Consider the following 72,089-nt stretch of genomic DNA (forward strand, 5'->3'; position numbering starts at 1 on the left):
GAAGGCATTCTTTCCTTTTGACAGTTCTCTAAAAAATAAAATACCAACAAGGACCTTGTCCAGTAAGTGGTAATCTTCCAGCACCTTTTTCAGCTGCTACATTAATCAGGTGGCAAATGCAACCTATGATGGCAGTATCTGGTTGAATTTCCTTTAGAACTTCTGAAACATTTTTGTGTCCTATCATAACAGGAGAATTGTTGGAGCAAAAAGCCACAAAGTTTCCAATTGGTATGTTATGAGAATTCAGCTGTGATATCAGGTTACATATATTTCCCCCAAACGAGTCTCCGTCTAACACTGGTATGGGTAGTACAATGCTCACTACTTTTTCCCATAAAAGAATCTTACAACAGTATACAAGATTGTACTCTATTGCTTTCATCAATTGCCAAAGAAAATGGTTTGTTCCAAAGGCACTTCAGATGGTGCATTTCTTGACATTTTATTAACAATGCATGTCACCTTTGTGCAACTGCAGCTGCATTTCTTTGTAACTTCTGATGTGGGAAACATCTTACATAAAACCCCAGCACAATCAGCTGCACTTAAGGGCACACTGTGTTCCGTCAAAAACGAAGTAGACAGACACACGCGGTCCTCATTGTGTCACTATCAACATTTCCAGACTTTTGGGGGGGAGGGGGGACGAATATTTTCCTGCTTTCCTCCTCTGATTTAACATAACTTGTGTTTTTACTGCACTTCACATGATGACAATTTCTTCCACCATATACAATATTAGTACCACACCCACATACTATGCAAAAGGCACATTTTTCTCCCTCTCTTGAGTTTCATATGCATGGAAAATCAACACAATATAATTCTTTAAATGTCTGGAACTACTGTTTCTTGGATTTATTCATGAATCCATCAACCGGAATACAACATATGAAAATATCCGATGACAAATGTTTGTACACACTGAAATAGCAAAAGGAACCTGGATCACTGTCATGAAATCATAACATTAACACTCAAGGCAGTCAAATACTTCACTGAAACATGTCAAAGTATTAAACCATTAAATGAACATGACACCAATCTTATGAAGAACATGCCCACAGTAAAACACATGCAGACACACCACATTGAACAAATGTGTTAGTCCATATGGTCAAAGAACATGGGTTACGTCACTACAAGTGAACAGAGCAGAACAAAATTTGTGGAGCAGAGCCTTTAAACACTTTAGTCACATGGAAGAACTGTTATCCTGGCTTTAAATTTGATTCCAATGAACACAACCACCACATGTTTAAAAGTACTAATCATATCATATTAAAGAGTTACCAACCATCATAGACTTGCCTTCGACCCATGCAAACAATCAATTGTATGGAAGTGGGTGATTATTGAATGTTAACATTTCAAATTTTTGTCTGCGAAGTTGTAAAATCACACTTCATCTGTAAACTGAAATTCCATAAATTTTTCAAATAAATTGTAAAAGTTAGCAGATTTGCATTTTTATAGCCTTCCCAGGATATCTTAACTTGTGTCAAACAATGGGAAATTGAGATTGGAATATTGTTACTAATTTCCATGTATGCTATTTATCATGAATAGTTAGGTAAAAATTACATTTCAGTCTACTCACTGACAAGTAATTAATGGAAAATCTCATAAAGATGTGAAACAATTACTAACAAAGAGATAGAGGGGCTGGCCAGTACTTACCTCAGCTCAGTACAGCCGATAGAAACACAAAAAACAGCCGAAAATTTAAGTTCCATTTAAGTTCCTAGCTTTCGGAATAAATGTTCCTTCATCAGGGAGGAGAGAGGGGAAAGAAAGGGAAGAAGGGAAAGTGGATTTAGTTACTCACAACCCAGGTTATGAAGCAACAGGGAAAGGAAAACAGGGAAGGAGGCATGGTTGTCAGAGGGAAGCCAAAGATATTCTACTGCAGGTACTGTGCTAGCTTCAAACCAAAGAGGATGCATACAGAAGTAAAGAGGTGTATAGTATAAAGATGTAGGATGGAAAGATGCATGAATGGCTAAAGAGGAAATGGGAGTGAGGTGGTTTAACGTAGGTTCAGTCCAGGGAGATGGCGGGATGAAAGGATGTGCTGGAGTGCAAGTTCCCATCTCTGCAGTTCAGAGGGACTGGTGTTGGGTGGGAGAAGCCAAATGGCACATACAGTGTAGCAGGTTCCTAGGTCCCTAGAATTATGCTGGAGGGCATGCTCCGCTATTGGGTATTGGACATCTCCTAGGCGGACAGTTCGTCTATGTCCGTTCATGCGCTCAGCCAGTTTAGTTGTTGTCATACCAATGTAAAAGGCTGTGCAGTGCAGGCATGTCAGCTGATAAATGACGTGTGTAGTCTCACACGTGGCCCTGCCTTGAATTGTGTATGTTTTCCTAGTAGCGGGGCTGGAGTAGGTGGTTGTGGGGGGATGCATGGGGCAGGCTTTGCAGCGGGGTCGGTTACAGGGGTAGGAACCACTGGGTAGAGAAGGTAGTCTGGGAATATTGCAGGGTTTAACAAGGATGTTACGGAGGTTAGGGGGACGACGAAAGGCAACTCTGGGTGGTATGGGGAGTTGCCTTTGTGCCCAAAATTTACATTAATGTTTAAGTGTAACTGATCTTTTGGCTCGATGCAAACCGTGCTCCAGCATTACAAGACATTGCAACAAGCAACAAGGACTTCAGATATGGCCAAAAAGTATAAAAACTTAGCACACATTTCTTTCGACAGAGAAAAGCTCAACAAATAGAAGTAATATTTTTCCACATGACAATTTTAAGGACATTCCATCCAACAAATTAACTAAATGTGACAGTTCCACAAATTTATTGCCATAATGTAAAACAATGTTCAACAGATCAGTATCAATACACGATCACAGTATTCTTAAAGAAGTTGCCTACTTTTTAAAAATTTAACACTTTCTACAGTGCACAACAATACCAAAAGCATAAAATCTCTGAATGGACCAAAATGGAATGTACAAGCCTTAAAAATTTGCAGCATTCATTTCACTATAAATAATTGCATTAAATTGTTTTACAAAGTAACTAATACTGAATTTATTTCCTACACAAGAATTTTGTTCAATTAATAACCTACTGATGTCTGGTTTGCACTGTATACACGTAACTAAATACATTCTGCAAATTCTATTCTCTCTGAAGTGGTCGTCAAAGACTATTCAGATTTCACTTCCTGGGCTGCCAACTTCTTCTTCAGCGACTCTGGCATTTCTGGAGGAGGTGGCCTTGGAAGACGCAGGTATACTTTCACAGCGTCATAAATAAACCACTGAGCAGCAGTTAGGGTACCAATCATTATTATCCTTGGTGTCAAGCCTTTCCACAAACCTGTCAAAAACATTACATGTTTTTGTAACTGTTAAAATGTTAGACTTATTTACAAACAGGACATTTGTTACCAATAGGAACTCCAGTTCATTACTGCTACCAGCCCTCACTACAGTAACTGCTGCTTTATGTTTTTTTTAGAACATTTAAAAATAATAGTACTCCAAGAAAATTATGTTTGATTTTGCATACTTTGTTCACTGGTATGGTTTACAGTGTGTGTCATCAATATGTGCTCTAAACTAAATCCTCAACACTAGAAGAAGCTTATAAAACGCAGAACTGTTAACATTAACTACTGTTACTGTCTCATAGCACCCCTGACTATTCAATTTTCTACCCTGTCAATATGGAATAGTACATGGTTACAAATGAATAATGCATGCTAGTGCACATACACCAAAGTTCTTTTCTTAGAAACCAATGTATCTAATAAAGCTAACTCTTCCAACATCATGGAAAATTAAATTTTATCTAGAATATGGAACATGGTTGCACAATGAGTGTCCAACCATAGGCAGGCCGAAACATTGGCAACAAGTATTGACTGGTAACCAATCCCTCCTAAAATCTGAAGATTTAATGTAAATGTATTCCTAGACATCAAGAATGTGGTCCTTGTGTTTTCTATTAATAACTTCACTTTCAATTTTTTTTATATTTCTGCAAATTTCACACCCAAAACAATTAACAAAATTAGGTTCACAATATTTTCCTTTTCTGTAACACAGTTGTGTCCACATAGTACCTCCCAACTTTTGATGCTGTACACAAAAAACTCATCTTTCCACGGGATACAGCAAAGCATTTCCCAGTTTTTTGTGGTACTTTACTATCTATAGATGATTCTAAGAGCAGCTGTAAACCCTCAATCTGCCAGAGGTTGAAAATGCCACTACAGTTCTTTTACTTAGAACACTGCCGGTTTGGAGTTCTTATACGTCGATCTTCAGGAGTCATACTGAAAGTAGCAGAGCCAGGAGAGTCCCTTGCATAAATTCAGGAATTGGTAATGTGTTCCAATTGCCCTGCACAGCATTTTACTACAAACAATCCTGTCTGAGAAACATCTGCAACTGAGCATTATACCAGAGGTTGAAAATGATTTATAAACTTACTGTGCTGAGATACTAAGGTGTGTGTTAATTCTGCATACTGTTTCCTTCAACTGGTGAAGTCCCTACACTTATAAAGCCTATGGCTTAAGTTGCTATCAAATCACTGCATGTCGACACTGGGTGCAATGCAGGTACTTAAGTCTCACAAGCTAACCTTTTATAATTTTTGCAACAGGATTGCCTGCCAAAAGTTTGGACAAAACTGCCTATAAAATTTATAAGAGCACATGCTCAGGTCACTGAAGGCAGGATATAGTACATATCTAATATCATTGAAGTATATAAAAATGATGTGTGTACTGTTTCACTTTACTCAATATTTTTCTCCATTTTCTTTATATGCTAAGTTGTTAATCATATATGGACTATCTGTGCCACTGAATGTTTTGTACAGAAAAACCTTAAAGACTACGTATTTAATTTTATGAAAGTTCCCAATAAGCAAGTGAACCTCACAACTGCTATGTGGAGAATCAATGTCTCTAACAGTAATGACAACATTCCATTACATTAACACATATTAAACCAAATGCTGTTATTTGATAAATTTGTTAGTACTATCAGCTATTTCTTATATCAAATACATTCATCAATGTTCTTTTAGCACTGGAAATTCAAACATTTCAACTAAAAATAGCACATTACATACCAGCAAAGCCTAGTTTCTTGGCTGCTTCAATGGCTGTGGATCCCTTTTCTTGATTAAGCTTCGAAACTACAGTGTCAGCTGGATGGGATACTATTGCACAGAAAACTCCAGCTATGTACCCTGCCGCAAATGTTACAACTAACTGCTCTCCTTTCGTACACTCTGATCTTGGCTTTGGTACTACAAATCTGTTTAAAACAAACATTACACAATGTTAGAACTTTTAAAAATGCCATGAATTTAGAATTGTCATTTTCCACATCCTTAAATTTACATAGCATTAATTTTTAGTCCATAGCCATACTTTTAGACACTTCTGCATCTGAATTAATAAGTAAGATGTCTCACACAATAGTTATACTTACAATGTAAGGGCACAAAGCTAAAATAAATTGATAGTGATGCTTAGTATTGTCTAGTACTAAGTTTTTGACTGACAACTGCTGTAAGCGAAGAGGATATTTTAAGTAATGTCAACGAATGTGCATGTGCCAGTACTACTTCATTACTTAGTTAAAAATACATAGCAGTGGTGTTAATGAAAGGGTAACAACTCTAAGATAAAAAGGAAGTTAGGGACAATTCAAATTAAGTGATCAGCTTGGTGGGAAGTACAGAAGGCACTTATTTAGACCCAACATGCAACTACACTGCACAAAGTTGTTTTTGTTGTAACAAAAACATACAGAAACCCCTCATTACTGCAAATACACTGCCTGAAAAAAGTGAAGCACACACAAGAGGAGGAGGAGGAGGAGGAAGAGGAGGAAGAGGAGGAGGAGGAGGAATCAAAATGTAACTTCACAGGTTTGGAAAGCATGATATTTCAGTGATATAAATAAGTAAAATTTACAAAGAACTTTACAGTATGAGCCCACATGTCACCTTTCACTGCCTGCATGCACTGATTCAGTTGGGAAGGGTATCCAAGCTGTTATCTCTTAGGCAGGTTGTACCTGGCAGACAGTGGTATCTGAGCTGGCCTCTTACAGTCTTTTGGTGATAAATACAGTGATCTTGCTGGCCACAGGAGTACATCATCATGCAGACACTTCATGGAGGCATATGCCAATTGTGGATGAGTATTGCTGTGTTGAAAACTGGTAACATGATACTGTCACAAAAGACTACACAACAATTTCCTCAACATTCTGTTCCATCACAATGTTGTCAATCACTACCAGCAGTGATATGAAGTTATACTGCTGCAGGCTTCCTACACAGTGACACCACAAGTTACACCTACAGCACATTGGAACAATGGGACCTTTCCCCTGGTGGCAACAATACTCACTGATGAGTCATCTGGGAACTGCAGAACCACAATTTATCACTAAGCACAATGCAACAAATAGTCTATGCCTCTTGGCCTTGGTACCACTCCACTGCCATTTGTGTTGCTGATGGTAACCTATGCATGGGATGGTGATTTCCTAGACCAGGAGCTTCTAGAGTATGATCATGTGGGCTGACAAAATGCTGAAGGGCATTCATTACTTTTTCTTGGATAGCATGCACCTATGTGAAGGGGCACAACTCAACTAGCCAGCCAAATGGAGACCCACAATGAGGGCCCCTTTTTTGTCATATGCTGAACAGGCCTGGTATCAACACTAAACATTAATGCACTCCGGTGGCCATTCTGTTGCAAATAATTGCTAATATTTACACACCCATCAAAGGGGAGTATATTTACAAAGTTAGTCTTTTGGGTGCTTCACTTTGTCAGTAAGTAAATTCTATGCACCATGAAGGTACGACATTTCATGCCTTAACATTCAGTTATATACATTGATTATGTTTTCAGGGCTGTTCCTTAATTAGAATGGGGGAAACATGCATCAGTTACAAAGTTATTTTATCAACTACTAATTTTGATGTGTAACCATCATTAGCAGGTGGTAGGTGTCTATATGCCTGTTATCAGTGTAAGGAATTGATTATGTGCAGTTGCATGTAAGGCAGCCAAGGGTTTATGTTGCAATTTGTGCTCTGTAACTGAGCAAATTAACCACAAAACTTGTAGATAGACCAGACTGTTTAAATATTTTTAAAGTCTGTATTGAACACATGAAGCAGTATTTCTGCTGCCTTCTGCTGCTGAAAATTTCAAGTGCTTCCTACTGTACTTCAGCTAATACAATGTTATAAAAAGCTTAGAGTTTATGTAATAGAATCATTGCAAACAGGACATTAAGATGTGTGTGTGTGTGTGTGTGTGTGTGTGTGTGTGTGTGTGTGTGTGTGTGTGTGTTTTCTAAACTATAACAACAGGTTTCTCCAGAAATCATCATTCAAAGAATAGGCTGTCATTAAATTTACAGAAAAAGCTTTGGTTGAAAAGTTTTCACATTTTCAGGTTTTTATCTCTTAAAATTTGCAGTTTTCTGAATGAAATAATGTACAAATCACTTAAACTCACATGGGAAGTACTTTTTTTAATATAATCTAAACCGGTCGAAAATGTTAATTTTTTACATGCCTTGTTTCAAGATCTAATAAAAATCTTGAATTTTTTTATACAGAAGGCAGTGGATTGCCATGTTGTAAAGGTTTAATTACTTGTTTGTATTGTAGCACTGTTGAACAGTATCATATCCTTTCATCATATAAACACACGCTTTATGTCTCAGTGCTAATGTTTTCCCGGGAAAAGTGGCGAATGGATTCATAAATCCATCAAAAAGTACAGCATGATGCCAAAATGAAATGTCTAAGAAATGTGGGTTTCATGTCAAAGATTTTTGAACGAAGGGAAAAACTGTTCAACATGTGTCATGTGAAGTTAAAGACTATGAAATATAGGCAAATTTTTCAATCTGTAGAGAAACATCCATTAGTGCTTCGAAGAGTGAAACAAAATGATGCGAGAGATTTCTCAGAATGAAAGTGATGTAAATGGTAGGTTAGGTTATATCCTGATAATTTACACATCCTAACAAGGATGTTAGGTGAATGTGTGTGTGTTGTAAAATGTGTGTAGGGCCAGTTTACATGAAGACAGTGAGGTATCAAATGGACTAGCCACGAAACTTATTAATTGTGCCAGTTGTAAATAAAATATACTCATTCACTTTGAAATTCTGATAAGTGTGCAGATAATTATCGTGAAGTAAATGTTAGGTGGTTTTATGGATTGAGAGCTATTGGCAAAGGACACTGCAGCAGAAACAATGTGTGCTGTGATGAATATGCCACACTCACCTTTTAAAAATCTCCAAGTGTGCAGGATTTATTGGAGCTGCTGTGGAATCTGTTGCTGTAAATGAAGCTGTTGAAATAAATGATGGTAGGACTGACATACTGGTATGTTTTTGGTGGCACTTGGCAGCAGCACAGCTACAGCTGTAAGAATTCTGTTGCTACAGTGGCCAGTGTGGATACTGGAAAGGTAATAGATTTCCAGGATTTTAGCCAAACACTGTGACAAGTGTAAATCAGGGAATGAAGGAGGGCATATCTGCGACAAATTATGAAGTAACTAGTGGTGGTATGGAGGCCTCTGCAGCTATTGAAATTTTTAGTCGATCTGTGAATGAAAGGGGAGTGTGTTACACTAAGTTCTTAGGTGATCGAGACTCAAAAGCATATAACAGTGCAGTAGCCGCTCAGCCTTATGGTGAGAAGATTATCACACAACTGGAATGTGCTGGTCATGTCCAGAAGAGGATGGGCACCAGCTTGAGGAAGTTGAAACAAAGTTTGACAGACAAGAAAATTTCTGATGGTGAAACCATAAGAGGCAGGCTGACAGACAAAATGATTGATGAACTACAGCAGTATTATGGGATGACCATTAGAAATAATACTGAGGATTTGTTGACAATGAAGCAGGCAGTATGGGCTACCTTCTTCCACAGACTCAGCTGATGAAAAACCAGTAACTACCTTTGCCCTCCTGGACCTGATTCATGGTACAATTATCACAATGCCCTGTACTCAAACAGTTCATACAGCCATAAAAATTCCATCCCAGCAGCAGTCCTGGATATCATAAAACCTAGTTACAGACACCTGGCAAATCCTGAACTACTGAAGAAGTGTCTGCATGATCAGACTATAAATCCCAATGAGCCGTTCAATAATCTTATATGACTCGCTTACCATGAAATGTTTTTGTTGAAATAAGACACTAAAGTGGGTGGGTGGGGGGGGGGGGGGGTCAGTGATGCTGTAATTGCTTTTAATGGTGGCAACATTGGTAGGGTGAAAGTGCTACAACATATGGGAATTAATCGGGAAGTAAACTGCCTCACAGAACTTGAATGGTTGGACAAAGGTTCACATTGATAAAGCAGAATATGCAGCACAGTTGGCCACTAAGGAGTCCAGAAAGAAGAAAAAACTTTGAAAAAGATCAAGGGGATAATGTACAGTATGGTGCAGGGTGCTTCCTAGTGCCTAAAATAAAAAAATTAAGCTTATATTAAGTGAGTTAGTCCTTTGAAAGTTTAGAAGCAGTTCATGAAAATGAACGTTTCAATTTTCCCTACATCTCAGAAAACATTTTGTGTAGAGTATTCAAATTTTCAGGGAGTAACAACATTGATATCCTGAGTCTACTGGATTAAAAAAACTGTACTGTATAGTTAAAATTAATTCAGATAATGTACAAAAAGTATACAAAATTTTAACAGTGTAAAAAAAATTATTTCTGAAAGCAGCGGCTGAAATGCAATTTTTGTAGTTCAGTACACTTTGAACATACAGTTTAATGTCCTGTAAACATTTCATGTCAATGGCTACAGTGGTTACTGAAATGTAGGGAAGCCTAGTCACTAAATTTAACCGTGTCAGGCTAAGGCATTCCAACTCCCCTTAATATACTGGTCATGTTACATTCATAGCTAAAGTTTTGGTAGTTGAGGTCATCAGATTTAATTCGACAATTTTAAGAGGTTGGAATAGGGTAGAAGTGGGAACAGCTTGTCAATGTGAAGATAATATCCTTTTGATTAACATAAACCACATTCAAACTGTAATTTTCCTGTATCTAGATGTAGTGTCAGAACTGATCTTACAAATGGGCAAGTACTTAGCAATACATTTATACAGGAGAAATTAATCCCAACAGGTTGTCACACCAAACTCTAAACACAGTAGACTAAATGAAATTAAGTTCAACAATGGTACTGTTTTACAGTACTGTTGATTTTATCAGAGGGGGTCAGTATTCTGTCAATTCAAAGACTACAAAACCTCATCCTTTATCTGTTCAGTGTCCCCTCATGTTTCAACCTCTCTCATTGTTTCACTTTTATATACCACAAATTTTGTGTTTCACAACGTAATAACTACACCCCACTACTTATACCCACTTCATATTTTTGTTACATTCCATCTAACTAGTCTCTTCCACAATCTTTTCCTATAACTTGTTCCGCCTCTACACACCAAAACTACTGAATTACCAAATGCAGACAATCTCGCTTCTTTTGAATGCTGACCACCTCAATTTATAAAATAAATGACATAACTTTCACTTCAGAAGATTCACCTTTAAATTGTGCTCAATTCTCGGTGTTATGGCATTTCAATTTTCCACTACTATTTATTCCTGATTATTAGTATGTGGATTACACAATTTGCAGATTATTCATGCACTTTCTAAAAATGCACGTTACACACATGGGGACCGTCAGTGCAGGTGGTTATGGACAAGTCCAACTGGCAGTGGAAGATAACAGCACCTAGGTGCACCTGGGCACATGCAGACCTCTGCTACCAACATTGCCACTACTACCTATCCAATAGACAACATCCCAGATACACGTTTCCAAGTATTTCTATTATTCATGCATCTTGTCCCTCACATTATCTTGAATAATTGAGAGTACAGTGTAATGTGATTAAAACTTTTTATACATACTTGTACAAAGCTTCAATTGTTCTTTCGAAACAGGCGAACTTCATCATAGTGTAAGGAATCTGCCTCATCCAAAGGGGAACAAGACTTTTGTAGAAGCTATTTAATCCTTCTTCTCGGTACATAATAGGTACAGCTTGTCTCAGAGTTGATACAAATCCTGGTTGTGTTTGAATCCTAACCTGTTAGGATAAAAATATATATATATTAAGAAAATAATTAATCACAATATACCCTTAACTTCAGTTACAATCAAGTTTCTTCACCTTCACAGCCTCCATTGGACTCAGAGCAATGTCAGCAAAAAACTCTGCAGAAGCTGACGCAGCAAGGTAAAGTGATGTGCGCCACAAATATGTATTTTCTTCTCCCAACATGTCTGAATACAAAACTTTGAAAACCTCATAGAAGCCAAATTTACAAAGACCCTGAAAAAAAAAGTAGCATTACAATACAATCTAGAGTTCCAAGACAAAATTCTATCACCTCAAATATGCTTTAAAACAAATGCATATATCAAAAACAATTTGCCATTTACAATATATTAACATTATGTAAACATTTAAGTATTCTCGAACTAAGCTATTATTTTCATTAAGGCATTTTTAAGTTTCATAAGCTTGAAACCTATTAACCCAACTCAAACATTCTGTACATCCATTTAACACACCATGATTATGTGACTAGCATGTAAGAGCTCCACACCTCAAAACATCCACAATGACAATGGATAATTGTAGCTTTCTTTGCCAGAGGTGCTATATAGTTTATCTGGCATGAAAGTTTAGTTTCATACTGTCAATACTGTTCTTGGTAATGAAATGAATGAAATTTACCTTTCTCTCTGAGGGATTTCATTGGTAAGCAAAAGATGTTTAGTTTTAGTCTCAAAAGGTTCCACTTGTATAGCCAGTGCTGAACTGATCACTTGCACTATAGGGTAGATTGTTGCACCTAGGAGAACACCCTGCATCTGATATTAACACTTTGGAGGTTGGACACTTAGGGTATCTGGGCTAGGAAACCTGCCATTTAGGCTGCTATTTCAAGTGTAACTGGCACATACATAATTCATTTATCTTCAAGAACCTACTTGAAGATTTTTTATATTTACTTAAATTCTTTGGTAAGTTGCAAATTTTAAAATGACAGAATGACAAAGGTAGGGTGCACTATTTAGCAATTTTCTTCCACTTGAGCTTTCAAAATTTCTTGCTTACACAAACTTTTTATAGCAGGCTTACAGCTAACTGCAAAACCTAATGAGTACATGCGCATAATTACATTAATGAGATCATACTGGTTCAGCCATCCATGACAGCAGCTGTTTCTTTTGAAATTGACACAGAAGGAAGCACCAGTCAAGGAGAGAATATTGAGACATCTGGTGTATAAAGGGTTTGCATGCCTATTTGCCAGTTCAACTGATCTTTACGTGCCTAAACTGAGTTATTGAATGATGACAAAGTTAAGCCCAAAGAGTGTAGACTAATAAACAAGTTCCATTTGGTAGATTTTACCAACTAGTGTTTGTAGCAATAGTGCCTCCAGCATCCCAGCAGGGGAAGAAAAACTTTACAAAATAATCCATCTTAATGTCTTAATTTTTGATCGCTACTTTAGAACTTAAGAGCATCACATACATATGAATATTTTTAATATACTGTTTTCATTTAGAATAAGCCACCTAATTTGATTGCACTAGAAGGTACGCAAGCCATATCACAATTTGTCACCCTGCATTTAACCCTTTAACTGCTCTGGACTTGTTAATGCACACACCTTTGTACCTGTCCCTGTGTGCTCCGAACATGCCGTAGACACGTTCACAGTACCAGGCCGAAGGACTGGTGGCTCACGTGAACATTTTCAGAGCGCACACAAACAGGTACAAAGGCATGCACGTTAACACATCCAGGTGGTTAACATACATTGGTAGCACTGACAATCATATTTTGTGATACAATTATGCTCCTCAATAAATCAAATTAAGTCACAAATACACAAATTAAAATACATAACCCAGGATACGTTATTAAACTTCAATGTTCCAAACTTTTTATTGTTAGCATTCAAAGTTCTAAAATTACAATTACTTCTAGACACACCAGAATATTCTGAAAGTTGAACAAGCAAGCCAAATAATTTTTTAACACTTGGCCTATGCAGACAGTAATACTGGCTGACCAATCACTTATGCTGTAATTTAACACCAATACTTTACACATCTAATAAACATTCAACTGTTTGCCTAGCAGAATGCAAAATTTACACTCCATATAACAGAATGCCACACATTTTTGCTCTGCTGCCTGCCACATCCTCCAACCCAAGCCAACCCAACCGCATACTTTGACAATTTTATGCAGAGATACATAAACTTCAACTAATGTTTTAACTATTTACAGAGGAAATAACTGGATCAAATTTCTCTAGTGCTGTGCACTGGCAGACATTTTTGCAGCTTTCAGAGAATTACAACATTTCTGCACAAACTGCAGCAAGTGCTTTAGCCCTTAGATTCCCAGGTCTTTTTGTCACACTGTCCCAGGTGCAGTCTGAGTGAGTGCTCTAAATAGCCACGAGAATGGCATTCAGCAATTTCAGGGGCACAGTTCAGATTTGATGTAAAACCTTGCATTAATACCACACAAGAAATACATTCACATAAATTTTGAAATTAATTTTTACAAAAAACACATTTAAACAGAAAACGGTATGAAATGAACATAATATTACATGATAATGTTAATGCTATGAAAACTTATACCTTGCACTCCAAATCTTACTTTTTGTTACTTTTTATTGTTTACTATTTATGTACTAATAAAGACTCCCACAAAACTTTCAAAAAATAAAAATTACTCATACTTTTTGTATGTTTAGGTTCCTTTGCATGTACTGAACATTTTTGTATAGATTTCAAATCAGACTGACCTCTTGCAACAATGGCAAATATGTCTCTTTGGGTCACAGGTGGAGAATGTTTTGCTTTTTTTTCCCATCAATGACAATTTGTACTATTTGTTCTCTACACCCAAAATACAGGAGGAAGCACGAAGTTCACAGTGCATGAGATACTAATCATCTCACTTTATCTGTGGCGTCACCAATGAGTTTACAAGTGTCAACAACTTATGCAGTTCACTTTAGTATTGTCTGTAGTAAACATGAAGGAAAAATTCATTCATCCCACTTCCATCTAACATGCACAAAAATAATGCCATGGGGCATCATTGGAAGAGGCTTTGATGACTAACAACATTTGTTTCAACCCAACCTAATTTCTGGCAGAACCTTTAGCTAAAGATTCTGTCTGCACACTTCGGTCTTCATTTTTCTGATCACTTTGTTCATTCACTGAATTCACAGGTGGCAAAACAAATTTGTCTTCACTTTCACCCTGTGCCTATACTACATAATGTCCACTTTCAGTTTCGTTGTTACTATTTCATCCTACACCACTTCCCAAGCATCCTCGAAGTCAGGGTTGATAACCCGAACAGGCGTAGACCTGGTTACTAAATCCATAATGCCAAGTTCTAGGTGCATCTCAGAGACCAGTAACAAAATAAGCAGTAACAGTATAGGTCCACGACATTCAAATGGCTACTGTCCAAGGAAACCAGAATAGCTTTGGGAAGGAGCAACTACACAATGCTGTAATCTGGTACTCCAACATTATGCATTAGCAGCAGAGTAATAATAGATACTAGTAGTCTGTGTGACCATACCTGGGATGTCAAGGGTTAACAACATTAAAAATCGCTGAAGTTAATCTGAGTTGCCAGACAATGATTTTTTCACAATTTATTGCTCATAAGGAGGCTGCTCTTTTTGCAACACCCAGATGTATTACTTTTGTTAGACCTTCATGTGTATGATTAGAAGTATAGTTGAACTTTAAACTTATTAAATAGCCATTTAAAGTGTTATTTCCACCAGCATGGCATATCAGTACAAAATAAGTCAAGCATCAAGTTAAAATCACTATTATGTTTGCAGAATTTTTATGACCCAATGGTTCAGCATTAAAAACTAACAGAAATCTCAGGTTAACTAATTCTAAAAAGAAAATACAAAGAGTATTTTGGAATTTACTATTCAATTCACATAAAAGTGATGTGAATATTCACTACTTACTTGCATCGAGTATCCAATAAATGTGGGTGCCCAGCCTTTGGCCAAACCACGTGTTCCATCCTCTTTCAATGTCACCTGAAAATATACAAAATTAAGATTAATACATTTGACAACACAAGTGTATCCTTTTTCTTGTCTATTCAAAATATAGCACCAGTTTTCCAGACTCAGTTTCAAATGGTTCAGAGCACCATGGGAGTCAAATCTGTGGTCATCAGTCCCGTAGAACTTAGAACTAACACATGGCCACACGGCCAGATGCAGTTTAGGAGGAACAGTGATGAGCAGCAAAAATATTAATAACTGACTATACACTATACCTACTGGTTATTAGATGCATAGAGATGAGATCTGTTGCCAGTTTGCAATGGTCAAAGATTGACTGGCTGCAATGGGGGAGGATAAAAAGCAGGGAGTGGGAAACTGATGACTGGACAGAAGTGTTGATAGCTGGGAGGTATTCACACACTAGTAAGCTCAGCCTGGCACAGACAGAGGTGTGCATATGGCACACAATTATGTACAGGAGTGGACTCAGAAGTACAAGTTTCTGCCCATGATATAGTGTAATAAGGTCTAAATTTGTGTCTTGGGACAATGTGAAGCGAGGTGCTTAGGCTCGGCAACTCACTGCCAAGCTGTTGTGCTCATATAGCAGCATGCCACAAAGTCTAGATAAGAGTTAATATAAAAGTTCAGTAACATTTAAACAAAGCACCAATCTAGCAAAAGAAATCCAGAATGTATGACATATTTCACCATATATTAGCAGTGATACATTACAAACTTCTCTGCATTGATATATCCAAGTACAACTATATCCAACATCCTCCAGCTGAGCTATGTGCAAAATTATGAAAGTTCCAGGATCTGAAAAGCATGTAAGTAGCAAGAAGAACACACCTACTCACCACCACCAATTTTGTTCTATTTACAGTACATGCAGGGCTTGGCCAAGAAAGGAAGTGACAGAAGTGGGAGTTTTACACTGCCTAGCATTTACAAAACATAGAATTTCTGATGTGGCTCACGTGAAGCACGAGCCATTTATGTTAGAGTAGTTGACAGGCAGCGATTGGCACAGTGGAAAGACTTCCAAAAGATAATCCAAAGTTGTGAGTGAGTCTCTGTGCAGATACGATTTTCAATTTTTGCATAACACTGCTCAAACTGAAATGCTCACTATACTGTGTTTATCATCATTTTCATTGGATATGAGCATTTGCCTGGGAGGCCCCTAACAGGGCAGGCCCAGCCACCTTGATGCAGGTCTTATTACATTTGACACCACACTGGGCGACCTGCACATTGGATGGGGATGAAATTTAGACAAAACACCCAGTCCCTGAGTGGAGAAAATTCCCAACCCAGCCAGGAATTAAACCTGGGCCTTTACAACAGCAGCCTGTCATGCTGTTCATTCAGCTATTGGGGCAGACATCTTTTCATTGAAGGCATGAAAAACTGAAGGTAAAGGAAAAATCTGAGACTGAAAAATAAAACTCCAGGAAGGGATTGAGGCATACAAGAAGATGGACTATAAAATTAGATTGTTTCCTTATTTTAGATGTACTTCACACATGATGGGGTGTGACATAAAAAACAGGAGACCCCATTGTTCGCAAGTAGCTGCAGAAGGCTTCTCTAAGGTCAAAATGAAACTAAGCATACTTTAAGCCCTGTACAATTTACTATTCCTCATTGGAAAGTAATTACTGAATCCGACAGGAAGTACAATTCTTTCTGCGAAGCCCCACATACACCACAAATTTAGAAGAAATCCGTGGTCGAGTGTGAGCTCAGTCCTCTTTTTAAGTGAAATCTTATTAAAAGCAACAGTGAGCTTTGTGTGTGTGTGTGTGTGTGTGTGTGTGTGTGTGTGTGTGTGTGTGTGTGTGTGTGTATGTGTGTGCTGACCGTAACTCAATCCCAGTTCCACTACACAGCTAATATTTTATCATCCCAGTAGCTCAGCATACAACCACTCAGAATTGGAAGCCAGATCATTGAACTGACAATTCCATTGCCAAAGACTGCATGTAAATGACTGACTCAAGCCCACTGGACATCAGCCCATTTTTACTCTCTCCTGGCTTGTACAAAGAAGTTTTTAATAATGTGTATCATTCAAATTTTATTAGACACACAGTTAACATATACAGATCATTTTAGGCATACTGATACAATGTGTCCATTTAGAAAATACCAAAATACTAATATTTCAGTAAAATTTAAAACAACATGTTTTAGTAACCAATTCGAGTTTCTTCAGCTCAGACTGGTTTATCATGTTCCATAATATTGCTCACCAGCCTGCATGAGAAGTGCTGACACCAAACTTGTTGACACACAGATCAACATTACTTTCTGGCTGCCCATACTACACACATACCATCTCAATCTCCACAGCAGGAAACTTGCAGTTTCATGGAAGTAAAAACCCAGTTCACACACACACACACACACACACACACACACACACACACACACACACACACACACACACACACATTCCAAGCATCAGCGAAGATTAGTTTTCTTCTCATCACCCAGCCTTATAATACAAGAAATGTCCTTACAGCTTACCATGACAATTCAACAGAATTCCTGGTGACGGAGGTCTCAACTATTCATGGCCTGAATATTAGTTCGTAGTTTGAGGTAATTTTAATATTACTCATAACTTAGCCATACACTAAAATAAAATATACAGAGTGTTTGGCTATTATAGGTACAAATGAAAGGTGGTGTGAAGAGGAAAAAGAAAGGCCAATAATCCTAAAAAACACTATCTTGAAATCTATAGTTTTCCTAATAGATCTGCACAAATGCAGTCATGTCAGTGTTACTCTTAATATGTAAGGCTACATTTATTTCAGAACACTGCAAGCTAATGCATAAATTTAAAAGTGAAACTGCACTTCATCTGATCATCATTATGGATACATAGGAACTGGTAAATTGCATTTAGGCAACATGGGTATTGGTTGTGGCTCACCTATACCAGAGCCTCCCATGCCCCACACTAACTTGTTTAATGTTTTCTGCGGGGGTTTTTAAAGACTTTTATTACAACCCTATTTACAGTCTAACTCTGGGAACACACTGAATGGCTGCCAATGCATTTGGAAGATGCATGGGATTTTTGAACACAGACTTCAATGAGGAGACACTGAAGCCTTCCTTGATATGGACAGTGGTCAGGTGGAACACACATTCATCCTCAAGTGCTTACCTGCAGTTTGGATCCTCAAGGACTTAGTTATAAGGTGTTTTTGTACTCAATCCATCTTGGGATACCATTGATTTCCTGACCTATGATTATTAGGACATTGCTTATTTCATTGTATTCTACTAATCCCTTTCATTTGTGACTAATATTCACTCAAACTCCCTGCATATCAAAACAAAATTTTACATAAATTAATGATACAGGGTCACAATTGGGACATGATACTGGTAGCCTTATGTGTGTATTACTGTCTATGCTGTGCTACTGGTGTGTAAGGTTTATCATATTATTGTACAGTCAAATGGTAACCCACATGTTTTTCAGCATATATCTCTTTGTTGCCTGAAGATGTACATATTACAAGTTGTTACATAATTATAAAAACGAACTGGAATGAGAAATTAGCGACTACTGGAGGGGGGGGGGGGAGGGGGGGAGTGGCAAGTTTGACCAAATGAGACAGGTGGGAACAGTGAACTGAGAACTGAGAAACTGAGAAACTAGAACGAGGTGCGAGACCAAACAAATTACATTCAGGCCAACCAAAGTGAATGATAAATCACCATTCCAGGAACATGACCTATCGTGACTGGGAATCTACCATTCCTTAGAAATCCTTTCCAAAATGAGGGTGCTGTTAAATTTACTTGCAAAGCAAGAATTAAATTTTTATTCATAATAAAGACAAGCTGATTTTTATCATTGTTTGCTGAATGATTTCAAACATGGTATGTCATAATAGAGAAATCTCAGCAAAAACAAACCAAGGCCAATTAAACCCATTAAAAACACACATGAACTTTTTTCACTTCTTGTTAAAACACACCACACAGACCACTATTGAAACTGAACACTTAGGCAAGCTCATCAGAAGGAAATTAACTCCAAGAACACACAGGGAAATTTAGAATTTTATACCATTCTTATGTTCATTAATAAGGACACACACTGACCATCAGCACTGGAAAAGGATAGAGGAACTAGTTACATGCCTGACTATTAAAACTCAATTTTGCATAATTTAAGTAAGGTTGAGGTGCTTGTGCACAACATGCAGCTTGTCACCTGCAGCAGAACAATGGCTAGATGGCTGCAACTTCAATGGCACAAAGTGAAACAACATTTCTATTATGTATGGATCCCAAACTGATCCTGCACTATTTTATGCCTACCATTACTTTGGTTGACATAATATATGTAGTTGCTGAAACAGAAGAGATTGAATCTATAAAATGTCAGAGCAACACTGATTCTCACATTTCTGCCAAAAGAATGTACAAATGCGTAACTATAAATAATATTATACTGTAGGTTGCAAATAGGAGAGTAAACTAATATTTTAAAAAGTATTTTTAGTTTTGTTAAACAGTCCCAATACAGGACAATATCACACCTCTACTTTGCTAATATTTAATATCTCTAAAAGAAAACACTTAAAAATATTAAAATTTGAAATGGTAGCTTGCATACTTTTAAGTCTATTTGTATATTGACACTTAAAACTCTGGATAAATCTGGCACATCAAATAACATCTCTAACAAACTCAAGTTTTAACTGCCTTTCATCAGTTTATTCATAGGCATTCTAAGAGCTAAAGAAAGAGTGCATTACATATTTGATTAACACAAACAGGCCTGTAACCAAATTTATTAGTAATTACAACCTACAAATTATTAAATAACCACAACCTTTGAAAGTCTTAATTACAACATATGAAACACGAAATTAAAGTATTTCTTGATACCACTGTAGGAATTCTCTGTTCTGTCTCAAAAAATTGCCCACAAGTTTCGTCATATGATTCAATATCTAATTCCAAAGTATTCCCACCAACTAGTTTAGCACTGGTTATTTTAACTTCTTTAAACAATGTAAAATCAACAGTTTATTACTGTATGAACTTTCACTTCCAACCTTCACACACTGATGCATGTACAATGTAGGATATAAAATGGAGCATAATGGAAAGCAAGTATGTAACAAATATCCAAATTATTAGGTACCACGAACAACATTATGCAAAGGGTTGTGCACTGAATGACCAGAGTAACAAGGCTAGAGAAACAAGCACAAGCTTTATGCACTTCATAATTCAAACTGGTGGTGCAAGAAGACAGTTTCACATATTTGAATCAGAATCATAAAGACAGGCAATAGAGTGGCCTCTCACAACATGAATCAACAAGGCGGAAACTAGACACTGAACTCCGGTGGACTGATTATGAATGGCATATGGAATCAGGAGGGTGCTGCCCTCAGAAGTTTTAAAATTCAAACACATAACCATTAAGTTTGAGACCATATTTGAACTGTTGGTCTGGATCCCAGACCATCGAATTAGAAAGCCCATCAGAGGCCATTGTTCCTGATGACAGTCACTACTTTGTACTGCTGCAAGCACCACCAAGAGGACTTGCCCACCCTATTACTTACTGGACTTTTATTCTTTCATGCTGTATAGTTAGTGTATTGCCTGCTTCCTTCCTTATGTTTTGACAATGCTTCTGTGCAATACAATTAAATACATATGGTGGCAAAGAGTATTTGAAGTCTCAGCCCACCTAAGGATGAGGGATCTATCAGGGTGAAAATGTTTCCAGTATACTTAAAAATAAATACAATTAGAAAAAGCCTCACTTTCTATGGGGAGGGAGGGGGGGGCTGAGCTGTATTTCTCTATAAATTTTATGACAGGGAAGTTAGATAACATTCATGTCATTGGTAAACTAAGGAAATTTTAAATCGATTTTTGACAAGCCTCACACAATGTTCAAATTACAACAATATTTCTTAAAGCACAGGTTATAGGAAAAAAGAGGAGCATATTATTGCACTTACACAATCATTGAATATGCTAAAAGTATGGGACTGTCATGTTCTGCAAGTATAAGTTAAGAGATCTATGCTATAGCTGCCAGGCTTCATTAAAGATCTCGGGAATACTGTTCTACACACCATCTTCATATAAATATGATATGGGCAAGGCAGGTATCACTTGACAACATTTGGAACAATGTCAACCATGTGTTTTATAAATTACATCAGTAAATGGTACATAGCTTCAAATATTTACCATTGGTATGCAAAGTACCTAACTCCATGGAAATTTTATCACCATACAGATAAAGGGCTACATAAAATTTTGTTCTATTGTAGAGCTGAATGGATTTGAGACCACTAGCAATTATCAATACCAATGAGCACCATATACGCACTTTACAAAGTTTTGCAGATGGCTAGTTTGTTACATTGTGAAGTTGCTACCTGTAAGGGTTTATTGTTGCATCATTGTGTATGCAGTGGCCATAATCCAAAGAGAACAAGGTGAGTTGTAAAGCTGGTAGATCAAGAAATTTGTTAACATATGAGGTCAGACAAACCATGTGACAGCGATAGACTTACAATGTTAGGAGTGCTTTTACTGGTATACCATTCTATGCCCACTAGCATGTGTCCTTTGCACTACATTCTTTGGGAACCCTAGGTGATTTTGAACACAGAGGGGCTCACTGGTACACACACACACACACACACACACACACACACACACACAGAAAGGAAAAAGATATTTAGGAGTCTCAGTACAATTCGGAAACTTAGTGAGAATGCATTACCCTGCAAAGTACGAGACGAAAGATGTGATAATCTAGCATGTCAGGTATTGCAGAAAATCAGATCTTTTGAGGGTGTGGGTAACTGAACTAAGCCGGGTTTGCTGCACCAAGGAAGTTTTAGAGCTGAAAGTCAAACCCTTTGACAGATTTGTGAACATATGTTTCAATCCACATATTCTAAGGAATGTGAAAGACTTCTGCTCTGCATCACAGATACTGCTTTTCCCCTGGCCTTCTCCCTAACATGCAGGTGGTACAGAGCTTAACTTCACATGTAACAGCAATAAGGTCCAAATACATGCCTAATAATCCAGATTTAGGTTTTCTGTTTCCATAAATCAATTAGTGAAAATGCCTTTATTGATCTTTTGAATCATGTACAACCTTTTTTCCATCCAGAAATCGATGGAAAGACTGTTCCTGTTCCAATGCTCTTCCTTCTATTCACATTATCTATTTAATATGTCTGGATTGGTAACCCAATTCTCTGCTAGACAGTACAGCTAACAATAGGGCACAAATTTCATTCTCTGAAGCCACAATCCAATCCTATTCAATTTTGTTATGATATGTAGAGTTAGTTTCATGTTCTAAGGGTAACTCATATGATAAGTCTCTATGTGGCACAATTTTTTTACATTCACATCACAAATTAATTTGTATGTATGATGCTTGGTGTCAAACTATGAACCTAATTTCTACCCACCACCTTTTACAGATTACAATTATTGAAATTCTTGGCTGTAATAGAAGTAGTAGTCAAGGAGAAATGTTTTCAGTAATGGAAGCAACACACATTGAGATGTTATGTATTATTAAACTGAAATGTGTGACATCTATTTGTATTGATAAATGTGGACACTAGTGTTATTTCCTGAAGAGGGCCTGTTTGAGCATTGGATTATGGATTTATGTATAACTACATTAACTGAACCATGAAGTATCACCAAATCAGAACACAGATCAAAGGTCAAAGGTTCAGGGCAAAGTGAAAAATTTGAACCAGCCAGAGTATCAGTATGAAATTGTTATTTTGTTAATTACTTCATGTATTTCTGAATGGGTGATATTTGTGAGGACTTCCATTACTACATTTAAACATCAAGATACTTCAAAACCAATCATGTAAATAGAATACCACCCACTACCACCAAGCGAGGTGGCACAGTGGTTAGCACACTGGACTCCCATTCAGGACGACGACGGTTCAATCCCATTTCCAGCCATCCTGATTTAGGTTTTCCGTGATTTCTCTAAATCTTTTCAGGCAAATGCCGGGATGGTTCCTTTTTAAAGGGCACCGCCAATGTCCTTCCCAATCCTTCCCGAACCCGAGCTTGCGCTCTGTCTCTAATGACCTCGTTGTCGACAGGACGTTAAATGTTAAACACTAACCACCACCACCACCACCACCACCACCACCACCACCAAATGTTCCTTAAATGTTATATGAACTGAAAATGAACACAAATTGAAGTACACAAACTTTTCTGCCTTTTAATTCCAATGCACTTAGCTAAGTTGTTACATGTAGTACATACCTTGAAACCATTTATTATTGATTTATATTTTGCAGGGTCAACCTGAATACGACATTTAACCAGATCAAGTGGAACAACCATTGTGTGTGTGATTCCACAGGACAAAATACCACCAAGCCCACACAATGCAAAATATTTTGGAGAACCAAATTCACAGGAGTCTGTAATAGCAAAAAACCATTTTCTTAAATAAAATTTCCGATATAGTCTCAACAGGAAGTATATGACTAATAAGATTAACATTCACTCATCCAATTTTAACAGTAACCACACAGTAAATTTAAATATATAGACTAATGAGTTCAGAAAAATTTGCACAAAATATCTCAGTAACATTTTCTTAGAAATCCATCTAATCTCTCCTCACTACCTACACTGTGGCAAGCTCCTGTCTACCAAAAGAGGGTATGTTACACATGGCTATGTCCACATTTCTATGCCCATTGTTGAACCAAAGCAATAAAATTTAATGGTAATTTTCTCATAATTCCTCACTATTTCAGTTATTAACATAACAGACTGCCATATTGTTCTGAAGTACTTTGCTAGGAGCAGTTTAGTTAATCTTGATGCACTGATATATTCAAATCTTAATAATGAATGCAGAACTATTGTTGTAATGGTGTAGGGCCTCAGAATGGAGGCATGTTAGACAGGACATTTTCTCTACAGCACAGATGCTGACAACACAGACTTACATAGCCAATATGAGTTTTAGGCAACTAAACAGACTCGTGCACCTGGGGGCTCAAAATTGAAACCAACATTACTCCTACACACTTGCCCTTAAATTCTCACTCAGTGCCAAAATTTATTATTTGTTTGGAATGAAGGTTGCAGATTAGTTCTTAGTGAAGCTTGATAGCTGGATTAGGTTAAAAGGTGAGCTTTTCAATTGAATTTGACAATATGACAAGAAGCTCAGCACATTTATTGAACAGTTCAACTAATTATTCCAAACCCAGCCCAAGATCATGATTTTGTGAGTTATTTTGCATTGTCCCTTCATTCTTATTGCACATTGTTTGTGCAAATACTGAAGTAACCATTTTCTTTTAAAACCTTTCATAGTCAGTCTTACAAACAAGTATAGTCTAAGTATTAAGAATAGGCAGTACATCGAGATATGATCTCACAGCAAACAAATTATTTATCAAGCCCTGATATCATCCAACAAAAAGAATTTAATATCACACAAACAAGGATATACATATAAAAGAAAACTTCAGCATAATTTAAATATTTAGAACGATTTAGAGATTAAGGATGTAGATGATACACTGGCATGAACAGCATTGACATTTTAAAATGGAAAACTCTTTGAGGAACTTTCTGTAATTATATATGTAAATAAAAGTGCAAAATGACATTTACAGTCAAGTTCAGTTCAAGCTTTTAACAAATGATGCACTACAATGAAGACTATTTACAAATCCAGAAAAGGATTTTAAAAATGATACTATCACCAGTCAGTATTCATTTTGCAGTAGTTTAAACACAAATGTAATTTAACCAACAAACTCTTGGCTTTCAGACTTTTGAGACATGTGTTCATCATATTCCATAGTAATTTCTTATTAACAAACCATTTATACACTTACCAATTAAAGTATTGACAAACAGTCAATATTGAAGGAGACTAGCAAAGAGGATGCAGAAAGGATGATACTTCATTAATAAAAAATGTTGCCATGATCTTACTACACTATTTCAGTCAAAAAAGATGAAATGCAGGAAGTCATTTTCCTTTACAAGGAGAGTAAGAACATCTCACCAATTTCATTTATATTGATGTGATGTGCAGGACACAGTTAGGACCGAACTCTGTATGTGCTTATATATTTTCTATGGTTGCTACTATTGAAGGTGTGTGCAGCCAAATGAGAATGCTTAGGCATCATCACTGGATCAAATCTCTCTGCCAGCAGTTTCTTTTTATTCTCATGGGATTCTAACAGGTTAATTATTACTTTGCAGATTATCAATATTTAATGATTTGTTTCTTATTTTGATAATCATCATAGTAAATAATTCTTAAGGAAACAGTAAAGGGTAGACAAGAACTTCCAGTCAAATGGGTAACCAATGGAGCACTGCACCAATCCGTCCACAGAAGGATGAAGAACAATAATTATAGCAACATACAGACCTTTTAATGAAAACCAAATTTATGCACTTTTTTCAATGCATGCCTGTAAAAACCAACATTTACATTAAAACAGCTCTGTCATCACAATTTTGTGGCTACCACACATTTGTTATCAGAATTATGAGGGAATTAAATTTACTGGTAGTGACATTCAACCCACAGACATCACACTAATAAAACTAAGCACACTTGCTCGGGTGTGCAATCTCTGAATACTGGTGACATAAACTATATAAGCAAAATATGCCTAAAATATTCAAGCTATTTGCTTGAAAACACTTTAGAGTCGCATCTTCTCATTTACGTATGTTTAAGTCCTTGTCATGCCTCTCACACCCTATCAATGTTCATATAGCTCATTGTTAGCTTCCAGCAACCCAACAGAGCAAAGTAACACTGCCCAAACATAGTACAAGCTACACCACTATGGCAGGGAAACTACCATTTGTTTGTCTTCTATTCATAGATTCAGTGAGGAAAACTTCCTGAACTCTTCCAAATAATTAAAATTTCTTAACTTCATTGAAACATAATTGGGTCTAGCACTATTTCTTGAATTCTCTTAAATAGCACCATTGGTATTATTCATTCACGGTAAGAACGACTACTTATGCTGAGAAACTGGTTGTGAGCCCTGAAGTTTCATTAATAATTTCCTCAGCTGCCAAATTTATAAGAATCTTAACAGGAACTTTACAGCCTGGCAATTAATTGAAATCAATCTCTGGACAACACACACTCATAGGCCACTGAAAGAGTGGAATCATAGTGACAGCCTGAGAATACAACATATCTGTCTCCCTGGTCACTGCATATGGGGAAATCAATTTTTATGTAATTTCACAAACATCTGCTCTCTGACTAGAAAACCTGTTTAAGTCTATAGACACCTGTATTGTGAACCAGATGATATTCTTAATTCTTATTGAATCATCATCGGATAATGGGAACTACATAATGCATCTTTATTCTAGGGAGTGCAGTGCATAGTAGTTGCTTTAACTATCAAATCTTATCCACTGTTTTATGTTTTCTAACCAATATATCTTTTGCCATTTCCTTCTTTTACCACCTATCTTCCCTCATTATCTACTGAAGAATTATATATTTAGTTCCAAAAGATATGTTTTGGATACAAGTTTTTCTTCTGATATATGCTGCTAATATTTCTCATTGTGTGTGTTATCACAATACATCATTGTTATTTTTGCTGTTCACAGTATTTAATCATTCTGTGAAATTCACATTTTGAAGATCTAACTTCTTTGCTGTTTGCATATTTAGTGTCCATCCTTCAGAACAAAGAATTACAGACCACATTTACTCTTACATATCTAGTTAAGGTTTAGACCTAAGTTTACATTAACAGTACTCTTGAATTCTATAAAAGTATTACAAGAGTGTATCTGACACTGTGGCTCCATGCCTGAGCTCTCATCTTCACAAAGGCATTCTCCAAGTTATCTTTAACTTTTCTACTGTATTAAGGAGCCATTGGAACTTAAATTTCCATTTGTAAAGGAGTCAGGCTGTTGTGTGAATCAAACTGCATCTTTTTGGTGTTGACATTCTGGTTTGCAATCTATAATGTTGACAAGATTCAGCTATATTATCCACAATGAATTCAGCATCAACATAGGAAGGCAACATTAACCTATACACATTTTTTCTGTATTACCAAGTGCTTCCTTGAAAGTGCTAAGAGTACAAATTAAACAACAGGTGGCAGAACACATTCTTGCCAGACTTCTACAGATATTACATTAGAGCACTGAAAAGGGTAATTTTACACTTCTGAAACAAATTTTCCTACTTCAAATTTATTTGAAAATAAGACTTAATTCACAGGTTACAACTCAATTACAATTATTTCTCCAATGTCATGTTACACACTAAGTACAGACTGTACTACTCTATGACAACTTTACTGCCCAAAATTTTATTAGAAAAGAAAATTTACATTATGCACTAGTTACAAATTATAACTACAAGATGATTTTACACACAAAAGATTAGAGTTCAACTTTCTTTAGTGGCCACCTGGTATTTTTCTGATTCTTCATTTTTCTCATTTGTTGCTTTCAAAGTCTGGTCTATGTCACTTATCAGTATGCAATATTCTCTTCAAGCAGATCTTCCTCTTCACTAAATTCTCCATTGTCTGTATCAGCCTCTTCAAGCAAATCGCCCAGTATGTTAGTATCAAAATCAAATTCAGCACCCCCATACTGTGCTAATTTCAGTAGCAAAAGGCTGCTTAGCACTGAAAAGGGCCAATGTGATAGTTGCTAACACACTTAAAACTGACTGCTTATTTCACTCAAGATGTTGCACCAAGATGAATTCTAAGTTTTACAATATTTTAGCAAACTTCAGTTAACCAAATTGGCAACAAACAACTTAAACAGTCTCATTCCAACAAATTCTTGATACAGCAGATGTCTTTCTGATCTACATCTATTTTTCAGAATTTCCTTAAGTTTACAATTCAAAACCAATATCCATATTTTAATCCTGATCATAGCATTTTTACAGTGCAACTACCCTTTTTCACATACCTAAGCTTTTCCTGCACACACACACACACACACACACACACACACACACACACACACACACACACACACTTTTTAAGAGGCATGCAACCTATGCTTCTATCTGCATGTGGGGCAAGCACACTAACATGTGCATAGGTGTAAATGCACCTCAAAGATGGAAGTGTGCAGGACACATGGGATTAGTGGAGACTGAGGGCAGAACAATTGCAGGAAAGTAATATTTGTTTCAAGGACAACTCCCACCTGACACTAGATGGCATGGATAGTGAGGGAGCCACTGAAATCCAGCATGCTGTACACAGCGAGTTCCCACTGGGAGGTCAACTTGTGCTTTTGGCCAAGTTTCTGGTGGACACCCATTCAAGTCAACAGCTGATTGATGGTCATACCCACATAACATCCCATGTACAAATATCAGCAGATCTCGTGTATAACATTGCTGCTTTCACTGGTGGTCATTAACAGTAATGACTATCATGAGAGAGGTAACTACGACAGCCCACTTATTGAATGTTTAAGAGCAACTGTTTCAGCAGTCATGACAGTCCTACACAAAACATGGAAAGACATTGTGTAAACAATAGTGGGCACAAATCAAAATTAGACAGACAGATCACTGTACACTAACACGAACTGTGTCGAAACACAAAACTAAAGCAACTGAATTGACAGCAGAGCTCGACAACCATCTTTGAGACCTCATACCTACTGACACTGTCTGTTGAGTACTCCAAAAAGCAAATCTGGACGAGTTTATGTACATAAACCATTAGTGATGACAAATGCAAAGAAGTGTAAAACAGTGTGAGAAGCATAAAACCTGGGCAGCTGATCAGTGGAAATACACCATATGATCCAATGAGTCAACATTTTTGTTGTTTCCAACACTGGACGAAGTTTACATCTGGAGAGTTCCAAAAGAAACCTACAATCCTGCTTAATTCCAAGGGTTAAGTATGGATGTGGAAGTGTGATTGTGTGGGCAGCCATATAGTATTATGCTGGTCCCACCATTACTCTCAAAGGCCATGTCACAGCAAACAATGAACATTTTAGGTGACCAGGTGCACCCCATGATTCAAATCATGTTCCCAACAATGATGCCATATTCCAAGACAATAATGCACCCATTCAAACAGTCATAACAGTACTGGAGTGCAGACTGAGCAGATTTCTGCCTCCATCACTACAGGAATTAGAAGAGATTCTGACTGAAGAGTGGCACAACACTCCACTACAGGCATAATAGGGGACCAACCCTTTATTAATAAGCAATTCCCAAGCAAGTAGAGGTGTTCACATTATTTTGCCTATCTCCTGTAGCTTGTTATAGCTCTTTTTAAACATATTGAAATTTGAAAAGTGGTTTGTTGCCTTTTCAGCTTTAAGAATGTATTAATGCAGATCTGTATGCTTGTTATCCTACACACTTTTCTATAGTTACTGCAACCTCTACTCACTCACTCACATTGCAGTCAAACCTGTACCTCTGCTTTTACCTACAACACTTTCCTCCCTTCCCAAACTGATGATTCCTCAATGTCTTGAGATGGATCTATTTCCTCTCCAATCTGGTTCAGCACCTTTTCATTACTTATCTGAGTTACCCAGCTAACATTCATCATTCTTCTATAGCAGACACGTGGTTTATAACTGCCATTCTGATGTCAGGGGCCAAAGCAGACACATTGTGTCTGTAAAACCAATAATACCAAATATGGGTAGGCACATTTAAGCAGGAATAATCTAATCTATGTCCGAGGGTATAAATCCACCAAATTTCACTGCAGCCAATACAAACTAAATATTACAGGACTTTAACCAAAGCAAAGACATCTTCCATAAGAAGGCTGCTTCTGTCAAGATAGTTTACAAGGAAAGCAGCTACTTTGAAACAAGCTACTATTCTTCCACATTTCTAAGCTGCTGCTTTTGTCTACTACTTAGTGCTGACTATGTAATGTTACTGAATTCGTAGGATGCTCAACCGTACCAGAAAATTTAAGAACTATTTCATACAAGCAATGAAAACACCTGATGAGTTACAACATTATAGTACCATGCCAAGAAGATACAGACCACCAGCAAAAACCCTTGCAAAATTTATGACTGCAGTTGGTACCAATTCACAGTTCCCACTAATCTGGTATTGTCAGTATAGAGCAGAAAACAGGCCTTTTTTTACTTTGTATGCGACATACCTTTGGAGACCTTACGATTAAAATTAACTCGTGCATAAGCTATAAATTATGTCCACCCTTGAATAAAATATGCAGTAATAAAATTTACAATCATCCAGTTACAATGTTAACATTTTACCCCTGTAGCCTTCTACACTTGTGTGGAATTTACATCCCTGCATTAAAATGGTCAGTACAGGAGTGGCTGATGGGTACTCCTTGTTATTGAAAAATAGCAAAAACCCTAAGTTTGGGTCATATCAATAGTTATGATTACACGAGGGTCATGGGGAGAAAATACATCAAACGAGTTAGTTGGCATGTTCACACATAGCCAAGCAGAACCAAAAGTGAACCTAACAATGAGTGCCAGGAAAAAATCCTAACACTTGCCTTCTTAGTCCCTGTACCCAATCAGCTGCTACACAAGTCTTCAAGGTAACTGACCTATCTGGAACAGCACCTCTAAATTATACTGATCTTCATGGCACCTACCCACAGCAACATGTACAATGAGGCAGTAGCATATTTCTAGATACTGCAACAACATTACTCGAAATTTTGTACTGACGATTCCATTGCTTATTGCCACATATTGATACTTCGGCAAATTAAACATATTCCAAAGGAGATTCACTGAAATTGTAATAGTTAATGCTGTCTTGTAACAGGAATTTGTTTTTATTTTGGAACAATTAAAGTGGCAAATCTCAGCACCACTTTGAAATCTCAATTTCTGACTATATTGTGAATATCTTTGAAGATTACGTAATTGATCTGTAAAAATTTCGAAATTAATTATCTGCCAGGACATTAATTTATAATGTGAACAATGATCCCAACATTTCCCTTGAGCACACCTAAAGGTATTTTAATAAAAAGCATCAACACGGTCGCCAACTTCGTTAATTATTCAACATGATTGTAGTTTCGTCAATAAAAGTGTGTGTGACACATAGTCGAAACGTTATGGGAAATGAACAAAGACCGCACCCACCTGATCACTATATTCACAGCTATTGGGATGCCATGCAAGAAAAAACGAATTCGGCGTCGCGTGGCCGATTCTATTTGAAATAATGCAATTGGTGCGAAAAGATAGTGGTTTAATGTTATTTTTCGTAAGGAGTATCTTTTAGCTCAACATCTTCCACCGTATGCGAAGTGGTTTACTTCAACACACGCATTGTCACAAATGTGTTACTCCACTGGGCGTTAATCATCTTTACACCAGTTAATTTGTAGGAGGCGCAACACACAGACTACGTGTATTATTTTGCAGTTAATTCTGCAAATAAGTGAACCCAATATTTCTTGGCTGTATAGGAAACTTAGCATGGTAAAAGGTACGACGAGATGGAAGTGGTCAGAGAGAGAGAGAGAGAGAGAGAGAGAGAGAGAGAGAGAGAAAGGGGGCGCCTTCAAACCATGACATCTACGCAAAAAATCATTTTCGTGCACAGCAATTATTTTATCGCGAAACTTGGGGTATCAATGAAACGACGACTTCTAACATCCATGCACGATCCGAATCAATATCTCGGTAGCCGTGCTTGCTGAAGATACTGAATTAAAGTTACCACTTACCAAAAATATACTGAATATTTTTAACAGTATTGTACGACATATTTACAGTTGTTGCGTGTAAAAAACTGCATATTTAGACGATGGGGAAAATCGTGTTTCCAATTCTGAGATGTAATCAACAATTAAAATATTTGCATTAAATAGTAAGTATAAGACTGGAGCAATGTACTAAATTTGTGTATGTAAAGTTACTTCGAATATTTTAACTTCAATATTGAACATTTTACCTCCAACAGGGGCCTCTGTAGAAGCCGCAGCAATCTCCCTTCCATGTTTTACGCCAGTATTACCATCGCATAACGCAGTTCCTAAGGGAAACCCAAAAGGATTTCCCTTCGCAGCCTCTAGCAAAGATTTAAACATAATTTGGAATTTAGTACCACTTAAAACCTAAGTCAGCCTATCCTGAACCCTCTCTCCCGACTAGCACCACTTCTGCCGCAAGGTTGTAAGAACTCTTACGCAAGGCGAAAGATATGACGTTACCTACAGACATGAAACGCGCAAAGATATTGTGCAGATTCGCGATTTTTAAATCAATAGCCATATACAGAATGACAGGAGTCACTATCCAAGAATACACAGAACCTTCTTGTATATAAGAGACTACTTTAAGCTACTTACAAATAAGTAGGCTACTAATAAAGAGGTTGACAATATTTGAGTATAAATATATCGGTCGAGCGAAAAGTTTTAAATTTTAATTTTCAAGTTTCAACTATTTTTAGACGAACTGTGGATTTCGAAACAAATTGAATTTAAGGTAGAGTAAGAATTTAATATCTGAAATCTGTTCACAAGCGGGAAGAGCCAAGGTAAATATTTTTTTTATTTATAAATGTTAGAGTTTCTTTGGCTTGGAAACAATTTAAATGCTTTTGTTGATAGAATTTAAGTTATACAACACAGACTTCTTTTGCAACTGATATAGTCTTCATGATCTGTAACACCCAACGGTAGATCAGCTTCTTTGCTGTCATCACTGCTTCCCATTGCACTGGTAATAATAATAATTATTATTATTATTGCACTATTACTAGTGTGTTACAGTAGTGGTAAATCGTCTACATCTCTTCTCCAGTTCACTGTCAACTCATCGGCAATAACACACTACCCATATCCAGTTCTTAGCTACGTTTCAGTTTTCCCATAGCCACCAAAAATCGTCTTTCCCACATCTCCACTTCCTTTTTTTAATTTTTTTTTAACAGCAGTATCACTTGCCACACCTTTCAGTACAATAGTTATCAGCACTGCTGACTCCTCAGGTCATTGGCACAGTTTCCAGTATATACCTACACTACATGCTCAAAAGAATCTCGATATGAATACCAAAATTATATGATGAAAAGGTGAGATGAACTGGAGAGCAATATTATGGAAAAAGGAGAGGATGCAGATGAGGATGAGATGGTAGATATGAGAATGCGACAAGAATTGGACAGAGCACATAAAGACCAAAGCCTAAACAAGCCCCTGGGAGTAGAGTCAGGCAAAATAGCCTCACACTTCAAGAAGGAGGTATAATTGTATTCCAAAGAAAGCACGGGCTAACTGGTGTGAAAGTTGACGAACTATCAGTTTAATAAGTCATGGTTGCAAAAATACTAAAGAAAACTCTTTAGAAAAGAATGAAAAGCTAATAGAAACTGACTTGGGGAAGATCAGTTTGGATTTCAGAGAAATGTAGGAACACGGGAAGTGATACTGAACATATGACTTACTTTAGAGAAGAGATTAAAGAAAGACAACATATGTTTATAGCATCTACAGTTTAGGCAAAGCTTCTGACAAAGTTAACTCGCATACACTCTTTCAAATTCTGAAGGTAACATGGATAACAGACAAGGAGCAAAGGAAGCAGAAAAAAAACTTTGAGGTTTGCTGATGATACCGTAATTCTGTCAGAGACAGCAAAGAACTTGGAAGAACAGTTAAATGGAATGGATGATGTCTTGAAAGGAGGATGTATAATGAAAATTAACAACAGCAAGAAAAGGATAATAGAATATAATCTAATTAAATCAGATGATGCTGGGGAATTAGATTAGGAAACGATACACTTAAAGTAGCAGATGAGTTTTGTTATTTGCGCACAAAATAACTGTTGATGGCTGAAATAGAGAGGATATAAAATATTAGACAGACAATGACAAGAAAAGCATTTCAGAAGAACAGAAATTTATTAACATCAAAGTGTTAGGAAATCTTCTCTGAAGGTATTTGTCTGGTGTATAGCACTGTATGGAATTGAAATGTGGACAATAAACAGGTTAAGCAAGATGAGAAGAGAAGCTTTTGGAATGTGGTGCTACAAAGGAATGCTGAAGGTCAGATGCGTATATTATGTAACTAATGAGGGGGTACTGGATAGAACTGATGAGAAAAGAAATTTGTGGTACAGCCTGACTAGAAGAGTCTGATTAATATGATACATTCTGAGACAACAAGGGGAATGTGAGGGTAAAGATCATAGAGGGAGATCAAGAAATGAATACAGTAAGCAGATTCAGAAGGATGTAGGTTCCAGTAGTTACCTGGAGATGAAGAGGCTTTCACAGGATAAAGCAGCATGGAGAGCTGTATCAGACTAGTCTTCGGCTTGAAGACCACAACAATTTTATCAAAGGTATCTGTATATGAATACCAAAAGACAAGGCCAGCTAAAACAAGTAGAAACACTTAATTGTTCAGGAAAATAGACAGAGAATCAATAGTATCATACCGTACCTCAAAGACGAATGTGAAACTTTTAGTTCATGACAGAAGCGTGCCCAGGAAATATGGTTAAAGTTCAAAAGAATGGGTTACCATGCACTGGACAGATATGTACCCAGTAGGACACTTCATAATGGGAGAGATCCTCCATGGTATACTGTCAATGTAAAGGAACTTCCAAAGAAACAGAGAATATTGCATAAGAGGTATAAAACAAGTCATTGGGTTATAAATAGAGAGGTCCTGAACGAAATGCATTTAGCAGTCAAGAGGGCAATTCATGGTCCCTTCAGTGAATACCATGGCATAATATTCTCAACCTATCTTTCACAAAACCCAAAGAAACTCTGGTTGTACATCAAGGCTGTTAGTGCCCAGTCCCTTCCAAATGAGACCTTACATGAAACTGAGGGCAGCAAAGAAAAAGCTGAAATGCTTAACTCCATTTTCAGATGTTCCTTTATATAGGAAAACCTAGGATAATTACAACAGTTTAAGATTTGTATAACTGAAAAGATGAGTGAGATTAGATTTGATTAGTAGTTTTTCCATAGATCATAAATACAACACTTCATAATGATGTGTAACGTGTCAGGTTAATAAAAGGTGTCTATACAAGATATTACATTACACAAAATATTACAATATTTTTTGGTTGGGGCTGGGGATAGTACCCACTTACTATATCCAAAAAGTCATCTAATGAGTAGAAGGAGTTGCCATTCAGAAATTCTTTTAATTTCCTTTTAAATGCTATATGGCTATCTGTCAGACTTTTGATGCTATTAGGTAAGTGACCAAAGACTTTTGTGGCAGCATAATTTACCCACTTCTGAGCCAAATGTAGATTTAACCTTGAGTAGTGAAGATCATTCTTTCTCCTAGTGTTGTAGACATGTACACTGCTATTACTTTTGAATTCGTTTGGATTGTTAATAACAAATTTCATAAGTGAATATACATATTGTGAGGCTAAAGTGAAGATTCCTAGCTCTTTAAATGAGTGTCTGCAAGATGATCTTGGATTTGCTCCAGCAATTATTCTGATTACACGCTTTTGTGCAATGAACACTCTTTTACTCAATGACGAGTTACCTCAGAATATGATGCCATACGAAAGCAGAGAATGAAAATAGGCGTGGTAAGCTAATTTACTGAGACGTATACTGCCAATATTTGCAATGACCCTTATAGCATAAGTAGCTGAACTAAAACGAGAATGAAAATAGGTGTGGTAAGCCAATTTACTGAGATGTATATCGCCAAAATTTGCAATGACCCTTTCAGCATAAGTAACTGAACTCAAACGTTTCAGCAGATCTTCAGTATGTTTTTTGCAGTTCAACCTCTCATCAACGCATACACCTAGAAATTTGGAATATTCTACCTTTGCTACTGATTTCTGGTTGAAGTCTATATTTATTAATGGTGTCATTCCATTTACTGTGTGGAACTGTATATACTGTATTTTGTCAAAGTTTAATGAGAGCCCATTTGCAGTGAAACACTTAATGATTTTCTGAAAAACGTCATTTACAATTTCATCAGTTAATTCTTGTCTGTTGGGTGTGATACCTATACTTGTATGGTCGGCAAAAAGTACCAGCTTTGCATCTTCGTGAATATAGAATGGCAAGTCATTAATATATATTAAGAACAGCAGAGGACCCAAGACCAAACCTTGCGGCACCCCATCCTTGATTGTTCCCCAGTTTGAGAAATCACCAGTTTTTAGCATATTATGTAAACTGCTTATTTCAAATTTCTGCACTCTTCCAGTTAGGTATGATTCAAACCATTTGAGCGCTGTCCCATTCATACCACAGTACGTGAGCTTATCTAGAAGTATTCCATGGTTTACACAATCAAAATCCTTTGACAGATGACAAAAAATCTCAACGGGTGTCTTCCAGTTACTCAAAGCATTTAATATTTCATTAGAGAAAGTATATATAGCATTTTCTGTTGAAAAACCTTTTGTGGAAACCAAACTGACATTTTGTTAAAGCTTTATTTTTACAAAAGTGTGAAGCTACTGTACAATACATTACTTTTTCAAGAATTTTGGATGGATCAGTCAGAAGAGAGATTGGGTGGTAGTTGTTGATATCATACATATCCGCTTTTTTATGCAGTGGTTTAACAATGGCATACTTCAGTCTATCTGGGAAAATACCCTGCTTCAGAGAGCTATTACAAATGTGGCTAAGAATCCCACTTATCTTTTGGGAACAAGCTTTTATTATACTGCTGGAAATGCCACCAATTCAGGTGAGCTTTTATTCTTGAGAGAGTTTACTATCTTCCTAATTTCGGAAGGAGAGGTGGGTGGAATTTCAATTGTATCAAATTGTGTGGGTAAGGCCTCTTCCATCAACTGGCTAGCATTTTTTAATGAACATCTATATTCTATTTTCTCTACAACATTTAAAAATGATTATTCAAAATGTTTTCGACTTCTGGCTAGTTGCTTTTCATGTTTCCATTCACTTTGATGGTAATAATATCACCCTGTACTCTTGGTTGTCTTGTCTCCCTTGTAATAATAATCCAAACTGTTTTGATTTTGTTATCAGAGGTATTAATCTCAGACATGATGCACATGCTTCTGGACTTTGTAATAACCTTTCTTAATGTAGCACAGTAGTTTTTATAATATTTGGCTATTTCTGGCTCATTACTCTTTCTTGTTGTTAGATACAGTCCCTTTTGTGGTTACAAGGCATTTTTATTCCTTTAGTAAGTCAAGGTTCTTTGCATGGTTTCTTCTAATTAGATTTAACTACTTTCTTAGGGAAACAGTTTTCAAATTCTCTTACAAGTGTATCATGAAATTAGTTATATTTTAAATTAACATCGTGTTCCTTGTACACTTCATCCCAGTCCAACAGCTGAAGATTTTCCCTGAAATTTCTAATTGTTGAGTCAGTAATTGAAGGCACAACTTTGGAGGGTAGTTTTGAATTACTGAATGGAGCTATGTCACGTACTGTAAAAATCTAAGCACCATGATTAGAAAGGCCATTCTCAACAGGACAAGAATTTACGTGCTTAAACTAATCTTGGTCTATGAAAGTGTTATCTATCAATGTGCTGTTGTCCTTTACTACCCGAGTAGAAAATAAATGACAGATGTCAAACTGAAAGAACCGAGAAAGACTCCCAGGTCATTCTTCCTATTACACTCTTTCAGTGAATCAACATTGCAGTCCCCACAAATAATAATTAGCTTTCCCCTATCTGACAGATAGGCATCCAACTTTTCCAGGGATAAATGAAAGTTTCCTGAAGGGGACCTATATACTGTTACAATTATAAAAGAGCCTTCCTTCAGTTTAAGTTGACAGGCACATGCTTCTATATGTTGCGCTAGACAATTTTTTTTTTGTGTCTAAGCTTTTTACACAGTGATAACTTTTGATGTATATGGCAACTCCTCCTGTCGCCTTATTCTCTATACTCAAATGTGCAGCTAGTTTATAACCACTGATATTTACCTTTTCCATATCAGACACAATGTGATGCTCAGACAGGCATTGTATATCTATTACATTATCAGATTCAATGTCATCTAAACAAACTGGGAGCTCTTCTACTTTATTCTTCAATCCCGGAATATTTTGGTGAAAAATGGTAACGTTATTTTTTACTTTACTTTCTTGAAAATCTACTTTTTTCTTTAATCCACCAATATTTGGTTAAATATGATAACATTATTATTTACTTTACTGTTGTGAGAATCTTGTGAGTTTTGGACCTCTTTAGCACCTGCCTGCCTGAACTTCTCATTGGACACTGATATTAGTCTAAAAAAGAGGTACATCCATGAGTACTAGTGCCCTCCTTATAGATTTCGCTAACAACCCTGCCAGTTTACCTTTCCCTTTCCTATTGAAGTATAGGCCATGCCTTGTGAAATCGCTCCTATCAATAGCCTCGACATGAACCAATTCAATGTCTGACAGAGTGGCTACCCTACGCAGCTGATCCAACTCCATATTTACCCCCCTGACAGAGCGGTTCAACTGGGGATGATCATGCCACACGAAAGCAGGCGCCAACTCAACATTGGTATGGGTCATTGCAGAGGCTATTTTCACCATGTCACACTCAGTACTGTAGCCCTGATCCCTACCAATACTGTTTCCTACTCCACCCACTATCATCACATGATGCAGCTTTGAGAAACCGTTGCACAAAGAACCTATATCCTCTACCGCCTGGCTAAGACATGCACTTAGCTTGAAAAAGTTTGTGAGCTGGTACCTCTAGCCTAACGTTTTCTGCAAAATCTGGCCCACACCTCTTCCATGGTTGCTACCTAGCAACATAACTTTCCTTTTACTTTCTACTTTTTTTGAAACAGTTGGTTTCCTAGTGAGATTCTGTTGTATCTTAACTACATCTACTTCTACTGGGGCCTCTTCCTTACTTAAATGTGGTAGCAAGGCAAATCTATTGGTTGTTCTAATAAGTGAAACAAGTATTAGTGGCAGTGGTGTTGAGAAACAGCTGAAATCGTTAAAATTGAAGAAAGCTCCAGTGCCTGACGGTATCTCTATCAGATTCTATACCCAATTCACAGATACGTTAGCCTCTCTGTTAACTAATATCTATTGTAGGTCCCTCAAACAAAAAAAATGTCCCCAGTAGTTGGAAGACAGTAAAGGTCACACCTGTCTACAAGAAGAGTAACAGAAACTGCCCAGTATCCTTGACATCCATTTGTTGTAGAATCTTAGAATATATTCTCTCACAGAATGAGCTCCTCTATGTCAGCAAGCATGGATTTAAAAAACATAGACCATGTGAAACCCAACTCACACTTTTCTCACATGACATCCTGAAAGCCATGGATCAAGGCAGTCAGATGGATGCAGTATTTCTTCATTTCCAGGAAAGCGTTTGACTCAGTAAAACGCCTGCACTTATAAAAAATATGATCACTTCGGATGTCAAACAAAGTGTGTGGCTGGGGATTCCTTGATAGGTAGGATGCAGCATGTTATGTTGGCCAAAGAGGCAACGACAGATGTAGATACAACTTTGGGGATTCTTTCAGTTCATATTGTACATTAATTATCTTGCTGACAATATTAATAGTAAATTCAGACTTTTGCAGCTGCTGCAGTCATCTACAATAAAATACAGTCCAATCGAAGCTGTACAATTGTATTCATGAATATAATATTAGTGAGTCACAGCTGGAACCTGTAAACTAATAGAAATGCTTGAGTGAAACACTTAATAGGGACATGAAGTTGAACAATCACATAGACTCAGCCTTGGGAAAAGCAGATAGCAGACTTAATTTTATTGGTACAATATTAGTGATGTGGAATCAGTCTACAAAGGAGAGTGCTTAAAAATCACTTGTGTGATCCATCCTAGAATATTCCTCAAGTGTGTGGGGCCTTCACCAGATAGGACTGTAGGCTATATTTAACATAGAAATAGAAGTGCAGCATGGAAGGTCACAGGTTGTTTAAGCCATGGGAGCGTGTCACTGAGATATTGAAAGAACTAAACTGGCAGACTTTTGAAGATAGTTGAAATCTATCCCAGGAAAGTTTACTAACAAAGTTTTAAGAACCGGCTTTAAATGATGAGCCCAGGTATCTAATACAACCATTTCATGTCACTCCCATAGTGCTTGTGAGGATAAGATTAGATTAATTACAACATGTACATAGGCATTTAAACAATCATTCTTCCCAAGCTCGATATGTGAACGGAGTGGGAATAAACCATAATAACTGGTACATTTGAGGACATATCTTCTGCCATGGACTTCACATTGTTTCACAGAATACAGATGTAGTTGTAGTAGATGTAGATATCTATTAATGTATATTAATGTAGGATGAGAACACCCTTCACCTTCATTATTGTTTAGGTTTATGCTGGGGACACTTTCAGTGAGGTGTCTGAATGTCTGTTGGTTTCATGTCCCATGCATCATTTGCATGATATGTTGTGATAATGGCCAACAGGCAATTTCACATTGACACCACAAATTACTTTGTAAATGTGGCTGCATGATAAATATTTATAAGGTTTTTTTTTAAAATATAGACAGATGTTAGTTAATAACTACTACCCACTACCTATAACACATTACAATAATAGAAATTCTTCTATGGAATAGAATGAATTGTCAAGAAGAAACTTTTAAGTTTGTTTTCAAATTTTACTTTGATGTCTCCCAGACATTTTATATTAGTGACTAAGTTATCAAAAATTTTGGTTGCAGCAGTGCTTTTTTTGCTAAAGACAACCTTAATGTGGAGTAACGAATGTCTGCTTTCTTTCTGATATTGTAATTATGAACACCATTATTCCTTTTGAGCTGCAGTGGATTGTTTACAACAAACTTCACGAGGAAACTTTGAAATGGAGGTAAGAAGGAAATGACAACTATTTTTGACAAGTCAGGTAAACTGTTGGTGAATCCTGCTGTTGCCTTGGGAAGATGGCGGGAATATTTTGAAGAGTTGCTCAATGTATGTGAAAATATGATCAGTAAGGTTTCAGATTTCGATGTACAATGGGATAGGAATGATGATGGAAATAGGATCACATTTGAGGAAGTGGAGAAAATGGTCAATAGATTGCAGAGCAATAAAGTGGCTGGGGTGGGTGAAATTAAGTCGGAACTCATCAAATACAGTGGAATATGAGGTCTTAAATGGCTACACAGGGTAATTGAAATGGTGTGGGAGCCTGGACAGGTTCCTTCAGACAGGACGAAAGCAATAATCATACCAATCTTTAAACATGGAAACAGAAAAGATTGTAACAACTACAGAGGTATCTCTTTAATCAGTGTTGTGGGTAAAATCTTCTCAGGTATTGTTGAAAGGAAAGTGCGAGTATTAGTTGAGGACCAATTGGATGAAAATCAGTGTGGGTTTAGGCCTCTTAGAGGTTGTCAGGACCAGATCATTAGCTTATGACAAATAATGGAGAAGTGTTACGAGTGGAACAGGGAATTGTATCTATGCTTTACAGATCTAGAAAAGGCATATGACCGGGTTCCTAGGACGAAGTTATTGTCTGTTCTACGAGATTATGGAATAGGAGGCAAACTTTTGTAAGCAATTAAAGGTCTTTACATAGATAGTCAGGCAGCAGTTAGAGTTGACAGCAAATTGAGTTCATGGTTCAGAGTAGTTTCAGGGGTAAGACAAAACTGCAACCTGTCTCCACAGTTGTTCATATTATTATGGATTATTGAAAACAATAGACTGGCTGGGTGAGATTAAGATATGTGAACACAAAATAAGCAGTCTTGCATATGCAGATGACTTAGTTGTGATGGCAGATTCGATTGAAAGTTTGCAAAGTAATATTTCAGAGCTAGATCAGTAATGTAAGGACTATGGTATGAAGATAGCATCTCCAAAACGAAATTAATGTCAGTGGGAAAGAAATATAAACGGATTGAGTGCCAAATAGGAGGAAGTAAGTTAGAACAGGTGGACGGTTTCAAGTACTTAGGATGCATATTCTTACAGGATGGCAACATAGTGAAAGAACTGGAAGCGAGGTGTAGCAAAGCTAATGCAGTGAGCGCAGCTATGATCTACTCTCTTCTGCAAGAAGGAAGCCAGTACCAAGACTAAGTTATCTGTGCACCGTTCAATCTTTCGACCAACTTTGTTGTATGGGAGCGAAAGCTGGGTGGATTCAGGTTACCTTATCAACAAGGTTGAGGTTACCGATATGAAAGTAGCTAGGATGATTGCAGGTACTAGTACATGGGAACAGCGGCAGGAGGGTGTCCATAATGAGGAAATCAAAGAAAAACTGGTAATGAACTCTATAGATATAGCAGTCAGGGCGAACAGGCTTAGGTGGTGGGGTCATGTTACACGCATGGGAGAAGCAAGGTTACCCAAGAGACTCATGGGTTCAGCAGTAGAGGGTAGGAGGAGTCGGGGTACACCAAGGAGAAGGTACCTGGATTCGGTTAAGAATGATTTTGAAGTAATAGGTTTAACATCGGAAGAGGCACCAATGTTAGCACTGAATAGGGGACCATTGCGGAATTCTATAAGGATGACTATGCTGCAGACTAAAGGCTGAAAGGCATAATCAGTCTTAAATGATGATTATGATGATGATGAATGTGAAGCAGTAGTCAGAATGTCCAACCGCTTAAGCAGATGTCTACAAGATGATCGTGAGTGAACACCATATATTATTCTTACAGCACATTTTTGAGCACTGAAGCCTTTCTTTTTTAAAGATGGGTTGACTCAGAACATTGTTCCCTATGACTTTATCGAATGAAAATATGCAAAATATATCAACTTACTGATTTGTCTCTCCCCAAGATCTGCAATGATTCTAAGTGAAAATGGTGTAAAACTAAATTGTTTTAGGCATTCCAAAACGTTTAAATTCTCATCAATATGGACACCTAGGAATTTTGAAGTTAACGCACTATTTCTTATTTCCTCACTATGTGTTACACTTATCATTGGTATTGTACACTTCAATGTGCAGAACTGACAGGACTGCTGTTGTTCTGGATATACATAAATGATTTGGCGGACAGCATAGGCAGCATTCTGCAGTTGTTTGCTGATGATGCTGTAGTGTACAGTAAGATGTCGAAGTTGAGTGACTGTAGGAAGATACAAGACGACTTAGAAAAAGTTTCCGCTTGCCGGGATGAATGGTAGCGTGTCCTAAATGTGGGAAAAATGTAAGTTAACGCGGATGAATAGGAAGATCAAACCTGTAATACTCGGATACAGTATTACTAGTATTCTGCTTGACACAGCCAAGCCATTTAATTATCTGGGAGAAACGTTGCAGAGCAATATGAGGTGGAATGAGCACGTGAGAACTTTGGAAGGGAAGGCGAATTGTCGACTTCGGTTTATTGGGAGACTTTTAGGAAAGAGTGGTTCGCCTGTAAAGGAGGCCGCTTATAGTACGCTGGTGCGGCCTGTTCTTGAGTATTGCTCGAGTGTTTGGGATCTGTACCAGATCGGATTGAAGGAAGACATCGAAGATTAGATTAGTTTTTCGTTCCATAGATCCGTGTTGAGGAGATCCTCGTGGATGTGGAACATGCCACCTTTTTTTTTATTTTTTATTTTTTTTAAGCTGGTGGTGGTGGTGGTGGTGGGTAGTGTTTAACGTCCCATCGACAACGAGGTCATTAGAGATGGAGCGCAAGCTTGGGTTAGGGAAGGATTGGGAAGGAAATCGGCCGTGCCCTTTCAAAGGAACCATCCCGGCATTTGCCTGAAACGATTTAGGGAAATCACGGAAAACCTAAATCAGGCTGGCCGGAGACGGGATTGAACCGTCGTCCTCACGAATGCGAGTCCAGTGTGCTAACCACTGCGCCACCTCGCTCGGTTTTTTTAAGCTGAAATAACAATACTAATAGTATTAATATATACAACGCATCATTTGTTTCTATTAAAAAATTCGTCAATGGAGTAGAAGGAGTTGGCCACTAGTAAGTCTTTCAGGCTCCTTTTAAACTGATCTCTATTTGTAACTAAATTTTTTATGTTTGCTGGCAAATTATTGAAGATGAGTGTTCCTGAGTAGTAGACCCCTTTTTAACTAAAGTAAGTGCTTTTAAGTCCTTGTGCAGATCACTTTTGTTCCTGGTATTGTATGTATGAACTGAGCTGTTTGTTGGAAAAAGAGATATATTATTTAGGACAAATTTCATTAAGGAGTAAATATACTAAGAGGCAGTAGTTAGTATACCCAGTTCTTTGAAGAGGATTCTACAAGACATCCGTGAGTTTACTCCACAAATAATATGTATTACACGCTTTTGTACTCTGAAAACTTTTGTTTGACTTGAAGAGTTACCCCAAAATATTATACCATATGACATTATGGAATGAAAGTAGGCAAAGTATGCAAGCTTTTTCACTTTTATGTCGCCTATGTCTGCTAACACTCTAATTGCAAATACAGATTTGTTAAGGCGTTTTTGCAGTTCTGTGGTGTGCTCCTCACAACTGAATTTATTATCAAGTTGTAACCCCAGGAATTTAAGACTGTCAAACTCTTCTATCTGCTCTTCTTCGTACTTTATGCTTGTGCTGGGTGGAAACTTCTTACAGGTTCTGAATTGCATATAGTGAGTGTTTTCGAAGTTTAATTTCAGTGAGTTGGCTTTAAACCATTTATTAATATCCATGAAAATATCATTAGCAGATCTTTCTAGAACTACACTCAACATACTATTTATTGCAATACTTGTGTCATCTGCAAACAAAACGAATTCTGCTTTTGGCAGTGTAACTGATGAAAGATCATTAATGTACACAAAAAAAAGCAATGGCCGTAAGATGGAGCCTTGTGGGACACCACAAGTAATTCCGCTGCTAGATTTGTTACCAGTAGGTCTGAACAACACGTAAGTGTTATGGAGATGCTTCGGGAACTCAAATGGGAACCCCTGGAGTGAAGGCGATGAGCTTTTCAAGAAACACTACTGTCAAAATTTAGAGAATCAGAATCTGAAGTTGGCTGCCGAATGATTCTACTCCCGCCAACATGCACTGCACATAACGACAAGGAAGATGAGATACGAGAAATTAAGGCTCATTTTGAGGCATACATACAGTCGTTTTCCCTTGTTCTGTTTGTGAGTGGAACATGAATTAGTAGCAGTACAAGCCACCATTTGCCAATTACCATCTGGTAGCTAGCGGAGTATCTCTGTGCATGTAGATGAAGGTCACAGGAAGTACAAACCAGCACCATTTTATTATTTAATGCTTGTAAAATTTTGTGAATGAACATTTAAATGGCATTATCTGTAGAGCAACTCTTCTGAAGCCCAAACTGTGATTTGCTGAGGGTATTATTGTTAGTAAGGTGAAATACTATTCTGGACTACATCACATTCATAAAGATTTTGGCAATGATGTCAGCAGTGACACAGGTCAGTACTTACTGACATCTCTACTATCGCCTTTTTGAAGAGTGATTTAAGAATGGCGTATTTCACTCTCTCTATAAAAATTCCATGGGTTAGTAATGCATTACATATTTCAGATAAGACTGGGCTTGTTATACGGGATTAAATCTTCAGTACTCTATTGGAAACACCATCGAAACCTGATGAGCTTTTATTATTAAGACAATGTGCAATTTTCTTAATTTCAGAAGGAGGTGTCAGTGATACATTCTTATGATTGAATTTTATGAGAGTTTCTTTTTCTAGATACATCTGTTCTAGTCCATGTACCTTGACGTGCTGCTGTGATTTTCTCTTGAACTGTTTGTCCCTTCACTTTGTACTGTATTTAAGAAATGGTTCATCTACATCTACATGATACTCTGGAAATCACACTTAAGTGCCTGACTGAGGGTTCATCGAACCATTTTCACAATAATTCTCTATTATTCCACCCTTGAAAAAAGCGCAAAAAAATGAATACCTGTATCTTTCCATGCAAGCTCTGATTTACCTTATTTTATTATGATGATCCTTTCTCCCCATGTAGGTCGGCGTCAACAAAATATTTTCGCATTCGGAGGAGAAAGATTGTGATGGAAATTTCGTTAGAAGATTCCACTGCAACGATGAACGAATTTTGTTTTAATGGTGCCCATGCCAAATCCTGTATCATTCTGTGACACTGCTTGAAGGTCTCTCGGGCATGCAGCCGGTTTCACTGCTCGTTGTAGAACGAATTTTCGACGGCTTAAAGTGCCATCATCATCAAGTTACTCCTGTTGACTGACGTCCTAGGCCAGGGGGGGGGGGGGTTGTGTGGTATATATACCTGTCGCCCCTCGCCTCCACTGACTCCGCATATCCAGCGAATCCTTGGGTGGAACTCTCGTGAAAAGTGATACAACATCGAAACTGACCATAAGATCTGAGCTGGCCAACTTGAGTTTCCCCATATGTTCCACAAACTGAGCCGAGTTTTTGATGTTCGCACTATCGAGGAAAGGTGTACTGAACACAAAAGACAAACCAATCTCCAACAGTCTACAAAATCTGCAATCACAGAACATTGCATCGAGACAAATCATCGTATGAAATACGAGAACACAGAAGTCTGCACAACACATCCCGCTTTTGGGACTGTGTATACAAGGAAGCAATTGAAATCTAGCTGCACGAGAACCTTATTAACAAGGGCAACGGATTTCAACTCAACAAAGCGTGGAATCCAGCAATAAAAGTTATGCAGGAGCAGCGGAAACGTGGCGCCACACCCGCCGAAGGCGGCATGCGTACTGACGCCCATCAGTCATCTCGTCAGCGCGAGCTACCCCCACCACCGCGGCCTGCACATCCCTCGGCCCATACGCGGAGTCAGTGGAGAGGAGAGGCGACAGGTATATATACCACACCACCCGCCGGCATAGGACGTCTAAAAGCAGAAAAAAAACATGACAACCAAAAAGCTATTGTTTTAATGACAATTTTTATTATTGAAGGCATAGCCGCATGGCTTGAACTTCTATTCTGAGACTGGGCAATCCTTGATGCCCCAATATATTCTGCAGCGCGGGCTAGGACGTCAGTCAACAAGAGTAACCTGATGATGATGGCACGTTACGCCGTCGATAATTCGTTCTACGACGACCAGTCAACCCGGCTGCATGCCCGACAGACCTTCATGCATCTCATTCGCCGGGAAAATCTACGAACACACATTCTGTGACTCTCTCCCCTGTTTCGTGATAATACAAAACGTGCTGCTCTTTGTTGAACTTTCTCGATGCACTCCGTTAATCCTACTTGGTAAGGATTCCAGACCGCGCAGTAGTACTCCAAAAGAGGATGCATGAGCGTAGTGTAGGCAGTCTCTTTAGTAGATCTGTTTCATCTTCTAAGTATTCTACCAATGAAACGCAGTCTTTGGTTTGCCTTCCCCACATTTTCTGTTTGTTCCTTCCAATTTAAATTGTTCTTAATTGTAATTCCTAGGTATTTAGTTGAATTTATGGACTTTAGATTGGACTGATTTATCGTGTAACCGAAGTTTAACGGATTCATTTTAGCACTCATGTAGATGACCACACACTTTTCATGATTTAGAGTTGCCTGACAATTTTCGTACTATTCAGATGCCTTTTCTAAATTCTTTTGCAAGTTGTTTTCCTCTTGTGGTCGGTTTATGAAACGATAAACGACAACACCATCTGCTAAAATACTAAGATGGCTGCTCCGATTGTCTGCTAAATAGCTTATATACACTGAACAGCCAAAGAAACTAGTACACTTTCCTAATATCGTTATGGCCCCCGTGAGCACAATGCGGAAGTGCCGCAACAAAATGCGGCACGGACTTGACTAGTGTCTGAAATTTTGATGGAGGGAACTGACACCATGAATCTTGCAAGGGTTGTCCTTAAATCCGTAGGAGTACGAGGAGGTGGAGATCTCTTTTGCACAGCATGTTACAAGATGTCCCAGATATGCTCAATAATGTTCATGTCTGGCCAGCGGAAAGAGTATTCCTGGAGCCACTCTGTAGCAATTCTGGACGCGTGGTGTATCGAATTGTCCTGTTGGAATTGACCAAGTCTGTCGGAATGCACAGTGGACATAAACAGATGCAGGTGATCAGTCAGGATGCATATGTATGTGTCATACATATTTCAGAGTCATGTCTAAGCTTATTAGGGGTCCCATATCACTCCAAATGCACACGTCCCACCCCATTACAGAGCCTTCACCAGCTTGAACAGTCCCCTGCAGACATGCAGGGTCCAAGGATTTATGACACCCGTACATGTCCATCCGCTCGATACAATTTGAAATGAGACTCGTCTGACCAGGAATATGTTTCCTGTGATCAATAGCTAAATGCTGGTGTCGACGAGCCCCTCCACACTCAGTTTACATATTATACATCTCAGCTGTGGATTCCAAGCAGTGTCTGTGCTTCATTGACAACAGTGTACTCCCAACGTCTTTTTATACTGGCGAGTTCATCTCTTGCGACATCTAGTAGTCAGTTTCACACTATGTAGAAGAGTCTGGATAATTTGATCAGATTGTGTACATCTATGAAGTGCATGGTACAGATAATTCCCTTTGTACCATGTGCTGTAATTTCTTCCCATTCCAGCTGCATATGAAGTGCAGGAAGAATGATTGCTAAAACATGTTTGTGCTCATCGTAATTAATCTTGCAGTTATATTTAGTGAAAGTGGTGACCATCATTTGAATTCAGCACCACTTCCAGAGAACTCGGAATTCAAGGGATTTCCAGTTTACGTTTCTCTTTTCCATGTGAGCTCTTTGGGGTAGCTAAGCAGTTCAAAACATCTTGATGTAAAGACGATAATATGATGGTAGTCCCATATTATACATCGTAAGTGTTTGTTTATTTGCAATACATTTATTAACAGTGATAATGCGTGTTATTCAACCTCCTATCCTCATCCACATCGCAAAATGCAACTTTGAGTTCGAAGGGAAAAAGAACAATAAGTGCCAAAACCAATGAAGACAAAGACGAAATATCTGATGTTCTATAGTAGCAGATGATGAGGAAAACAATTAAGGAATATCTATTAAGACTGATCGCCTGAACAGCAATGACTACTTTGCATCATCAATCCATGATGGTTCTTTGACACAGCATCGAGAGGCGTAAGGTGCCATAGAACCTGGCTTTGGAACATTTTACGATCAACTGGATGTGGAAAAAAGGAAGGAAAATTAGATAGGCTTGTCCATAATTCTAATGGTGGTCAAAGACCGGTACCTAGAGACAACTGGTACTCTTAAACTAGCAAAGGAAGCATAGGAAAAGCCTGAGAGGGTTTACTGCGATAACGGCCTACTCAACACTATATCACAGATGAGAGACTCAATAAGTAGGAAGAAATCAGAGGATATGACTATGGACGACTAAGTAATGAACATACTGACTGCCAATAGATTAGTGAAGCAAGAGGGTTTCATCTATGATGGAAAAACAGTTATAGGCTTGACGCTGCCTCTGGAGATGTATGAAGGCCTCATTAGAAGTGTAGAAAGAGACGAAAACAGATTGACCACAGAAATAATCAACAACACATTAGAATTAGAATAGAAGAACCTTGAACTAGATTCCAAGTCCACCAAGAGCTCGGAAAAAGCGAAAGCATATGCAACACAAGATGGAGGTTGGAAAAAACACATGTGTGTTCAGAGCCACTACGAAAATCATAAAGAAAACCAAGAAGATGTTATGAACAGTTTTACCAGAAACAGACTGTTTCTCCTATGGTGAAGCAGACCACATTGTCAGGGAACGCTCACATTTCCATGAAAAAAAGCAGGGGTTGCGCTGAACAGCGACAATATTCCCAGGCAAACAGCAAACAGGGTAAATGGGAGCAAGCTTGGCAGTGCCAAGAATGATCCAAACTGCAAGGAGTCACTAAGTGGAAGTGTGGAAGAAGATGATGAAACAGTGGCTATAACAATGGCCAAAGATGGAGTAGGTGTTGATGGAAATGTGCGAGTTCTGGATTCAGGAGTATCACACCATATGTCTAGTCACCAAGAGATACTACAGGACTTGGAGATGGGCGTCTTTGGAGACGTGAAACTGGCTGATGAGAAAGTTACTTAAGTGGATAGTGGGGAAGTTTTCTCATGAAAGCAGTAAAATCATTTGGTAGTAAGCCAATCCAATTAACAGAAGTACATCTGGTGAAAAAACTGAAAGGGAACTTTTTTCTGTTAAACAGATGGACAAGGAAGGAATGTGTATTAGATTCAGACATGGTAATGTTAGTGTATCTATTGGTGAGAAGGAAGTGTTGAGAGGAAAATTATCAAGCAGTGACGTTTGTTTAGGGCACTGTGAATATCACAAAGTGAATAACTGTACTGGGGTCCCCCACAGGGAGAAAATACATCATCAAGTAGAAAATGAAGCAACGAAATGGCTCTGAGCACAATGGGACTTAACGTCTGAGGTCATCAGTCCCCTAGAACTTGGAACTACGTAAACCTAACTAACCTAAGGACATCACACACATCCACGCCCGAGGCAGGATTCGAACCTGCGACCGTAGCGGTCGCGCGGTTCCAGACTGACGCGCCTAGAACCGCTCGGCCACACCGGCCGGCATGAAGCAACAGCCAGATGGGCAGAAGTGTAGGGACTCACCAAATGCGGCCTCCTAAGTGAGTGTAGATCAGAAGAGCGAAGGTGCTGGAGTCAGGGGTTCCTGGGATCCTCTCTTGCACACTATGAAGCAATAAGCTCCCTGTCTTTTTTTTTACTTCAGTTACTCCGGGTGTTGACATTGCTTATGCCACCACTGTGTACCCTGCAGACATGTTCCACTTAGCATTGCCCCAGCCAGTTATAACAAAATTTTAGTCCTACAGTTAATTAATATTCTGCTGTGCAAAATTCCTCCATCATTTATAAAATTCATGCCGAATTTTTGCACTTTACTTAGTATACAGATTCTACTAATTCATCCTTCATGGAATATCTCTGTTTTTAAACTGAAGCTAATTATATATATATATATATATATATATATATATATATATATATATATATATATATATATATATATAGTACGGCTTAAAGATACTGTGTGTTGTTACAAAATACAATGTACAATTATTTACATGAGTAACATCAGTATTTTTACAGGTGAACGACCAGTGTCCTTAACCACTCCACAGCTTCCTCACTGACCTGGTGTATCTCTTCCATTGAACCATTGAACCTTCGAAGTTGACAGTTCATAACTATGTGGCTGATGGTCTGAGGCATGCCTGCACAGTTGCAGAAAGGGCTATCAGCAATCTTCCACTTGTGCATCCAAAACTGACATCTGATGTGTTCAGTTCTTATCCGGTTAAGCTATATCCTGATTGTTCTGGGTTGATTGAAACCAGGGGGTTGCTTGGTTAGGTCCGCGATCAGTCCCAATGTGTGTGGGTTTGAAGACAGTCAGTCGCTGCGCCATGATTCACTTACTGTAAGATGATCTTGGGCCAGCTTCTTTCCTAGAATCCAAGAAGAGTTCCGAGATTTCAGCCTGAGATGTAGACAGTCTTCATGTCTTGGTAAGAGAGGGTTGTCACAGCACTTATGGCATTCTTTCTTCAGTTCTTCAGTGCTCATGCTCTTCAGAGATGAGGAGGTGGAATGTTAAAAAGTACCGGTAGCCACTTCTGAGAAGTAGACTGCATGTTGCCTGATATAATCCTCGTTATGTCACTCAGCTGGACATCTAGCTTTTTTGTGTGGGTACCGTTAAGCCATACTGGACCGCAGCATTCAGCTACTGGGTATACAAGGGCAAGTTCTGTAGTGCTGAGAGTAGATGCAGTTGGGTCCCTGCCTGTTCCTGTGAGTTTGTGTAGAATGTTGTTACAGCTTTTGATTTTAGCAGATGTTTTGCTTAGATGTGCACTGTAGGTCAAGGAGCAATTTAAGATGACTCCTAGATATTTAGGGTGAGGGTTGAACTTCAACAGGTGGCCACGATATTGAACTTGAGGAATATAGTTGGCTTGTCTGTAGCTCAGATGGAAGCTGCTGACCTCTGTTTTCGTTATATTTGGTTTCAGTCTCCACGTTCTGAAGAACTTGTCGAGTCTCTGAAGATCTTCTTTGAGCGCGGTTTCTGCTACTGCCAAGTGATTGGACTGGGCTGTCAGTGCAAGGTTGTCAGCGTATATAAACTTTCTAGCAGTAGTAGCTGGTAAATCCGCAGTATATACACTCCTGGAAATTGAAATAAGAACACCGTGAATTCATTGTCCCAGGAAGGGGAAACTTTATTGACACATTCCTGGGGTCAGATATATCACATGATCACACTGACAGAACCACAGGCACATAGACACAGGCAACAGAGCATGCACAATGTCGGCACTAGTACAGTGTATATCCACCTTTCGCAGCAATGCAGGCTGCTATTCTCCCATGGAGACGATCGTAGAGATGCTGGATGTAGTCCTGTGGAATGGCTTGCCATGCCATTTCCATCTGGCGCCTCAGTTGGACCAGCGTTCGTGCTGGACGTGCAGACCGCGTGAAACGACGCTTCATCCAGTCCCAAACATGCTCAATGGGGGACATATCCGGAGATCTTGCTGGCCAGGGTAGTTGACTTACACCTTCTAGAGCACGTTGGGTGGCACGGGATACATGCGGACGTGCATTGTCCTGTTGGAACAGCAAGTTCCCTTGCCGGTCTAGGAATGGTAGAACGATGGGTTCGATGACGGTTTGGATGTACCGTGCACTATTCAGTGTCCCCTCGACGATCACCAGAGGTGTACGGCCAGTGTAGGAGATCGCTCCCCACACCATGATGCCGGGTGTGGGCCCTGTGTGCCTCGGTCGTATGCAGTCCTGATTGTGGCGCTCACCTACACGGCGCCAAACACGCATACGACCATCATTGGCACCAAGGCAAAAGCGACTCTCATCGCTGAAGACGACACGTCTCCATTCGTCCCTCCATTCACGCCTGTCGTGACACCACTGGAGGCGGGCTGCACGTTGTTGGGGCGTGAGCGGGAGACGGCCTAACGGTGTGTGGGACCGTAGCCCAGCTTCATGGAGACGGTTGCGAATAGTCCTCGCCGATACCCCAGGAGCAACAGTGTCCCTAATTTGCTGGGAAGTGGCGGTGCGGACCCTACGGCACTGCGTATGATCCTATGGTCTTGGCGTGCATCCGTGCGTCGCTGCGGTCCGGTCCCAGGTCGACGGGAACGTGCACCTTCCGCCGACCAGTTGCGACAACATCGATGTACTGTGGAGACCTCACGCCCCACGTGTTGAGCAATTCGGCGGTACGTCCACCCGGCCTCCCTCATGCCCACTATACGCCCTCGCTCAAAGTCCGTCAACTGCACATACGGTTCACGTCCATGCTGTCGCGGCATCCTACCAGTGTTAAAGACTGCGATGGAGCTCCGTATGCCACGGCAAACTGGCTGACACTGACAGCTAGCGCCATTCGACGGCCAACACCGCGGTTCCTGGTGTGTCCGCTGTGCCGTGCGTGTGATCATTGCTTGTACAGCCCTCTCGCAGTGTTCGGAGCAAGTATGGTGGGCCTGACACACCGGTGTCAATGTGTTCTTTTTTCCATATCCAGGAGTGTATGTTGAATAGCAATGGGGAATGACCAATCCTTGTGGTAATCCATTATACAGTTTGTACGGTCAGCTTATGGTGCCATTTAGGCGCACTTCAATCGCTCTGCTGGCCTACATGTTATTCAGAAGGGTGGCAAGTTTTTTGCACGGGAATATTTTAAGGAATTTGAGGATCATCGTTTTTCGGCAAACTGTCCTTTATGCTGTCAGGTCCACAAAAACAGCTGCAGTCTTCTTGCGATCCTGAAATCCTCACTCTATGTGACTTGTTAGGGCCATCACCTGGTCGGTACAACTACACTTTGGTTTAAAGCCAGTTTGCTCTATTGGTATGTTATATAGTGTTGTAGCCAAGATTCTATTATATAGTATTCTTTCCAGCAGCTGATAGCAGACAGTCAGGAGGGCAATAGGCCTATAATCTTCTGCATTAACTCCACTTTTCCCAGGTTTCAGTACTGCGACAATTTTAGCTCTTTTGAATATTGGTGGTAGCTATCCATTGCGTAAGTGGACAAGGTACGTTTCTCTGAGGTTCCTTTTTCCTTGGTAATTCTTCTTTTTCAGCGATGGTTGAAGGAAACTGTGGCAGTGCCTCAGTCTCGCCTCTAAACGGTTTGATTCTACTTAAATAGACTATCGAAGCACTAGTTGGCAGCTGTAGTTTTACTTTGACTGGTGAAGTCATTTCGATAACCTGGTAAGATCCATAATATTTCGTTAAAAACTTTTTCGTTTTGCCCTTTGGGGTACATGGATTAGATAGTGATATGCGCTGACTACTCTGTACTGTGGCAGTTTACTCGTCCGGTGCCCTGTACGTTCTTGATTCTCTAAAGCTTTTGTGTGGGCAATATTTTACCCTTTGCCAAATTTGTCTCAACTTCTTCGCAAAATGTTCCACTGGTTTAGCCTGTGGATCCAGTTTCGATTGAATTACATCGAAAGGTGATGAGATTTTAGCCCCATATTCAACCTTATGCAGCGAAAGGCCAATTGTAGTATGAATTTTTTAATTATATCTTCTGACGACAAAACTTAAATATACGTCCCAATATGAATGCTTAAAGGGCTCCCAGGAGATGAAAATTGTGAAAAATATGATATTTTTGTTTTTTGCATATCAAAATTTTACCAACTTTTCAAATTAATTTGTTTCAAGAAACACGAATCAACCTTAGTGCTAATTACTTGAAACAAGTAAATAAACAGGGCCTCCGCTGCTCTTTGTGGGAGTTTCCCGATCCATTTGAAAGATTGTTTTTGTTTGTCGGGGTCATATTTTTACATCTTTTGAACTTCTCTTATTTTCTTCGGCGACTTGAATAGGGATTTGCGATGTGTGGATTCCGTGCACAGGTTTCTGTGCAGAAAATAAGACAGTTGTACATCGCAGTTTGTTGTATGGCTTTCGAGCGCAGTTTTTGGTGTATTTTACTGAAATGTGTTGAATAGGTAGAGAGAATGGTTGCATACTTGTTTGAATATCATTTTTTAGAATAAATTCCGCGAATGAGTAACAGAACATTTAAAAAAGCGGCAAGACAAATGGAAGAAGCATGTTTGGAAGAACTTTTCTGCAAATTTAGAGGTTAGAAAAAATGGTTCAAATGGCTCTGAGCACTATGGGACTCAACTGCTGTGGTCATTAGTCCCCTAGAACTTAGAACTACTTAAACCCAACTAACCTAAGGACATTACACACATCCATGCCCGAGGCAGGATTCGAACCTGCGACCATAGCAGTCCCACGGTTCCGGACTGCGCGCCTAGAACCGCGAGACCACCGCGGCCGGCTTAGAGGTTAGATCTGAAGCAGATAGTGAGGCTTCTTCCTCCCGGTGCAGTGCATCGAAGAGGAAAATGAATGCTAGTGAAGATAGCTACAATAAAATGTCTCAGGAGACAGATTAAAACAATGTAAATTAAATATTTGACATAAGTGTACTGTCAGATATTTTTAAAAATTATATCAAGTGTAAGAATTGTAATCAGGAAGGTGTTGAGCTTCAAGTTAAGCGACATGTTGGCCTTGCATATGAACTAATGCAATCATGTGATGTATGTAATTACAAAGTATCCATTTTCAATTGTCACTCTATGCATAGTCATCATCATCATCATCATTTAAGACTGATTATGCCTTTCAGCGTTCAGTCTGCAGCATAGCCCCCTTATAAATTTCCTCCACGATCCCCTATTCAGTGCTAACATAGGTGCCTCTTCTGATGTTAAACCAATTACTTCAAGATCATTCTTAACCGAATCCAGGTACCTTCTCCTTGGTCTACCCCGACTCCTCCTACCCTCTACTGCTGAACCCATGAGTCTCTTGGGTAACCTTGCTTCTCCCATGCGTGTAACATGACCCCACCACCTAAGCCTGTTCGCCCTGACTGCTACATCTATACAGTTCATTCCCAGTTTTTCTTTGATTTCCTCATTGTGGACACCCTCCTGCCATTGTTCCCATCTACTAGTACCTGCAATCATCCTAGCTACTTTCATATCTGTAACCTCAACCTTGTTGATAAGGTAACCTGAATCCACCCAACTTTCGCTCCCATACAACAAAGTTGGTCGAAAGATTGAACGGTGCACAGATAACTTAGTCTTGGTACTGACTTCCTTCTTGCAGAAGAGAGTAGATCGTAGGTGAGCGCCCACTGCATTAGCTTTGCTACACCTCGCTTCCAGTTCTTTCACTATGTTGCCATCCTGTGAGAATATGCATCCTAAGTACTTGAAACCTTCCACCTGTTCTAACTTTGTTCCTCCTATTTGGCACTCAATCCGTTTATATTTCTTTCCCACTGACATTACTTTCGTTTTGGAGATGCTAATCTTCATACCATAGTCCTTACATTACTGATCTAGCTCTGAAATATTACTTTGCAAACTTTCAATCGAATCTGCCATCACAACTAAGTCATCCGAATATGCAAGACTGCTTATTTTGTGTTCACACATCTTAATCTCACCCAGCCAGTCTATTGTTTTCAACATATGATCCATAAATAATATGAACAACAGTGGAGACAGGTTGCAGCCTTGTCTTACCCCTGAAACTACTCTGAACCATGAACTCAATTTACTGTCAACTCTAACTGCTGCCTGACGATCCATGTAAAGACCTTTAATTGCTTGCAAAAGTTTGCCTCCTATTCCATAATCTCGTAGAACAGACAATAACTTCGTCCTAGGAACCCGGTCATATGCCTTATCTAGATCTATAAAGCATAGATACAATTCACTGTTCCACTCATAACACTTCTCCATTATTGGCCATAAGCTAAAGATTTGGTCCTGACAACCACTAAGAGGCCTAAACCCACACTGATTTTCATCCAATTGGTCCTCAACTAATACTCGCACTTTCCTTTCAACAATACCTGAGAAGATTTTACCCACAACACTGATTAAAGAGATACCTCTGTAGTTGTTACAATCTTTTCTGTTTCCATGTTTAAAGATTGGTGTGATTACTGCTTTTGTCCAGTCTGATGGAACCTGTCCCCACTCCCAGGCCATTTCAATTATCCTGTGTAGCCATTTAAGACCTAACATTCCACTGTATTTGATGAGTTCCGACCTAATTTCATCCACCCCAGCTACTTTATTGCACTGCACTTACTCAAATGTGATCCTATTTCCATCATCATTCCTATCCCATTCTACCTCGAAATCTGAAACACTGCTGATCCTATTTTCACCTACATTGAGCAACTCTTCAAAATATTCCCTCCATCTGCCCAAGGCATCCACAGGATTCACCAGCAGTTTTCCTGACCAGTCCAAAATACTTGTCATTTCCTTCTTACCCCGTTTCGAAGACTGCTAATGACACTCCAGAATGGTTTTCCTGCAGCTTGACCCATAGTCTCCAATCTGTTTCCAAAGTCTTCCCAAAATTTCTTCTTGGATGCTGCAATTATCTGTTTGGCTTTGTTTCTTTCTTCAACATAACTTTCTCTGTCTACCTGAGTTCTAGTATATAGCCATTTTTGATACGCCTTCTTTTCCCTTTTACATGCTGCCTTGACTGTGTCATTCCACCAAGCTGTTTGCTTCATCCTACTTTCACACACAACTGTTCCAAGACATTCTTTAGCCACTTCTAGTACTGTGTCCCTGTACTTTGTCCATTCCTTTTCCAATGACTGTAATTGACTGCATTCAACTAACTGGTACCTTTCTGACATCGCTGTTATGTAGTTGTGCCTGATTTCCGTATCCTGAAGTTTCTCCACTCTTATCCTCCTACATATGGATCTGACCATCTGCACTTTCGGCCTCACAATCCCAATTTCACTGCAGATTAAATAATGATCGCTGTCATCAAAGAATCCCCTGAATACACGTGTGTCCCTCACAGCCTTCCTGAATTCCTGATCTGTTATTATATAGTCAATGACAGATCTGGTTCCCCTGCCTTACCAAGTATACTGGTTTATGTTCTTATGTTTAAAAAAGGAGTTTGTGATTACTAAGCCCATACTGGCACAGAAATCCAAGAGTTGTTTCCCGTTCCTGTTGGCCTCCATATCCTCTCCAAATTTACCTATAACCTTTTCATACCCATCTGTTCGATTTCCAGTCCTGGCGTTAAAATCACCCATGAACAGAACACTGTCCTTGTCCTTTACTCTAACAACTACATCACTGAGTGCCTCATAAAAACTATCCATCTTATCTTGATCTGTCCCTTCACAATGCGAATGTACTGGCACTATCCTAATTTTCTTGCTAGACACTGTCAAATCTTTCCACATCAGTCGTTCGTTTACATACCTTATTGCAACTACGCCGGGTTCCATTTGTTTCCTGATGTAAAGCCCTACACCCCATTGTGCTATTCCCGATTTGACTCCTGACAGGTAGACCTTGTATTCTCCCACTTCCTTTTCTTTCTCTTCCCTTACCCGAATGTCACTAACAGCTAAAACGTCCAGCCCCATCTTACTTGCAGCCTCTGCCAGCTGTACCTTCTTCCCAGAGTAGCCCCCACTGATATTAATAGCTCCCCATCTCATTACCATTTGTTTGCCAAGTCGTATCTTAGGAGTCCCTGGTTTGTCAGTTAGAGGTGGGACTGTGACACCTCCAAAGGTCCGAGGCATTTTGCTCTGATTGTTGCCAGCATCATATTTAAAGTACCAGGGATGCAGGTTGCTAGCCTCACTTGTCCCGAGTCCCATTGGGTATTAACCCTAACGGTTGAGGGACTAACCGGTGGGTTTGGTAGTCTTTGCCATATGAGCACAAAGGTGACCACGACGCAGAATATGTCCGAGATGCCCTGCCTTATTCCAAAGTAACTGGTATCCCGACTGTCGGGACCACTTACTTGACCACTCATACGTTGCCCGTGGCTCATGAACTAGGACACGACTACAGGAATACCACACCATAGTCAGTGCATAGTGAGTCAGGAAAAGTATGTGAACTTAATCTGAGGCTGGTTTATGTCCTTCACTGTATTGGAAAAGGTGCAACTGCAGGACATATGATGTGTGGTCTTATGAACTTACCAAAGCCTCCCACAAAATTTAATATATACAATAGTTGAAGATACTGCTCACGAAACTATGCAGGAAACTGTTGAAGAAGCTGTTTGTGTCAACGACAGTGTCAACAGAAGGACCTTACTTGACGGTTCCTAGCTATAGAGAGGGCATCAGTCGCTCAATAGTGTGGTAGCCACTAGTGGAGGTACTGCAAAGGTGATTGATGTTGTAATTTTATCAGAATATTGCAGATTCCCTCATAGAATTAAAAGTAAACATTCTTAATGTTGTCAAGCTACACTCCTGGAAATGGAAAAAAGAACACATTGACACCGGTGTGTCAGACCCACCATACTTGCTCCGGACACTGCGAGAGGGCTGTACAAGCAATGATCACACACACGGCACAGCGGACACACCAGGAACCGCGGTGTTGGCCGTCGAATGGCGCTAGCTGCGCAACATTTGTGCACCGCCGCCGTCAGTGTCAGCCAGTCTGCCGTGGCATACGTAGCCCCATCGCAGTCTTTAACACTGGTAGCATGCCGCGACAGCATGGACGTGAACCGTATGTGCAGTTGACAGACTTTGAGCGAGGGCGTATAGTGGGCATGCGGGAGGCCGGGTGGACGTACCGCCGAATTGCTCAACACGTGGGGCGTGAGGTCTCCACAGTACATCGATGTTGTCGCCAGTGGTCGGCGGAAGGTGCACGTGCCCGTCGACCTGGGACCGGACCGCAGCGACGCACGGATGCACGCCAAGACCGAAGGATCCTACGCAGCGCCGTAGGGGACCGAACCGCCACTTCCCAGCAAATTAGGGACACTGTTGCTCCTGGGGTATCGGCGAGGACTATTCGCAACCGTCTCCATGAAGCTGGGCTACAGTCCCACACACCGTTAGGCCGTCTTCCGCTCACGCCCCAACATCGTGCAGCCCGCCTCCAGTGGTGTCGCGACAGGCGTGAATGGAGGGACGAATGGAGACGTGTCGTCTTCAGCGATGAGAGTCGCTTCTGCCTTGGTGCCAATGATGGTCGTATGCGTGTTTGGCGCCGTGCAGGTGAGCGCCACAATCAGGACTGCATACGACCTAGGCACACAGGGCCAACACCCGGCATCATGGTGTGGGGAGCGATCTCCTACACTGGCCGTACACCTCTGGTGATCGTCGAGGGGACACTGAATAGTGCACGGTACATCCAAACCGTCATCGAACCCATCGTTCTACCATTCCTAGACCGGCAAGGGAACTTGCTGTTCCAACAGGACAATGCACGTCCGCATGTATCCCGTGCCACCCAACGTGCTCTAGAAGGTGTAAGTCAACTACCCTGGCCAGCAAGATCTCCGGATCTGTCCCCCATTGAGCATGTTTGGGACTGGATGAAGCGTCGTCTCACGCGGTCTGCACGTCTAGCACGAACGCTGGTCCAACTGAGGCGCCAGGTGGAAATGGCATGGCAAGCCGTTACACAGGACTACATCCAGCATCTCTACGATCGTCTCCATGGGAGAATAGCAGCCTGCATTGCTGCGAAAGGTGGATATACACTGTACTAGTGCCGACATTGTGCATGCTCTGTTGCCTGTGTCTATGTGCCTGTGGTTCTGTCAGTGTGATTATGTGATGTATCTGACCCCAGGAATGTGCCAATAAAGTTTCCCCTTCCTGGGACAATGAATTCACGGTGTTCTTATTTCAGTTTCCAGGACTGCACATACGGTTCACGTCCACGCTGTCGCGGCATGCTACCAGTGTTAAAGACTGCGATGGAGCTCCGTATGCCACGGCAAACTGGCTGACACTGACGGCGGCGGTGCACAAATGCTGCGCAGCTAGCGCCATTCGACGGCCAACACCGCGGTTCCTGGTGTGTCCGCTGTGCCGTGCGTGTGATCATTGCTTGTACAGCCCTCTCGCAGTGTCCGGAGCAAGTATGGTGGGTCTGACACACCGGTGTCAATGTGTTCTTTTTTCCATTTCTAGGAGTGTATAATACATACAGGCCCCAAACTTTCACAGGCTGTTGTAATATGTCTGTTTACTATTTTTAAATGTTTCTGCTAAATTTCATGTCACAAAATAGTATTATGAGATATTCTGTGATATTTCTTCTAAAATATTAGTATTCAAATATAAAATATTGATTTTTTATATTACAGTCCATTACTCACAAAAGATTTTTAAATACTGAATAAAGCCTGTTTAACAATCTGTAAAAATTTAATCGTAATATAGTAGTAATTTCCAAGAAAATTGTACGAGAAACCCGTGGTTTTAGGAAGAGAAACACAGTCTTCTCGGTCCCCTTAACATTTTGTATGACGTACTGTGAACTCGTTCTCTCTGTTCATTCGTTTGAGGATGGAATGGGTTGGTATGCAACTTCTTCATTTTCAGTAAGCGACATATCTGTTTCATTAGTCCAGAAACAAAGTTAGTACCCTGGTCTCTAATGATTATTTCTAGCACGCCAAATTTCAGTAGCCGTGAGTTCACCATGGCCTGTCCTACTTTCTCTCTTATGATCTGGGATAACTACCATAACTAAATATCGTGAAAAATGATCTAACATCATAAGGAAGTATATATTACCCACCTGTATTCTATAAAAAGGTCCTAAAACATTCAGTCTCCGCATGGAAAATGGTCTTTCAGTTTCTGGTAGTCTCTGTGACTAAATGTTCAGTCTCTAAGCTGTTCTTTGTGCACACGGGATGCAGTTTGTTAGATATTGTTGTACATCACTGCGACGCGTTTTCCAACATCTTTCAGCTACACTTCTACCAGCTATTCTTTTCCCTCCGTGACCTGATAAGTCGTGGTTGTGTGCATAACATAATACTTTTGTTCTCAGCGCTCCACGAACTACAAGGCGAGATCCGCACTTTGTCGGTCTGCATAGATTAGAAAACCTTCTTGCGTTTCTAACCGAGGTTGCGTTCGAAACAACTGACACTCACTGTAGCTGATTGTTCCTTTATCCAATCATCCTGGCTCCCACCTACTATTTGTTAAACTGCTATCTTCCTGCCTAGTGTATCTGCATTCCGATGTTTGACTCCTGGCTTAAGGACTACTTCATAATCGAACGCACTTAAGTTTATTGCTCATCTCGTTAATCGACTTGGTGGATCTTTCTACCATAATAACCATTTTAAAGACGCGTGGTCTGTAATCACTTTGAATTTACGACTGTACAATTAGCAACGAATATAAGAGATTTCGTGAATAACTGCTGACATTTCTTTTTCAGTTGTCGAATAATCAGTGTAAGCCTTATTCAGTTGTCCGTAGGCATATGTCACCGGATGTTCTTCCCATCAACATTCTGACTTCAAATTCAACCCACAGCGTTGCTAGAGACATCACATGCAGGTCTGAATTCCTGTTCAGAGTTCCCGCACTATTAACACAGGATCTGATATTAATACCTCCTTGGGCTTTTCGATTGCTTATTTTTCAGTTGTCGAATAATTAGTGTAAGCCTTATTCAGTTGTCCGTAGGCATATGTCACCGGATGTTCTTCCCATCAACATTCTGACTTCAAATACAACCCACAGCGTTGCTAGAGGCATCACTTGCAGGTCTCTCCCACGTAAACAGCTACACTGAACAACATCACGCTACACTCGCCTGCTACTAGGCAATCATGTACCATCGTCCCTCCGACGCCGCAGCCTCAAGAGACCGAAGCCGTGGCGGCGGATGCGGACCCAAATAACCACTACACAGGGCCCTGGCAGGTGAGGGGCCCAAAACGCAAACACCAAAACACGACACAAACACGCGAGCAACCAAACTCGCTAGGCAACCGAAAGGCGCTGTTGCCTACACCGACTAGCACACCTCAGGCTAGCAACACTAACACGAGACAAGACACAAACACGACTACGGCGAACAACAACCAAGCACACAAAGCCGCAGCTGTGCCCGCACAACACAAGACTGGTTTTCCCCCAGTCGTTATACAAAACTATGGGAACCTCAGTGCCCTTAATACCACATTCGCGAGGAGGCACCCTAACTGCACACTACACGCAAAGTACTCTGGGGATAGGGCCTCACTGTACGTTGCCACAGACAATGAGTACAAAGATCTTCTGACGTTCCTCAAAGGTCACAATATCGAACACTATACGTACAGAACGCCGGACGAGAAAACCCAGCAGTACGTGATTAAGGGAGTGGATCCCAGTACCCCTAACGATACAGTACGGGAGGCGCTCTGTTATCTGGGATTCGACTGCAAAAGTGCTTCCCGCATGACAGGGTTCCGAACACACGCACCACTACCTCACTACATGGTTGAGTTGGCCAACACGGCTGATTCCCGCGACATCCTGCAGATAAAAAGCTTTCTGCGGATGGACGTACGTGTAGAACTCTACGAACCACCCGTGGCCCCCCAACAATGCAACAATTGCCAGCGATTCGGCCACTCGGCCGTTCGTTGCGGCCTGGCACCTCGTTGCCGCGGATGTGCTGGCAATCACAAATCCAACAAATGTACACAGACACAACCACACCAGCGACGCTGTGCCAACTGCAATGGGCCGCACGCGGCCAATTACAGGACGTGCAGCGCATACAAACAAGCGCTGAAGCGTAAACTAGAAAAACATAGGGCACTCAACGACATCCCACGTCCAAGGCCGGCGCCGAACCCAGTTAGGAACGGCGTCACGTTTGCCAAGGCTGTTCACCCTGGCGGGACGGCACAGGCTGCGGAACTTCAGCGCCCTACACCCACACAAGAAACAACCGCTGCCACAACCACACAGCAGCCACAGACAACACCTGTAAACCAGGAAGCACCGGTGCCAACACCTTTGCCTCCAAACAACACGACCCCACTCCCTGAAATCACGTGCTGCGAAGAAAGCACGCCACACAGGGAAACGCACTAACACAAAAACCTCCAGAACCCCAAGCCCAGAGGAAGAACAGACGTACACGAGGGCACAGGGCAGGGAACTTCAAGACGCCACAACAAACCACCCAGCAACAACAGACCAGTAACACACAGGAAAACAGTCAACAAGACATAGAGACTGTAACCCACATTACTATCCCCCTCACCACAGAAGTAACACAGGCGCCTCAACTTCTGTCACAAAACATAGATACAAACGCCGCCCCTAACAACATACCACTACCCGCACAAGCGGCCGCTAACTCTGCAACAGCATCACAGGCTGCCACATCCAACACCAACACATCACCTGGGGGAATAATGGAAACATTATTTCCTCAACACACGACCACTCATATCCTTGCCAAGGTGCTGACGGTCGTCACTACACTCATTACACAGCTCATGAGCGCCGAACCCGGCCAGTACTGGGCTATCATACACACTGCCATCTCGACACTTTTCACTCCCCTACATGGATAATATTCCACACCCGCCCCGTAACGCAAACCCACGCACACTATCACAGATCCTGTTCTGGAATGCAGACTCGATCTACAACAAAAGGGCAGAATTTGCCGCGTTCTTAGAGCGCAAGGGAATCCTCGTGGCACTATTGAGCGAGACTAAGCTCAAACCGCATAAACAATTAAACTTTCCTGGCTACTGCGTCTATCGTATCGACCGACCGGGCGACGCAGTGGCAGGTGGAACTGCAATCGTCATACACAAAGACATTGAGCACACAAACATAGAGCTCCCTGAACTGGAAAAAATCGAGGCCACGGCCGTCAGGGTCAAGTTCAATGGAGCCTACACTACACTGATATCCGTATACAACACTCCTGAAAACATTTCAACTCGCGATATCAGCACGCTACTCAACATATCACCGCGAGTAGTAGTCGCTGGAGATCTGAACGCTAAACACCCAGAATGGAACTCACGCATACGAAATCCCAACGGCAAAAAACTGTACGAACATTCACTAGGCAGAAACTACATCACACTAGCGCCGACTGAACCGACGCACATTCCCTGTCAGAGGGGACACAGGCCAGATGTGTTAGACATGGCCCTCATCAAGGGCATTACATCGACACTCAACGTTACCGTTGTAAACGATCTGCCCTCAAATCACCAACCTGTAATACTATACATAGAGGAAACACTGCAGCACATGGAACAACGCAAGATGCTGGACTATAGGCGTGCGAATTGGACCTTGTTCAAGGAAACGCTCGATAGCCACATCCCACCCATACACGAAATTAACGAAACAGCGCAAATCGACGAGGCAGTAGAAACCCTCACTAACGCCGTCCAGGACGCAGTGGCGGGCACCATACCGGAACGCACGCCACAACAACACAGTGCTGCGCTGCCCCAGGAAATCCTGGGCCTCATCTCGATGAGGAATCGCCTGAGGAGACAATGGCAGCGTAACAGGCGACAGTACTTTAAACGGCACATTAACAGGCTACAGGGTATCATACACAACAAAATCCAAACACACAGAACACAACAGTGGGACAACAAACTCGAAGGGCTGGACACCTCACGTCCTGGCGTGTGGCAACTAGCCCGACACTTCACCAGAGAGAAAATGTACACCCCAACGCTACAAGGGCCAGACGGATCTGCATACTCAGCGGAGGAGAAAGCAGAACTGATGGCCCGCACACTCGCAGCGTCATTCACTCCGAACCTGGTACCATCAGATCCAGTGTTCACACTTGCTACTGACCAGGAGGTTACACGCATTTTAGCCCAACCATCGCGCGATGACATTCGACATGCTAGCACAGCCGAAGTCTCCTGGGCTATAATGCATACCGCTGCTAGGAAAGCGCCTGGCCATGATGGCATTCAAAACCGTGTTCTCCAGGAGTTCACGGATAAAGCTGTAGAATACCTCACACATATCACGAATGCCATACTAAAACACCAACACTTCCCCGCCTTTTGGAAGACGGCCAAGGTCCTGATGTTCAGGAAGCCGGGGAAAGACCACTCCCTCCCACAAAATTACCGACCCATCAGTCTGCTGAGCGCACTCAGTAAGATCGTTGAGAAGGTAATACTAAAACGACTCACTAGGCACTGCATAACAAACGACACCCTGAGACCGGAGCAATTCGGCTTCAGGAATCACCACTCAACAACACAACAACTCCTCCGTGTCGTTGAATACATCACACATGGATACAACATGAACAAAGCAACTGGCGCGGTGTTCCTGGACATCGAGAAGGCTTTCGATCGTCTGTGGCACAACGGCCTAATACGCAAACTTAGCGACGCAGGGTTCCCAGACGGGCTGGTGCGTCTCATACACTCATACCTCACAGACAGGAGTTTCAACACTGACGTGCAGGGAAAACAATCAACACGACACGGTATAAACGCGGGAGTACCCCAAGGAAGCATCCTAGGGCCCCTACTGTTTAACCTGTACATAAACGATCTCCCAACCACACACAACACAACGATGGCAATCTACGCGGATGACACAGCCATCCTCGCGCAAGATTGGAAACCATCAAACATTACGTCACGATTACAGACTGCACTCAGAGCGGCTGAGCCTTGGCTGGAGAAATGGCGTGTTAAAGTAAACGTCGACAAGTGCGAAGCCGTTCTGTTCACAAGAAGACCGAAACATCTGCGCAAACATCGGCACTGCAGATCAATAACACTACATGCACGCCCAATACGTTTCTGCGAGAAAGTCAAATACCTTGGTGTCTGGCTGGACCGGAAACTACTCTGGGGGGACCACATACAACACATGACCAACAGAGCAAGCGCGAGGCTCAGACAACTCTACCCTATGCTCAACAGGCGTAGTACACTGAACAGACGGGTGTCGAGGTCCCTATACATGACACTTATTCGACCCCTGATGACGTATGCAGCCCCTGTCTGGGGATACGCTGCGCCCACACGTCTGCGCCGTCTGCAGATCATACAAAACAAAGTACTCAAAATCATAAGCAATGCTCCACGATACACACGCATCGCGGATCTTCATCGGGAATACCGCCTTGAGACTCTCACGGAGGTAATCCATAAACTCGCCACGAGACTATACAGAAACTCTAGACACTCGCAGAACCCGTTTATTCTGAATCTGGGGAACTACGACCACAACCATAGATGGAAACATAACAGACCAAAAAAGATACTTGCTAGGACCTAACATCTATGGCCAAGTGCACGCAAACACAACGGTACAGGTGAGCCCCTGCCTATCAGCCATGACTACTGGATAACCAGCTGTAACACACCTGCCGAAGAACCGGCAACACGCAGGGAAGCCGTACCGTACACAACATGCAGACAAGCTACACCCACCCCTCACACAGTGAGATGATTTTTGGCCAATCACCCACTAATATATAACGAACCTTGATTGTTTCAGGACTGTTTCAGGAATGCAGCAGCAGCAGCAGACCAGGACACATCGCCATCGCGTCACGGTATGATGCATGATACCCACACTAACAAACCCAACCTTGCATGAACTGTCGCAGCTAGTAAGCCACTACTGCTCTTACTACCCATCCCACTGTCGCAGAGGTTTTTTTCCCTCGGCACGAGCCTTGGCACTTTTTTTCCTCTGCTCTTCAAATCGCTACCCTCATTCGCGTTTCGCCCACAAGCTATCACCTGATGGACCGCGTTAATGCGTAATCTTACCCAGACGCACGGATAACATCACAGCCCAGCATCCTGTGATCCACTAATTAGATAACTAACAAGTTGACGAAGGTGACAGTAGAACTTTTGGTTTGGTCACCACGTTGGTGCGGTCGTGGAGGGGCCCCATCTCTATCTATCACATGCAGGTCTGAATTCCTGTTCAGAGTTCCCGCACTATTAACACAGGATCTGATATTAATACCTCCTTGGGCTTTTCGATTGCTTATTGACACTGTGCTGTCCACTCAAAAGTAACACATTGTTGTAGAAACTTAATGAATGGCTGCGGAATTTCAGTGAATTCCTTCACGAACTTGCGATAACAATTGCATAATCGAATAAACGACTGTAATTGTTTAGTAGTTTTTGACGTTGGAAAATCACCTGTGGCTGAAGTATGTCGACAATCCATCCTCACTCTGTCTTAACTGATAATATGCCCAAGATTACTTACTTTTGTCTGAGCAAAATGGCATTTCTTCATACTAAGTGTGAGGCGTGCTGCCCTCATTCTACTAAATACTTCATCCAGACGTTTAACATGATCTTCTACAGCTCTCGAACAGATCATTATATCGTCGAAGTATACCATGGAGATTCTTGGTTTTCCATGTAATAGGCGTTGGAGAGTAGCCAGAGCGTTTTTCAATCCAATCGGAGTTCTTAGATTCTGGTAATGACCTGAAAGTGTTTTGAAAGCTGTTTTGGATCTGTCTTCAGGAAACACTTCCAATTCGTGATACCAACTTCTAAGGTCAGTCGTTGAAAAATATTTACATCTTCCTACTTTGTCTAACGTATCCATGATGTTCAGTATCGGATATGCATCCGTTGTGGTTCATTCGTTCAACTAATGGTAGTCGAAGCAAAATCGATATTCTCGAGTACTGTCAACTCATTTTTTTGCTACAGTAACAGTATTAGTTAACCACAGGCTATCACCATGCTCGATAATACCTACACGTAATTTTTTATCTACAAATTCGTCTGTTAGTAACTGTAGGTGTTTTGCTATTCTGTACGGCTTCATATAAACTGGTGGAGTAGCGCCTGTTTGTATGTAGCGTTGTGTAGTGGACCATCTGAACTGAATAAATCCGAATATCCTAACAACAAAGCTTCCATGGCTTCCTGTTCACTGTCCATCAAATGATGAACCTTGGCACGTAGTGCAGATGCATTGAGGTTTTGTTTGATGCTTTGATCACCTCATGATCCATCGATATCCTCATTCTCAAGTATCTGTAAAATCGCTATAATTAATGCTTTTGGGAGGTTCACTTTATCTGTCTCAAAGTTATCAGAGCTTACCAGAATCATCATTCCCATTACCGTTGGTTGCGCACGCAATGCTTCTTCATATAAAAAAAATGCATTTCAGCTAATGCTTCATTGTTCTGGAGTGGCTCAACTACTCATAATCTCTGCTGTGGAACATCGGCATCTACAGATATCCAAACTAACGTCCTTGTATCGACAGATGCTTTGTCACGCATAATTATCTGCTAATGTGTCAGGATTGGCGAGGAAGGGAAAATAGTAGGCAAACGTTTAAATGACGAAGTTAAACATTTTATAAGAGGCATGATGGTTTAATTCAGTAAAAAGTGGTTGAAGGCAGGCCTAGAGAAGCCTCCGAAACTGAATGGGCTGCTGCCCAAGAGAGCAGGAGAACAGAGCGTCTAGTGGGGTCGGAAGCTGCCAGCAGAAGAGAGCGGTTGGCTGCGGCTCCACCCCCATGTGACCACCTCCAAAGCTCCCTATTGGACAGCCAAATTGTACACGCGCTGTTCGGTAGCATTATTTCGTCAGCAACACATGAGTTTAGCTGCTGATGATTCAACACATGAGTTTCGAAGTGGTTCTGTCCGGTGTAACGCAACGTGACTTACGAACTGAAACTAGCCACTGGCAGAAGGCACTGGCGAACATCGATTGAAATACAAAAAATTAAATTTTTATAATATTAGATCCATTCATATCTTTAATGTACTTATACGCAGTTCAGTTAGTGACACCCCAGCAATAGTGTACCGTGTGACATTGCTGCTGACTAATCGGAAACAAGTTCCCACCAATTTCAATTGCGCGCTGTCAAAAATTAATTGTTGCATCATGCCTACCCATGAAGTCAAGTCCGAGAATCGCGGAATACTCTTGTCCCACAGTTGGCAACACTTCCATACGTTCACGAAACTCTATAGTTCCAATCCTAAAAAAGAGCTATATTGTCCCCCAATGATACCAAATCATGATTTCCCATTCCACGCAATTTAAACCATGGAGTCCATAGTATTCTCCTACTTACGAGGTCTAGGCTAATAACAGATCCATGTGCACTGGTGTACACTAAAAATTGACATTCTTTACCATTTACAAAGCCCATAAAAAAACAACAATCCGTCTCTGCATTAGTGTCTGCAGTACTCTGACTTAATGGGAATGTTTTCCGATGGACGAAACACCCTCTTTTATGTCTAACATTTTCCGTTGGTTGCTTCCATTACCCAGCTTCCTATTCCTACAATCGTTTGCGATGTGGCCAAGACAGCCACATCTGTAACAATGCGGTTGATTTCATAGCACCTTCAGATGCCCTTTCTTCCCACAACGCTAACAATTCTTTTCAGAACCAAAAATTAGCATATCGTTGCGTGCTGATGTAGTAATATCCACTTCCTGCAAATGCATGGCAACACATTGCGCTGTAGCCAAATCTCCTGGATTTTCCATTATCACTCTTCGCGGAAATTCCTCAGGAATTTCTTGTTAAAATATATCGAAGCTCTGTTTTCTGCCTCACTGAGAATGATGCCATCCGCTTTTGGATTCACTGTCAACTGGTTTGATGCAGCTCTCCATGCTACTCTATCCTGTGAAAGTTGCTTCATCTCCCAGTACGTACTGCAGCCTACATCTTTCTGAATCTGCTTAGTGTATTCATCTCTTGGTCTCCCTCTACGATTTTTACCCTCCACGCTGCCCTCCAATATTAAACTGGTGATCCCTTGATGTCTCAGAACATGTCCTACAAACCGATCCCTGCTTCTAGTCAAGTTGTGCCACCAACATCTCTTCTCCCTAATTCTGTTCAATACCTCCTCATTAGTTATGTGATCTACCCATCTAATCTTAGCATTCTTCAGTAGCACCACTTTTCGGAAGCTTCTATTCTATTCTTGTTCACACTATTTATCGTCCACGTTTCGCTTCCATACATGGCCACACTCCATACAAATACTTTCAGAAACGACTTCCTGACACTTAAATCTATACTCGATGTTCACAAATTTCTGTTCTTCAGAAATGCTTTCCTTGCCATTGCCAGTCTACATTTTATATCCTCTCTACTTCGACTATCATCAGTTATTTTGCTACCCAAATGGCAAAAATTCTTTACTACTTTAAGTGTCTCATTCCCTAATCTAATTCCCTCAGCATCACCCGAGTTAACTCGACTACATTCCATTATCCTCGTTTTGCTTTGGTTGATGTTCATTTTATATCCTGCTTTCAAGACACTGCCCATTTCGTTCAACTGCTCTTCCAGGTCCTTTTTTTGTGTCTGACAGAATTACAATGTCATTGGCGAACCTCAAAGTTTTTATTTCTTCTCCATGGATTTTAATACATACTCTTAATTTTTCTTTTGTTTCCTTTATTGCTTGCTCAATATACAGATTGAATAACATCGGGGAGAGGCTAAAACCCTGTCTCACTCCCTTCAGAACCACTGCATCCCTATCATGTCCCTCGAGCCTCATAACTGCCATCTAGTTTATGTACAAATTGTAAATAGCCTTTCGCTCCCTGTATTTTACCCCTGCCACCTTAAGAATTTGAAAGAGAGTATTCCAGTCAACATCGTCAAAAGCTTTCTCTAAGTCTACAAATGCTAGAAACGTAGGTTTGCCTTTCCTTAATCTTTCTTCTACGATAAGTCGTAAGGTCAGTATTGCTTCACGTGTTCCAACATTTCTACGGAATCCAAACTAATCTTCTCCGAGGTCGGCTTCTACCAGTTTTTCCATTCATCTATAATGAATTCGCGTTAGTATTTTGCAGCCGTGACTTATTAAACTGATAGTTCGGCGATTTTCATATATGACAACATTTGCTTTCTTTGGGATTGGAATTATTATATTATTCTTGAAGTCTGAGGGA

The 72,089-nt window shown here is 40.1% G+C and overlaps 1 protein-coding gene across 1 annotated transcript; it reads right to left on the minus strand.

Annotated features, from left to right (window-relative positions):
• Positions 1-2,785: 2,785 nt before the first annotated feature.
• Positions 2,786-32,551, minus strand: LOC126299528 (phosphate carrier protein, mitochondrial-like). Its single transcript, XM_049991510.1, has 7 exons — positions 32,201-32,551; positions 23,500-23,660; positions 15,112-15,186; positions 11,235-11,396; positions 10,972-11,150; positions 5,103-5,290; positions 2,786-3,335 (listed from the first exon to the last, which is right to left on the minus strand). Exons 1-7 carry the CDS (start codon positions 32,334-32,336, stop codon positions 3,163-3,165), a joined length of 1,074 nt encoding a protein of 357 aa, XP_049847467.1. The 5' UTR covers positions 32,337-32,551; the 3' UTR covers positions 2,786-3,162.
• Positions 32,552-72,089: the final 39,538 nt, after the last annotated feature.

The sequence above is a fragment of the Schistocerca gregaria genome, chromosome X (assembly GCF_023897955.1).
Source record: "Schistocerca gregaria isolate iqSchGreg1 chromosome X, iqSchGreg1.2, whole genome shotgun sequence".
Taxonomy (NCBI): Eukaryota; Metazoa; Arthropoda; class Insecta; order Orthoptera; family Acrididae; genus Schistocerca; species Schistocerca gregaria.

Excerpts from the sequence above, each read along its gene's own strand:
- LOC126299528 (XM_049991510.1), bottom strand. The coding sequence starts at position 32,336 with ATGTTTAAATCTTTGCTAGAGGCTGCGAAGGGAAATCCTTTTGGGTTT. Across the intron at positions 15,187-23,499 it reads CAATAATAAATGGTTTCAAG|GTGACATTGAAAGAGGATGG; the intron begins GTATGTACTACA and ends GTATATTTTCAG. Across the intron at positions 11,397-15,111 it reads TTATTGGATACTCGATGCAA|GGTCTTTGTAAATTTGGCTT; the intron begins GTAAGTAGTGAA and ends TTTTTTTTTCAG.